Here is a 72089-nt window from a genome sequence, read left to right on the forward strand (position 1 = left end):
GTGAGATACCACCTTACCCCTGGCAGAATAGCCATTAATTAGTAAGTCAAAAACCAATAGGTGTTGGCATGGATGTGGTGAAAAGGAAATGCTTATACACTGTTACTGGGAATGTAATTTAGCACAACTACTGTTAAAAAGTGTATGGAGATTTCTAAAAGAACTAAATCCAGCATTCTTACTACTGGACATCTTCCCAAAGGAAAAGAAGTTACTATATACAAAGACACTTGCATTCATATGTTTGTTGCAGCACAATTCACAATTGCAAAGGTATAGAATCAACTGCCCATCATCTAATAAATGGATAAAAATATATGATACATACACACATACACACACACCAGGGAATACTTAGCCATAAAAAAGAATAATGCATTTTGCAGCAACTTGGATGGAACCGGACATTATCCTAAGCAAAATAACTCAGAAATGTGAAACCAAATATTACATGTTTTCACTTATATATGGGAGCTAATCTATGGGTATGTATGGTCATAGAGAATGATATAATGAACGTTGGAGACTAATAAGGGGGAGCAAGAGGGAGAGAAAAATGTATCTACTTTCTGAAATGTACACTATTTGAGTGATAGGTACACTAAAAGCTCAAATTTCACCACTATACAATTCACCTATGTAAAAAAATAGCATTTATATACCCTAAATCTATTGAAATAATTTTTTTTTTTTTTTTTTGTAGAGACAGAGTCTCATTTTATGGCCCTCGGTAGAGTGCCGTGGCCTCACACAGCTCACAGCAACCTCCAACTCCTGGGCTTAAGTGATTCTCTTGCCTCAGCCTCCCGAGTAGCTGGGACTACAGGCGCCTAAAACTTGTTGAAGCTCATTTTTTAGCCTAATATGTGGTCTACGCTGGATAACATTTCATGTGCCAATAAACATGTGTATCATCCAGCAGTTAAAATAGTCACAAAATGTCTGTTTGTTTCATTTGGTCTAGTGCATTTTCTGTTTTTGTTTGTTTTGTTGTTTTTTTTACAAAAAATTTTGTTTATGAAAGCCATGATTTAGGACATAATGAAAAGTTCTCCTGGGAATATAAATTGGGGAAATGTGGTGGGAGGATAACACTCGACAATCCACAGGCATGTTAAAAGATTTGCCCAAACTCTCTGGGGTTAACTCTGCTTTGACTTCAGGCCAAAGCCATCTGCCTGGCAGCGCCCTGGCAGCTGAGTAGTCGGAGGGGCCTGGCTGGAGAGAATTCATTTGGAACCTTTCTTCTTTTTCACTGGTGTTTTGGCTAGCATAACATCCACTGCTTCTACTGGCCTTTGCAGCTTTTTCTTCTCTCTCCTTTTTTGGGGCTTCAGGATCCAGTCCTGGTCATCGTTTTCCTCTGCAGCCTCAGCAGGCGCATCTGAATTGTCCTCCCAATGGGGCGTCTGGACTGCTGCCCCCGCTACAGCCTTCTTCTTCTTGACCCCACACTCCTGCTCCTGGCTTTCCTCATGCTTTTTATCTCCAGGCTGGGTGTTAACTGTGTGTATTTTCCCTCATGATACCTCTTTTGTTTCTTTCCCTTCCCTTTTTCGGTTCCAGCTAGGTATCTGAAATGTCAGGCCCTAGAGCTGTGACCTGGGGCTTGCTATTCAGCTCTGCCACGCACTTGGAGAAATACTCCCGGATGGTGAAGGCGCTGGTTGTTGTGGTGGAAGTTTCATTCCCATCTGGAGTGGAGGGGCTGGAATCCTCCTCAAGAGTCTTCTTACTCTGTCTTTTCCCCAAAATGCAGTCAAGATCAGTTTTGCTCCATGATATAAGATCCTTTCCTTTTTGTGAATTTCATATAATGAACACAGTTTTTGGAAATTTTGGACTTTTCCTCAAGGCCAAAAGATTTCTTTTCCTTGTTGTCTGGGGTATCTGCTGTTTCTTGCCCATGGCAAGTGTTCAGTTTAGCCAGAAGCTGGTTGAAATCATCTTGATGTGCAATCCCGTTTTCTTCATTATTGACTGTAGCTCCAAGTCCCAGGTGGTTATTTTTAATTTGAACTTTAATGTGATCTGTGGCTCCCCATCTTCTCCAGCATTCTCTGGCCAAACTCGGAATCATCATCACTCCACATAGTATTTCTTGCATCCACAGCCCACTTCTGTTTCCGCCGCCGCTCAGCCAGCATCAACGTGTCACAGAGCCTGTGACACCAGGGCCTCTGGATCCAGCCACCCAGGCTAGTGGACAGCCGGCACAAAAAGAAGCTAAAAGTGCTGGGTTCACTCACCAAAAGGAAAGACTCCTGCATTTTACTTTCCTTAGAATATCCTCTAGCTCAGGCCTGTGTTCTTGGGAGAAAATACGACTTCCATTAAATAATTATGGAGAAGAGGAAGTTTTTCTTATTCTCACAAGGGACCTGTATACTGTAGCTGTTATCCTGAGACCACTTGAGAACAAATATAGACTAGGTCACCAAAAAATCACTTGAACCAGTGGGTATGCATGGAGAAATTTGACATGGTATGATACTTATTTTGAAAGTATCTGTACTTTCTGTATTGTTTTCTGTACAATCTGTATTGTTGACAGGGATTCAGCCACACAGTCTGTTCAGGCAAGATTACCTAGGGAAATTAGCTCAGGCAAAAAAAGTTGGAGGCTCTGCTGTTTTTTAGGAATTAGGTAAGTTCAGCTTTTCCTTTGGTGGCTCGACCTCCCGACAATCACAAGGCTGGGGCCAGTCTTGCTTCTACAGGTGTTCGGACATCTCTGGGTCACAGGGTGAGGAGCTCACTCTATCTGTTCCTTACAACTAAGCCTTAGGGGCTTTATAATTTTCCCCATACAGGTTCAATCCACAAGCTCAGCTGCGGGAGCATCTTGTTTCTCTGCTCCATTAACAGTGAGAGCTCAAGACTAGCTTTGGTAGAAGGAAGATGATGAGATAAGAAAAAATGTTCTCATTAAAGTGGGAGAAGAATTCCTTTCTCAAACTTTCTTGCTCATCACTTGGTAAATCATTTCTAAATATAGTCAATGCATCCAAATTAACATATCAATTCATCAATCTTATGAAGCCATACATTTATAGATTTTAAAAGAACTTTTTTGTTTTGTGATTTTTGAATAAGCCATTGAATTTGACATTTTCAATTTTACTAATTTTTCTAATTAACAAATTAGTCTAATTTTACTAATTATTCTTTGAGACACAAGGAATGTGAAAAAATTCACCAGGGTTTGAGCAGAATTTTTTTTTTAATTTAGAGATGTTTTAGTATATTTATATTTTAAAACTATTTCCAATTGTTAAATATTTTTTAATATTGTATACTAATTACCTTTTGAAGATGACTATAGATATTATTTTATTTTATTCCATTATACTTATTACTAGTACAAAATTTGGTTATTGTTACCAAAGAAATAAAAGCTGTTTGAAATATGTTTTTCTGCCACTACAAATTCTTTGTAGAGTTAATAACTACGTAACAGGAATGGGGACTTCCAATATTCTGCATGATTTCAAATACCTCCCTAAAAATAAATTCTGTTTTATCAGATATTTTTTAGGAAACTAAAAAACTTTGAAATGCCTGTCCATTAGATTGGACAACATTGTTAGTATGAGAGACTAATAATTATCAAAATGAGGACAGTGTTTTGTTATCATAAAAATAAGTTTTCTAAATTTGATTTTGATTTTTTAAATTTCAGATTAATATGAAGATCAAAATGTTTAGATAACATTGCTTTCCTTTTTAAGGTATAGTTGAAATTGTGTTGAGTCCTTAACCCAGGGGCCTGCTGAACACCCTCACATTGTGCACATTAGGTGAGAACCTGTCAATCACCCTCCCACTTCCCTCCTCTCCTCTGCCCAGTTTCCCTTTCACCTTGTGTTTATCTTTGGTATGGCCATGTACTTGTTTAGATATTTGTTTCCTATTGGTATTGAGTACATTGGGTAGTTGTTCTTCCATTCTTATGATACTTTTAAGAAGAATGTGTTTCAACTCCATCCAAGTAGACACAAAAGATGTAAAGTCTCTATTTTTTCTTATGGCTGAATATTACTCCATGGCATACATATTCCACAACTTTTTAATCCATTCATCCATTCATGGGTTGATGAGCACCTGGGTTCCTACCACATCTTGGAAATTGTAAATTGAGCTACAATAAATATTCTAATAAAAAAATAATTTTTTTTCTTTTTATTATATTTCTAGTAGTAGGCTGGCAGGAATAAATGGAAGGTCAACTTTCAGTTCTTTGTGAATTCTCCATACTTCTTTTCTGTAAATGTTGTATTAGTTTGCAATCCCAGCAGCAGTGCAAAAATGTTCCCTTCTTGTCCACACAGGTGTCTATAGTTCCAGATTTTATGATGTGGCTATTCTCACTAGGGTTCAGGGATATGTCAGAGTAGTTTGATAATGTGTTTGCTGACATCTTCAAATTTTATTTCTTTGTTGTTAAAGTACATTCACAAATGTGACAAATATGTTTTAATTTTGTTGAAATTTATAAGTTAATGGTGTCTGAATTTAGTGGGGATAGCGCCACCTGGTGCCCATGTTTCTTGAAATGAAGACAGAATAAAATCAGAATAACCTGAAAACAGAAAGAAAAAAGTGGTGGTGATAATGCACCTCAGGAATATTGGAATATTGGAAGTCCCCATTCCTGTTATGTAGTCATTAACTCTACAAAGAATGGCAGAAAAATATCCTTCAAGAAAATATATTTCAAGAGCTTCAAGAAAATTTAACAGTAGAAAACTGATGTCTCTTTGTTAGAAACAAAATCAGATCATTTAAAATTGCTATCAAAAATTTGAATTCTGGGCGGTGCCTGTGGCTCAAAGGAGTAGGGCACTGGCCCCATATGCCAGAGGTGGTGGGTTCAAACCTAGCCCCAGCCAAAAACTACAAAAAAAAAAATTTTTTTTTAATTCTATACACTTAAGGTTAATAACACCAGAAAGGAACCTTGGCTGATCCTAGTCAGTGTCCCTGGAGAACAGAGGATCTATTTCTCCAAATTCCAATTTACAACTTAGACTTTTTAAACCCAGTTGAGATGACCCAGGGTTTAATATCCATGATCCAAGTGTTCAAATACACAAATAATAAGGATCCTTGAAGGGGAAGAAGATTATCCCAAAGGAATGGACGCCCTATTGGAGAACATCATAAATGTAAACTGCCCACATTTTACTAAAGAGGAAAAAGGAAAGAAAGAAGAAAGAGAGAGAAAAAAAAAAAAAGGAGGGGATATCCTACTTGTACGAACAATTTATGTGGAAAAGATGAGAAAAATAGAGGAGTCTCTATCAAAAGAGAGAATGGAAAGAAGTGAAATAGAGACAGAGAATAAATGAGGCTAAAATACCATAACCAAAAATACAGGAGCCCTTGCTCTTGATGAAAGTAAACATGGAAGTTAAAAATAGAACCAACCAAACAAATTAGCAAAAACAAAGCACAACAAAACCAAAAAAGCTCAAATAGCCAAAAATAGCAGCAAACTCAGCAACAAAGAAAAGAAGAGAAAGAATACCAAAATATAATTATGTACACACACACACACACACACTTATACATACATATACCAGGCATGGTCCTGGTTCTTTAGTTGCCCTGGGTGATAGCCTGATTATTTCCTCAGCATTCAGACCCTGCCAGGTTGGGATCATAAAGCTCTCTAGAATCCTTCAGAGGCAACTCTTACAGTGCCTCCTGATAGCAGTTCCCATGGGGTGCAGGAGCCACTCAGCTTGTACCAAGAGTTTTGATCCCAGCAGGTGGAACAAAGATAGCCATGCTTTAGACCCTTGCTAAGAGACCCACACTCATGACTGTCTCACAACCTTCTGACAATTGTGGCCCCCTGGCAATGGGGACCTTCCCAATATGACTACCCCTCCAGACACCAAACAGATGGCAAATCCACTCCAAATGCTACTCAAACCTGGCTGCTGTATACTGTTTGAGTCTGCCCACTCTTCCAAGCTTCCTACTCAATGTGCAGCTTCCCCTGAAAACTGAAAACTGTAGAAAGGCTTCCTCCCATCCCTAGCCTCCATGGGGAGGCTGGCCATTCCTGCTGGCTCCCAATCACTTGCCCAGTGAGTCATATCTCAACCACTCTGGATCATACACTGTCTCCTGTACACCACCAACTCACTGTGCACCCTGAGCTATGACTCCTGGTAAAGTCCCCATGCCAGGTATGGCTGGGTTCTCTTTTTTTCCTCATTTGTACTAGGAGAGCTCAGCCAAATGATCCATTTTGCTCCACCCTGGTATAAACATTTCTGTTACTGTTGAGTTCAACTTTTATTCCATGATGGTCTGAGAAAATATAAGAAATAATTTCTATTCTTTTGAATTTGTTGAGGTTAGATATGTGTCCTAAGACATTATCAATTTTGGAGGATGATCCATGGGCTGATGAGAAGAAAGTGTAGTTTTGTTAGTATGAAATGTTCTGTGAATGTCTGTTTAAGTTTATTTATTCTAGGGTTGAGTTTAAGTTCATTAGTTCTTTGTTTAGTTTCTGCTTGAAGAATCTGTCCAGTACTATCAAAGGGGTGTTAAAATCTCTAACTTTATTGTGCAGAAAGATATCTGATACTATAGATCAGTTAGAGTTTGTTTTATAAATCAAGGAGCGTTCAGGTAAGGTGCCTAAATGTTAATTATTTAAATCTCCTCATGTTGTGTACTTCCCTTGACAAGTATGTAGCGCCCATCCTTGCCTTTCCTTATTTTTGTTGGTTTAAATCCAATTGTATCTGCAAACATGATTATAACCTCTGCTTTTTTTTCTGATTTCCATTTGCCTGGATTATTGTTTTCCATCCCTGAACCCTGAGTCTTGTTTTATCCTTTGAGGTTAAGTGATATCAGGCCTGAGGTTTTGTATACACTTAGCCAGTCTGTGCTTCCTTATAGGAGAATTCAAGCTATTCACATTTATTGTGAAAATTGATACATATGATGGAGTTTTTGTCATCTAGTTTTTCAGAGCTCAGAGCTTATTTTTTCCCTTGCCCCATTGTGGAAGCTAGGCTTTGTTCTTTAATGTCTGGGTGTGTTTACTTTGGTGATGGACCATTATTAAGAATTTGTCTGAGTACTTCCTGTAGAGGTGATCTAGTTACAGCAAATTTCCTCAACATTTGCATGTAAGTGAAATATTTGGTTTCTCCATCATAAATTGAACTCAGTTTAGCAAAATACAGGATCCTGGGCTAAAAATTTTTTTGTTTAAGAAGGTTAAATACCAAAAAAAAATAAAAAAAAGGTTAAATGCCAAGGACCATCCTCTTCTAGCTTGAAAAGTTTCAGCTGAAAGCTCTGTGGTCATCCTGGTATTTTTCCCTTTGTATATAAGACTTTTCTTATGCCTGGCTGCTTGCAAGATTTTCTGCTTCATTTTGACTCTGGTAAAGTCAATTACAATGTACCTAGGAGACACTTTGTTTGGAATGACTCATTTTGGAGTTCTGAAATTATCTACTATCTGAAATTCTGTGTGTCTTGCAATGTTTGGGAAATTCTCTACCATACTATCTTGGAGTAGAGCATCAGTGCCTTTAGAATCATCCTCTTTTCCTTCAGGAATCCTCATAATTTGGATATTTTATCTTTTGGAAATAGCCCATAATGCTCTCACAGAATATTATGGTTTTGTTCTCCCTTTTTCTACCTCTTTGAATGATTGGGATATTTCAAAAGTCTTGTCTTCAATTTCTGAAATTCTTTCTTTTCCATGTTCTACTCTATTACTGAACATTTCTACTGTGTTTTAAAGTTCTTCAAATGCCTCTTTCAATTCTTTAAGCTCTGCTATATCTTTCTTAATTATGTCTATATTCTTCGTGACTTTGCCTTTGAAGTCATTAATTTCTTGAGATGGCTTTTATACTATTTTTTAAATTTCTATTTCCCTCCTCTTCTCAATTCCAATCTTCTCATTTGCTATCCATATTCTGAATTCTATTTCTGACATTTCAGCAGTTTCTCTATGGATGGTATTTTTCTTCTGTATCCCCCTTATAATCTCTTAGGAGAGTTAATGTGCTATAATTTTTCATGTTGCCAGAATTCTGCTGGCTCCTCCTCATGAGTATTGTCAGCTTTGGGGGGTAATATATTAATTACATGTTTTTAGTTGAAGTGATAGGTTGTCCCTGAATAGCTATTGAGAGAGAATCTAACTCTCTTATAGAAAACAAATATGGGCCTATTTGTCAATTAAAACTGGTGGGGTGAGACTAGTTTGGAAGGGCCCAGAACTGGAGCTAACCACTCCTTCCCAAATGAGCTGGAGCTTGTGCTTGTGGCTTTCCCCTACAGGTTTGCAAAGGTCTCTTTCAGGGCTACAGCAAGAGTCTCTGATGGCTATCTTGGGGAGATAGTGCAACCTGGCTCTGTCCTTGTGGCAGCCTTCCCCACCCTGCTCCCCCTTCACCACCAGACTCTCATAACCCCAGTCTCTGGTAACCCCACCTCCAGTCTCTGTGGCCCAGATCTGTCAAATAAGCAAATGTGGCAGTTTTGCACCTGCCAGAGTCAAAGTAAAGTTAATGCCTCCTCCCCTCAGCTACCATCCTCTGCCACGAGCCAGTAGGGGAAGTGGAAGCCTGCCTGCCTCAGGTACTCAATGGCAACTGGGGAGTGTTCCACCTGAGCTCAATCTAAACCTGAGGATATCCAGACAGTAAATGTATTTCTCCCTCAGCCACTGCACCTTTGCTGCCACTGTTTTGCAGCTCTGGTATCCTTATAGGGTGATGTCTGGTTCCCTCCGGCTGACCACAGAGTTGGGGAGGTGACTCTCTGAAATTAGACCCCAGCAGGATCACTCTATTAATGCTGATGTTGCATGGGAGGTGTCTCCACTTGGGTTCACACACCTCAGCTGTTCCCAAGTCTCTACCCATCTCATGGAGACCCAAGCCTCCATCCACTGCTGAGATATACTTTCTCAGAACCAGGCCAGACACCTTCCCTTCTGTGTCTTTCTGCACTGTTACCAGATTCACAGATACAGCGTAGCTGTGCTGCCACTGTCCTATGCAATGCCCAGTCCTAGCCAAGAAGTGCAGACATTCTGGTCTTTGAAGGGGTTGGACTTCTAGACCACCAGACAAGGGGAGAAGGGTAGACTGGAAGTTCAAGGTGGCAGGGAAAGTATTTGTTCCAACTTCCTGCCAGACAAGGTATTTCCTAGGCTCACAGCAGGGACTCTTTGGAGAAGGAGTCCCAGCTTCCAGCAAGTCACTCCAGTCGGGTGAGAGAAGAGAACCTCAGTTCACCACTCAATGGTAGAGAGCTCACAGCAAACAAGCAACTCTCTTGGGGGAGGGGATGGACACACTTCCTCTTTGGGATGAGTTCTGTACCTGAAATTTGTTTCCTTGGAGTTACAGCTTGCCTCAGCAGAGAATACGTGAAATTATCTATTCTCTCAGCTCAGCTCCCACCCTTCATCATTGTTGGGTTCTTTCTGGCTGTTATCTCTCCCTCTGGACTGGAGCTTCTGTCGAAAGCTGGTTCCAGTCAGCCATCATCCCCCATTCCCGCTTGTTCTTATTGAATGTAAAAATTGGAGTTAGGGAAAATAGCCAACCTGAGGATTTAGCAAAACACAAGACACATTGAAACAAAATGAACAAATAAACAAAAAAGCTACCAGACACACAAGCACACAGATGCACAGGCAATCAGAAACAAATAAACAATCAGACAAAAAATAAAATAAAATAAAAAATAAAGAGAATAAAAATAATAATAATAAATAATAATAATAAAAGAAAATTTAAAAAGAAGAAAGAAAAAATTCTAATAGCCAGATGTAAGCACTGTCAGCAACCATAAGAAGGGAAGAAGAGGAAAAGAGAAAAAAATAGTATTAATAATAATTTTTTAAAAATTAACAATAGCTCCTACAAGCAAGAGAAAAAATGCAAAAGAGCAAAAAGATCAAACAAAGAAAAAAGAAAGGAAAACAGTCACCACAAACAAAAATATCATTCTTATATATATAAACATATGACTATATGTATGCCATATGGATCAACTTTAGTAGGAATATATTTATGTTGCAATATACTTTCTGGACACCAGGTGACACTGTGAGTGATTCCCAGGCTTATACCTGATTCACGGTTTACAGTGTTTTTGGTGGTTGCCTGGCTACCTGCTTGGCTCTTAGACCCCACTGAGTTGTTGATTCCACCAATTACAAAAAAAAATCTTCACAGGCAGGTTTCACAAATTCTCCCTGCAACAGTTCCCCATGAAGTGTAGGGTATCCTGGACCTGCTTTGGGTGCAGGATGGCTGCCTGCAGGTGAGATTCAAATCACCTCACCTGGCCTATGCGAAAAGGTGCCTGTGATAGTCACCATTTCCTAAATTTCAAAATATGTCTGCTTCCTGACCGAGATGCTTCCCACCTGAGTGAGTGTCCAGCCACCTAGCCCTGGCTGTGCTGCTCCAGACAGCACCCCTATCTGACTGCCAAACTCCGCTCAGGAGTCCACGCTTCACCAATTTTTCCACACAATACCTAGTTTCCACAATGAACTGGGAATTGTAATCTTCAGGTGGGGTGGGCTGGTTACTGCTGCCACTGCCTGCTGCTTCAGCAGTGGCACAGAAATTTTTCTGGAAGTCTCCACAGCTCCAGATTACACTTTGAGTCCAGCAATCCGCCACTTCACTGCACACCCCGAACTGCCTGTCTATACTAATATTCCCCACTGGGAATTATCTAGCCCACTCACTCTCCCCTGTTGTTCTGGGAGAGCTGAGCTAAACATCTATCCCATCTGCCATCATGCTCCGCCTCCAGCATTCAGATGCTTAATGTTAAGTGCTGGAATTGATACATGGAGCGTTAATCAATTCATCCAGTTGGGTAGTACCTTATTGCTCTGTTTTGCCTCTTGTGCTATTGCTTTATGAGATTTGTGACTTTGGGGTTTGATTTAAGTAATTGTACACTAGTGAGTATCTGTTGTGTTGTTCTGAGTATTGCCTGCAGGGCAGGCCTGGTCATGGAAAATTCCTTTAGTGTTTGCTTGTCTGGAAAAGATGATTTCTCCAATTGTGAAACTTACTTTTGCAGAATACAAACTTTTAGGCTGCAAATTATTCTATATAAGAAAATTGAACGGATTCTATTCCCTTCTGGCTTGTTAGGTTTCTACTAAAAAGTCTTCAGTTAGCATGATGAGATTTTCTTTTCTTTCTGGATGATCTGTCAATCATGCCTTGCCTGAGTGTAAGATTACTTTTTTGCTCCTTGTAGTTCACCTTATATTCCATTCATTGTAGAGTAGTGGTGTCTCTAACAAACTTGTTTTCTGGTTTTGTATCCTGTGAACATTTTTTCATGCTTTCATTGATTTAATATTTATATAAAATTTAAGTAAATTTGGTTTATTATACTCAAGACTTTAGTATCAATTCAAAAGGTTACTGTTTTATTTTGTTATCAGTGTTATATTGCTTTAGTTTATAACAACTAAACTAACTTTTGTATAAGGAAATTTTTGTATAATGATTTTTTTCTACCAATTCCTTTGTTTTTCCAGGTATATGATCATAGCATCTTCAAATTGGAGTCTTATGTATTTGTTTTTATTTCTTTTGTCACCTTCGATTACTCTGGATAAGGCTTCATGCAAATTTAATAAATGCTAGAGACGATATTGTGATTTTTAGTACTATTTCCCAGAATAGTAGGCAGAAATCTCTCTCAGCGTTTTCTATGAGTATGAAGAAAAACTGCATATAAGAAAACTGGGCATGGTGGCTCACGCCTGAAATCCCAGCACTCTGGGAAGCAAAGGTGGGTGGATTCCTTGAGCTCAGGATTTTGAGACAAGCCTGAGCAGGAGTGAGAGCCCATCTCTAAAAAAATAGTCAGAGATTGTGGGGCACACCTGCAGTCACTGCTACGCAGGAGGGTGAAACAAGAGGATCACTTGAGCCCAGGAGTTTGAGGTTGCTGTATGCTATGACACCATGGCAGTCTACCAAGGGTGACAAAGTAAGGCTCTATCTCAAAAACCCAAAACTGTTCATTATGTTTGAAAAGACCTATCTGTTCCTAATTTTAATACTTTTAAATTAATAGTAATCACATTAAATTCTGCTAAATAGACATTTTTCATAGGTGAACATAGTCATGTCATTGTTCAATTTATGTCTATGAAAATGATGAATCTTATCAGTGGTTTTCTTTATGTGTAATTACTCTACAATTCCAGGCATAAAGTGCATTTTATCATATTATTTTTAACACTGAATTAGTATTTGTTTAATAGTATTTCATCTTACATATTTATCTTTGTAAGCAAAGTTGAGATTTTTTCTATTATTTTGTACAGTGTTCATGAGATTTTGTATCGGTGTCCAATTTTATTTGCATGATTTATTTTGAAATTGCATGTCCAATGTAATAATATTGAATTGAGTTGGAAGAATTGATTTACATGACATTGAAAATGACTACAGAATTTCCCTGTTCAACCATTTGATCCTGGAAATTTATTTGTGAAATCTTCCTGTCACTTACCTGATTCTATTAATATTAGTCTTTTTAGACTTTGAATCTAAACAAGGGTAGGGTCCATATTGGTAAGGAATACTTTCCAAGGAAATTTTTATATCATTTTATTTTCTAAATAAATATACATTGAGTTTTGATGATTTGTAGTATAAATTTATGACACTATGTTCAGTCTTCCTAATCTAACCCATTGATGCAATCTTGTTAGTTTCTTCATGTCACCTCTTTTTCTCCTCATAACTTAAATAAAGGGGCATTTCAGAAACCCAAGACTTAACAAAATGTTAGAATTTGTGGAAAACATCTTCTCAGGGAAGCACACAGTCCTAGTACAATATATGCTTTACTGCTACTCCCTGATATTTCAGACCTGAGCATTCTCTGCTCTCTTCTGTCTCTGAAGACCTTGGAAAAGGAAGAGCATCTCCCAAACACTCCCGTGGTGTCTTAGGGATGCTGATTAGAAATTTGCAATTATTTGGGGAATTTATGACAAAGATAGAGTTTTTCTATATATATACTCTCAACTTGACTAGTGTGCACAATCATTGCTACTCTATGTGAAATTACATTGCAGTTCAGTGGAGAGGTCCGCTCACAGAATTTCAAAAGTTTATCTCAGGATTTTCCTGCTTTACTTCTACACATACACTGACTGACGAAACTATCACACTGAAACCATCAATCTGAAAACAGATGTAGTCAGGTGAGTATTTTAGATTTCAGTCTGAAAGGCAAAATCTGCAAAGGAAGGAGGCTTCTCAGGAGTCTGGCTAATGATCAGGCCTAGAAAAGGGATTCTTCTGGATTTAAATCTAGTCCAGTGCTAAATATTCTCAGGATAGGGAAAAAATTCCTGAGACAAAAGGTGTTCTCTTGACCCTACACTGATTCCTATCATCTCCTACTATAATTTAATGCATATTAATGGAATTTAATGTTTTATTTTAGTAAATGAATTCTGATGCTTAAACTCTCTATGATTGTCATTCTGAAATTTATCTCCTCTATTTCAATCACAAACAGTATTTTCAGGAAAATAAATATATTCATATGAAATCTCCATACATGGGATGATAATTGAGACTATCAACAATAATCATCAGCCATACATAAATCATGTGTGCAAGTGGTGGTTAGAATGTAAGTATATTTTCTCTCATTTGGCATGTATGATGTGCCTAATCACGGCAGTACCTGTTTTGACAAAAAAACTTCTATTGTCCATTGATTATGCTGAGATTATTTTCTACATTACAGAAATGGAAGGCTTATTTTAAGAAAAAGGTTATATCATGATGATGGGTTTCAGATAGCAGAAAAACAATCTCCAGGCCTTCAACAGTTTCTGCTTTAAAGATGTTACAATAGGGCGGTGCCTGTGGCTCAGTAGATAGGGTACCTGCCCCATATACTGAGGGTGGCAGATTCGAACCTGGCCCCGACCAAACTGCAATAAAAAATAGCCAGGAGTTGTGGCAGGCACCTGCAGTCTCAGCTACTCGGGAGGCTGAGGCAAGACAATCGCCTAAGCCCAGGATTTGGAGGTTGCTGTGAGCTGTGATGCCACGGCACTGAGCTGTGATGCCACGGCACTCTACCAAGGGTGAGAAAGTGAGACTATCTCAAAATAAATAAATAAATAAACAAATAAATAAAAATAAAGATGTTACAGTATCATCTCCAGTCTCATTATGAATCACTTTGATAATTATTCAATATAACATTTTCATGCCTTTTGGATGCTCATTTCTTTATTTATCTAATATTGCAGTTTCATTTCATAATGATTATATTATTATTCATGATTATTATTCAATTTATTTACTAAAGAAATCATAACATGATCACAAACAGTAAGTATACTGAAATGTTCTATCTTGTACTTGCTTGGGACACACTGGCAAAACTAAAACAAAGTTCTTATTTAGTCAGGAGAGTTATTGAGAGACTACTGTTTTGTTGTCAAGCACTGAAATTATATAATTCATCAAAGTTCACCCAGATAATTAATCTTCATACTATATTAAGAGAAATGTTTGAACCCAGCTGTTCTTTATTTATTGTTTTCCCAGTAAGCCAGTTTAGCTTTCCCTGTGGTGACTTCTCTTTATACCAATCTCAGTGTCAGGTGTCATCCTGCGTTTATAAATGAGATGACAATTATGGTCCTGCAGGGAGATAAGCTGACAACATCCTTTTCCTGTAACTTCTTGGGGCCTCATCTCACACATGTAAACTCACTCTAAAGACTCAGCAGGTTAGTGTCTATTTGTCAGCTTCATTTACAGGGGGTGCTCATGGGTGAACTGAGACAGAATTTTCTCAGGTAGTTGTTAGAATTGCCTTCTGATAATTTCAGTCTTATGTCTCATGACTGGATGTTTCTAGATAAAATATAAATTGAATTAATCTTAGGAAGTCACAAAGTTATAAATTTGTAGAAGGATATCTGGATTTGGGGAATGTTCTACTTGAATTTGAGTACATCTGACTGTTCTCATTTTATTAACTTTGTTAAATTTTATTAATTTTCTCATTCATTAAATTACTTATTATCTATCACTTCTGACATTTATATAAAATTTTATTAATTTAAACATAGACATCTAACTTCATGAAATAAATTAGTTATATCTCTTGATTCTTTAAAATTTGGAGATTTTTGAACATTTCTGTATTTTATAAGTGTTTACATTTAGAATGTCATGAAACATAAGATGTGTATAAAGTTTTATAATAATATATCTTTAACAAATAGCTAGAAGGACAACTTTGTTTCATATTATAATAGTAATAACTATAGAGAATTTTTTGTTACCTTACAACTGTCTAAAAGATTATGTTCTGGCACTTATTAAATTTCTGCAGAGTTAATTACTACCTTACATAAATGCTAACAGCTGATATTCAGCATGATTTTATATAATTCCTCAAGGTAAACTGTGTTTTAGTATGTTATAATTTCTCAGTAAACTGAAACTTTAAAATGCTCTGCATATTAGTTTGAGTGAGGTTCTTTTGTGATAAATATAATTTATAATATTTAGAGGCATGGAATTTGTTCATTATATATTCTCAATTTAGTATTTATGTTTATCCCTCTGAAGGTCGCAATTTTCTTCAATGAAACATACAGTGCAAAGTGTGGGTCCAGTTTCAGTCTTCTACAGGTCGCCAGCCAGTTCACCCAGCACCATTTGTTAAATAAGGAATCTTTTCCCCATTGAATGTTTTTAATTGGCTTGTCAAAGATCAAATAATGCTAAGCAGCTGGGTTATTTTCTTGGTTCTCTATTCTGTTCCAAAGATTGCATTATTGTACACAGCTATGATTTAATAAAAAAAATCTTGAAAAAAACATATAGTGCAGTGACCAAAAAATGTCAGTTTCCTTATTAAAATCACAAGTAAGCATTGTCTGTGCTGAACAGTTATACTGTACAGAAGTGTCTATGTTTAATTAAAATGGAAGAGAGAGGTGATAGAGTTAGGTTACGTAGAAGACATAAAGGAACAAAAAGGATGCTGGCAGAGAATTGTTACAAGGATATCAAAATGTCAGCTCGATGCCTGTAGCTCAAGTGACTAAGGCGCCAGCCACATACACCAGAGCTGGCAGATTGGAATCCAGCCCAGGCCTGCCAAACAACAATGACAACTACAATCAGAAAATGGAAGGGCGTTGTGGCAGGTGCCTGTAGTCCCAGCTATTCAGGAGGCAGAGGCAGAGAATGGCTTAAGCCCAAGAGTTGGAGGTTGATGTGAGCTGTGACGCCACAGCACTCTATCCATTTCTTGAATTTCTTGAAATTATGATTTTCCTGTCCATAGCCCTGTGCCACCAACTGTAATTACATTAAGTTCAATTGCCAAAACCAGTAGCAGCTCTTCAACAATTTAATGCTATCTAACGCTTATCAGATTTTTTCTTCTACCATTTTTACATGTTATAAAGGTCATTTCATGGAATTGATCTAGGTGGGAAAATATTTTCCTCCTTGCAACCATTAGCTCTGTTACTTAGGTTGCCAATTTTTTTTTTTTTTTTTTTTTTGCAGTTTTTGGCTGGGGCTGGGTTTGAACCCACCACTTCTGGTATATGGGGCTGGCGTCCTACTCCTTTGAGCCATAGGCACCGCCCAGGTTGCCATTTTTTGCCATTGAAATAACAAACTCACTGCAACCTTGTCACCTGAGCACTTGTTCATGACTTTATGCTGTCTGTGATTAGGCATAGATTTTACAATGCTGATAGTAGACTGTAGTGAAATGGGTGAACAAAATTCCATCATTATTTAATAACCATAATAAAGCAAAAACAATATTTAACTTCGGTCATATGTGTGTATAAATATAAATACATATCAGGCAGAGTACAAAGACCTATATTAGGTTTTATATTTACCTTAAATATCTGATCTAAATCCACAGATTTTATAACCAATCTTTTGCTCCTTTGTTATTTTATAGTATAATTTTTCCCACTATTATATGTGGTTATGTTCAGATTTTATGGTATAAAATACTGAGAATTGCCTAGCATAAAGCCAGAATAACAAGGATAAATCTGACCTGCATTATCTAGAGACTGCCAAGATGTATTTTTACATTGAGATTTATACCTTCGAAAGGGATCTGTTCAGGCCAAATTCTCCTTTACACGCTCACCAACCTATATGGCTTTTATATCTATTCTTTTATTTTTGTTTTTATTGTTATTAATCATGTTTTACACATGCCATGAGTCATTCCTGGTGAGGTTTCCACAAACACCAATAAAACTTCAGGATGAAGTTCAGTTCAACATTTGGAAATACAATAATAAATTTTGAATAACGGCAGTATTTGTATATTTGAATGTAATATTTATATACATTTGGGAGATGTATATACTAAAATAGTTCATTTTTAACCTGAACTTCAAACTTAACTGTGTGGTGCTTTATATCTCAACTATAATCCAGAGAACAATGGTATTCTCCTGATCAGTGTCAAAATCAATGCTCTCAGGAGTAAATTTAGAAATCTCCCATTTTTTGACCTACCATATGTACTCTTTTTGAGTATGTGATAATTATTTAAAGATGGGGGCCTGAATTAGTGGTGAGGGGGTGGATATCCTATGGGGTGAAAAATGAAAATATTACAAATCTTATCTATGGGGATATGGCTTATATTACCAGTTAAATAATCTGTATATATAGTTACTAAACAATCATACATATATTAGTGATTCATGTTCAAATCCTTTTTTTCTGCTTCTGGACTATGATATGTAAAATGTAGAGACCATTGTTCTGTTAAAATACTAATCTGTTTCCAAGATGACAGCAGAAGCCAAGTGTGATGAACATAGTAATTCATGTTGGTGGTAACTATGAGTTTTTGGTTTGGGCACTAAAGATAAATGTGTTTCTTCAGTAGATTAAATATTTTTAAAAAGCAATTTGACCTTTTGATCAAACATACAAATTTTTCTTTACATGTTCATATATATTAGGTAGTTTTAGAGCAATGTTCCCATATGACCTTCTGTAACACTCAAATGTTTGCACTGAAAACATAAGTCTAGGTAACGAATTTGAACGAATGTAGTTTGCATGTAAAAAAAAAAGCATAAAAAAATAAAAATTATTATTCAATGAAATTTTATAAATTGCTTTCATGTTGAAAGTATCCTGATTAGACTTGGGAAAAATACCTTTTGTATTGAAGATATAAATATAAAGGCATGCGAAGCTATCATTTTATTCACTGAAATCTCCACAAAAGAGTTATGAATATTTTGTTGCAATCTCACAGATGTTAAAAAGTGAAGAAATGTGGTGATGGTTTTATTAAAAATTGAGAGTTTTCTTCCCGAGATGAAGAGAGTTTAAATGAAAGATCTCTGGGGTTAAAAGTAAGTTGGAAGAGAGCTAGCATCATGTTTACTTTAATAAAATTGGTTAATAGGATTTATGGTAAACAAACTAATGCCCCCTCTAACCACAAGGATGTTCACAGACCCTGGGAATATATTATATTATATTATGCAAATATCAGAATTGAGGTTGCATATAGAATGAAGGTTGATAATCACTTGACTTTAAGGTAAAGATGCTATTGTTGATTACTAGTGGGCCCAATGTAATCACAAAGGTCCTGAAATTGGAAACAGGGATCAAGAAGAGAAAGTATCGTAGGGATGTTGTCTCTTAGTCCATTCGTACAATGGATGGCCAATTCTGGAGATAATTAACTCCAAGATCAAAACACTGGAAGATTAATGCCTGGTGATGGCTTGTTTCCTGACTCATAGAAGGTACCTTCTAATCATGTCTTCATATGGTGGAAAGAGAAAAGCAGACTCCTGGGTCCTCTAAAAAAGGAGCACTGATCTTATTCATAGGGGCTCCTTCTTTATAATTACTTCCCAAAACACTTATCAACTAATAGGAACATATTAGTGATGAGTTTTTTTGTTTTTTGTGCATGTGCTTGTTTTGAAACAGTCTTGCTCTGTCCTCAAGACTTAAGAGTACAGTGGCATAATGTCAGTTCACCACAGCCTCCAACACCCAAGCTCAAATGACTCTCCTCCCTTAGCCTTCTATGTAGGTGGGATTGTCAGCACATCCCACTGTGATTTGCTAATTTTTAAATTTTGTTGTAGAGAAAGAGCCTTCAGATGGTGCCTTGGCTGGTCTTGAATTCTCAGCCTCAAGGAAGCCTCCTGCCTTCCCTCCCCAAATGCTGGGATTATAGACATGAGACCCAGCCATTGATAAGGTTTTAACATAAATTTTGAGGGTTTGGAAACTGTAAGACCACAGAAGATGTAATTGTAGAAAGACTCAATTTGACATTATTTGTTCCCCAGGAGTTTGTTTTGGTGTTTCTTTCACCATTAGCATAAAATTGACTTCACCTCAGCTGTATACTATCAAGTCATTTACAGTCTCATCAGCATTTTGTGTGCTGTGTATTAAAGAGGGTAACACAGAGCAGTAAAGCAGTGCTTTTTAAAGAATAAGGACAATCTAGGAGCATACATAGTGGGTGCATTATAAAGATGCAACAGTGTATATGTTGGTTTTTTATGTAAGTTAGTCTTTACCTATCATTGATAGGTCCTTGGAAACTGCAACTTTAAGCAAAATGACATTCTTTATGCCATAGAAATTTGTCACTTATTTATATCAATTCATCTGTGGTAAAATTGTTTTCCTTTTAAAGTACCACATTTTCTTTAAGTCACAGTTTCTTTGAACCTATCAATGACATTAAATGAGGACTTTCTATATATCTGTATATATTCATATAAGCATTTAATTTATATACAGATACAGTATATTTGTTATTTTGTTAAAATAATGATGATGCAGTGTATATGTACGTGTGTGTGTATATGTAAATACATACACTGAGGCAGCATACAGGGTGTACATAAAGTTTGTGTGCAGTTTGAAATAGACACCTAATTTAAACTGCACATGAACTGTATGGCCACCCTGTATATTGAGGCACTATATCAACAATGTATACAGTATATATACTGAGGCATTATATCAATTAATACCTATATAATACTAGAACTGTGTTTTTTTAATACAAATTGTTATTGAATTTTCATTTAAACAAGTGATATAAACATCTGTAATAATGAAGATTTTAAATTTGAAATTGAAAAATAAAAATTGATACATTGTGTCAATTATATTTGATCACTATTTTTACTTGCAGACAATAATATTAAAATGACATATTTTGTGTGATGATATCATACCAAAGTTTTAATTTCCATTGTAATGTATGGAACAGAATTCAAACTTGAATTCTTTAACTGAAAGCTATATTTTGCTACATATACTTCTATATTTCATAATTGAAAACAGCTGGTTTTAAATTTCATAAGTTCCTAACCCAAAATGATATTGAAAAATAATTTTTCTAATTCATGCAATCACATACTAGATACTCGTAGAAATATGAAATTCTTTTTTTAGATCCAAAAATTCCATTAATTAAATCAAATACATTGTGCAAGTGCATACTACATCCAGCATTTCCTGTGCATCTGTATTTTAAATCATTTGTATAAAATAGGAAGAGTTAATCATTTGAAGGGGGAAAAAAACATATGGTGGTGACAATTTTGACTATGAAAGAACACTGATAATGTCTGTTTATGTTTTCAGATACGTAAGTATCTCCTCTTTACTACTACAATGAACTTATTTTTCATTTATGCTACCATTAAAAACTGCTTATTTTTACAAATTGGTATTGGAATCTCAGCCAACTTCTTTCTCTTCCTCTTCTGCATTTTCATACTTCCTCTGGATCACAGGGTGAAACCCACTGACCTGACCATCTGTCACTTGGCCTTCATTCACATAGTGAAGTTCTTCATCGCAGTATTAATGGGGTCTCCAGAACTCTTTGAGTCATTGAACTTTCAGAATGACCTCAAATGTAAGGCGTTTTTCTACCTGAGCAGAGTGATCAAGGATCTCTCTATCTGCACCACCAGCCTCCTGAGCATGCTCCAGGCCATCACTATCAGCCCCAGCACCTCCTGGTTGGCCAGATTTAAACATAAATCCACAGATTACAATATCCATGTTTTATTCTTTTTGTGGTCCCTCACCTTGTCTTTTAACAGTAGCATGATCTTCTACACTGTAGCTACTTCTAATGTGACCCAGACAAATCTACTGAATATAGATAAATACTGCTCACTTTCTCCCATGAGCTCCATCATCAGGGGTCTTCTTTTTACTTTGTCATTAGCAAGGCATGTCTCCTTTGTAGGAGTCATGCTGCTCTCAAGTGCATACATGGCAATTCTTTTGCTCAGGCATGAGAGACGATCCCAACATCTTCATAGCACCAGGCTTCCCTCTAAAGCCTCCCCAGAAAAGAGGGCCACCAAGACCATCCTGCTGCTAGTGAGTTGCTTTGTGGTCATGTACTGGGTAGATTTTATTATCTCATTCTACTCAATCATGTTATGGGCATATGGCCCAGTCATCCGGAATGTCCAGAGTCTTGTGGTCAATACCTATGCCACAGTCAGTCCTTTGGTGCTACTCAGTTCAGACAAAAGAATAATCAACATTCTTCAAAATATACAGGAGAAGTGGCATAAAATAAAAATAATTCTCTGAAGAACAGGTTCTTCTGCCATCATTTAAACTTTCAAGTATGCCATCATTTAAATTTTCAAGTATAAGATAATTTATTTGATGTAATTAACATGTATAAAATTATACTCTTATTATATATCCATTATTTTGAAACCAAGGCTGTTAAAAACTTGGCAGTTTTTAAAGTCCAGTGTCCACCATGATGGTTGTCCCATATGACTTAGAAGTTTATAATCTTTTATTTTGCTTCCCTGAACTTTATATAAGAAAACTTACCTATCTTAAGAAGCTCCAATTGGTAATAAAACTTATCAATGTTTTACCTTATTCATTTATTTCTTACTTCCAAAAAAACTTTACATTACCCTTATTTCATAAAGATATTTTAGCTAGTATCCATTTATAGCAAGAACGATAATTTCTCTCAGCTCTATTTTTCTATTTTCTGTGTTACACAGGCTCTAGAGATTATCCTCTCACCTTCCTTCATAGTCCACAAGAAATTATAATTTGAAATAATTTGGTTTGCACATTTGAAAAATGTTACATTTGGAATAAGTTCGTTGAGTAATTTTCTTTCCTTAGTTAAAGAGGGCAACTTGAACACTTCCCAAAGCCTTGAGGTCCACATGATAATACAGTATCCGAAGGGAAAACTGGCTTCTTGGTTTGGTTACTCCTGTGAAGTCTTCCTTTAATTTATTTGTGCTCCTGGAAGTGCCCATATTTTCTTATTCAATTTGTTATGTACTTTATAAATAATGGTAACTTTTGAGCATTTGTAGATGTCTTCACTAAATGATATTTATGAATATATTTTTGTTCTAAAACATGAAATATAAAGTGGTAATCTCCCACTTTAGTGAATAATATCTGTTTATGGCTAGACTTAACTGTTTTTCTGTACTATTAATTAGTAGTGATAGAATTAATTATGTAAATAGTACCTGTTTATGGCCAGAATTAACTGTTTTTCTGTACCATTAATTATTACTGACAGAATTAATTATGTAAATGTAGGTTCTTTGGTTCCAGTAAAAATGCTTTCTTCTTATCAATATTTGAACTCTGTTAAAGTAATGATGGTTTAAATTTTCGATTTACTCCAATAATTATTTTAAATTATCTTAAAGGAAATGTGCATATGGTTATTTACATATTACTATTGGTTATACTGTAATTGATGGTTTCTAGTCTCATTTCACAGTACTTAGAAAATCTTTTCTCTAGGGTTTAAAAATTATTTTATCCTCTGCTTAGTACTAAAAATTATGTTTATTTATCTACCTTATTAATAAGTCAAACTTTTTAATTAAATTACTTAACATTTTTTGTGTTCATTTATCTGTTACCAGACAGTTGATTTCTATGGTGCTTTTAAGGTCACCCAATATGATTGTAAATATGTCAACCACTCATTTATATAAAACTTTGAGCTATACACTAAACTTATTTTATATGTATATACACACACACATAAATGGATAGGAATTGTGTCAAAATACAAGTATAATCTAAGTATAAATAAATCTGCTTTGTCAGAGTTTTTTCTATTTATACCATTCTTCATTTCCTGTGTCATTTTCTATTTGTTTTTTCTCAAATTTATATTTGCCTGTCTAAATATTGATGAAAAGATAGGTAAACTCAGTTTTCTATTTTGAATACAATTAGAACGTTCCTAAAATTACTTCTGATTATATGTCCCCCTCAAGTAGTAAGTGTGAATCCTAAATACAGGAGGTAAAGTAATCTTCCCCTTCTGACAATAGGAGACCCTGAGACATTGAGGAAACATTTGTCAAAAGTTTTATTTCTTCATATTATTAGTATTTTTTTTTTTTTGAGACAGTCTCAGTCTGTCACCCTGGGTAAAGTGCTGCGACATCAAAGCTTATAGCAAATTCAAACTATTGGGCTTGAGCAGTCCTCTTGCCTCAGCCTCCTGAGTAGCCGGGACTACAGGCACATACCATGATGCTTGGCTAGTTTTTCTATTTTTAGTAGAGATGGGGTCTTGCTCTTGCTCAGCCTGGTCTTAAACTTCTGAGCTCAAGTGGTCCCCCTGCCTCAGCATTCTAAAGTGTTAGGATTACAGTTGTGAGCTACTGCACTTGGCCTCATACTATTATTATTATTTTTTTTGTGTGTGTGTGGTTTTTGGCCGGGGCTGGGTTTGAACCCGCCACCTCCGGCATATGGGACCAGCGCCCTACTCCTTGAGCCACAGGCGCCACCCTATTATTTTTAAAATTTTTATCTCAATTGCATGAAAATCTAGAAACGTGGAATACTATCAATTAGAAATAAATTCCTAGACAATCTAGACAAATTATTACAATAAACTCAAGAAAAATAGATTGTATGAATGGAAAAATAAAAAATAAATATTGAATTCATTTGAAAAATTTCCATACAGAAGAGCCCACACAGAATTCATACAAATGAATTCGCTGAGTAATTTTATCAAATACTTAGTTAAGAATTAACACCAGTTTTTTGCTTAAAAACTGTTATATTCTATATTTCTTCTCACTTCCAAAAATACAGAAGATTTGGAGAAACTTACAATTTTACTCTATGAGCCAGTATTTCCCAGACAATAAAGCCAGGCAAAATCATTACAAGAAAATAAAACTACAGATCATCATCCATTATGAATATAGACATAGAAATCCTCAAAATTAGTAACAAACTAATTGAAACAACATAAAAAAAAATTATTGAATGTTTAATACAGACAGCAGATAGAACAGCCATTCAAGCTGGTGGAGAAAGTCCTTCAGAACACGTTCCAGTTCGGAAGGAAATACTGCAAGGGCTCAGAAGGCTATTTCCTGAAGCACAGTGACTAGGAAGCACTGTCAGGTTGTTACAGTGGGTGGATGTGGACCCCACATTGCAGCCCAGCCAGCTCTCCATCTTGCACTTTTAGACTCTCTGTGATGAAGACATGAACCTCTCTGCATATAATTTCAGAGAATTCAAGCAAAGGAAGAGTAATACTCAGGAAACAAAGAGGAGAGTCACAGACTCTAACTGCCCCTTTGTGGGGGACAGCAGCCTGCCAGGAGTTGACTTGCACAGTGTGGCACTTTTTATGAGAGTACACTTTCATCTTTACAGAATGACAATAAAAATACCAATAACCAGATGTGACTTATTTTCCTTTTACAGTACAGCTTGGTAAAGAAACTAAATATCATCAATTAAGGTAAGAAAGGGGGGGTATCTTACAAATGCAAATGTAGCTTAGTATCCAAAGACCCAAAGATCAATGTAATAGAGCATAATAATATAATAAAATATAAAAAAATATTATTTTGATAACACAGAACAACGTTCAACAAATCATACTCATACATATAAATCCTGAATAAAGTAGGAACAGAAGGGAAAATCATAGGCCTGCTAAAGGGCATATATGAAAAAACTATACTTGATATCATATGTAATGATGAAAATCACAGTTTAGGAATCTTTCCTTGGAAACAAGGTAAGAACATATGTTTTTACCACTTTATTCAACATTATACTGTACGGGTAAAAAATCAGGGATAGAAACTAGCTTAGGGTAATCCCAAGGGGTCCAGAGATAAAAGACTGGGTTTCTCAGACACCCCCAACCTGTGCTACACACAGCACAGGGTTGTAGAAACCTCAGGATATAAACAGATGTTAAACCACATAGGCTGCCCAGAGCTAACATTTTTAAGCCTGTATGATGACAGCTGAGGCTTTGATAACTCTCCATGCTGCACACAGCATTGGTTAGCACTGCTCTGAGAATTCAAACAGAATGTTTAGCAATTAAAAGATTAAGATCCAACTGGGCATGTCTAAGTATATTGGGATTGATAGGGTAAGTCAGGAAAGTTATAGATTACCTTTAAAACATTGTATTCATTTTTACTTTTGTTTAATGATTTTGGGATTACATGACATTCGTTCCCTTCCACTTTCATCCATTACTTCCTAGCTCTTTATTGTCCAGGTAAAGTGGTTTTTTTCTATAATTAACTTTGCTCAATAAAAGATCAGTGAGGTTTTGCCATTCTTTGTGCATGTAAAATTGCTTGGTTCTCTGGGCTTCATCGGTTATTACATTGGCAATAACTGAGTGTGAGTGCTTTCTTTCCACATCGCTGCCTTGCTGATCCTTCCAATGAAGTGGAACAACAACAAGTGGCACCCTCTGAACAGGGAATTCCTCTGAGGACCCTCAGATCCAAACTGACAAGTGGCAGTGAGGATTCCCTCCCAACGCCCAGGAAAAGGAGGAAAAGGCTGTTCAACCCAAGTAAGGGTCAATGGATGCCACAAAACAAGTTCTGGAAACCCACAGTGAGATTGTAAATTTAGGGAAAGGCTCATTAAATTTGTCCTTCCTGTCCACTTTTGGTTTTGTGATTTAGTTTTGTTTGTCTATATTATCCTGGTTGTCCTGTTCCACTTGGAAGAAGAGTGCTAACTGAGAGCCTGTGGCCAAGATATTTCCTGATGTGTCTCAAAGAGCCACTCTGGAAGGTATGTGGTTAGATTGCCTGGCAAACAGGCTTTTCCTGTTTGTCTTTTTACCAGTGGCAGTAACTCCTGTTGTGGGAGTGGTATAGGATAATATTTAGAAATAAACATACCCTACATCAAGCACACAAAGTGAAGTCAGTATTAGTTAAAAACGGCTTGCTGCTAACACAGAGGCTTAAGAAACCTGCCCCCACCCCCCACCATGTATGCACAGAGCTGGCTTTCTTGGGGTTAAAATCCCACAAGCTAAGTCTCTGAAGTTGTCCTCTGTTAAGCCTGGAGTCAAAGGGCATGCCACAGCATGCCACCCCTCCCCAGAGATACGGCCAGAGGGTTGATGTATGTTAAAGACATATTGTCAAAGGTCTATAGGTGTTCTGCCCTGTGGAGAAATACAGTTGGTTACTTCATGCTGGGTAAACTGAGTGAATGCTTGAAGGCACTTTTCCATTAGCTTTGTTCCCCTATGGCTGCTTTCTTCTTTGTGATCTTTATTTGGATACTAGCTCAAGAGATTTGTTAATGTCTAGAAAAGAATGTTAACTGCAGAGGTGATTGTGTTGTTGTGGCAACATGATATTTTTTTACAAGTTAATTTTAGATAGGTAAAACGAGGTAATGGTGAAATTAGTAGATTATAAATAAAGTGTGTACGTGACTAGAAGTGTATAAAATCAGACCCCCACATAAAGAACTTTGCTACACACCATCTTGGGATGTGTAGTTGCACATTTCTTGCCCCCCTTTTCCTAACATTGCAGGAGCGAGCTTCCCCCTGAGGCTGCAAGGCTGTCTCTCTGCAGCACCAGCACTTACACCAACAGAGTGGTCTGAAGCGAGGGGATTATTCTGGCTTGCCCTCACTTAATGTCCTTTTATTTATGTCTTTTTCTTTGTTTCAGTTTCAAAAATTTTGTCACAGGATTTATAGTGGTACCCTTTTGCTCCATTTCATTGCATTTGGGAACTTTGTCATTTTATATAAGAACTTGATTTATAGGATTCTTTTTAAAACTTTTCCCCAGTTAAAACAGTTTTTATATTTCTTGTTTGTTTTTCATATTTGTCCCTTTTTTACTGTTAAACCACAACAACATAGGGAATACCATTACTAAAGAGCAAAAATCCCATAAGCTCCAATTACAAGGCCTATTCCATGCAGTTAGCTGCAAGGTATCAGATCAACAATTGACAGAATTTTTTATTGTAGTCCAACAGCAGTATCCCTGGTATCCTAAGGAGGGAAGGCTATATTTACAATATTGAGAAAGGATGGGGTGATAACTGCAGCAGCAGTCTCTGGGCCCAGTAACTGTTCAATACCTTACCACATGGAATCAACGATGCCTAGCATTATTCCCCATCCAGGCAGCATAGATTCCATGTGGTATGGTATTGAACAGTTACTGGGTCCAGAGAGAGAAATAATTCCCCATCCAGGGGAATAATCCACCAACTAAAGCTCCCCTTGAGAACTTCCCTCGTGATCCCCCTCAATATTCACCCATTAGTACAATAACAGAAAAACCAATGCCAATGTTAAAATCTCCTTCTACCCCAGAACAAAATATACAGCTTCACCCTAAATTTGAAAGTATTCTGGAAAAAGCAAAGGGAAAGCACTGCTCAGGACAATGAATGTATCCAAGCTTTTTCTGTTCAAGCCACCTGGCATGAAAACCTCTCATTTTCAATTTTTAAAGAATTGTACAGATGTACAAAAATTTAATTTTGTAATATTGTTTTTATTTTTTAAACATTTTTGTTATTAATAAAAAATAAGAGAGGCAAAAATAAATTATCCTAAACATACACAGAGTCAGGATCACCAATACCAATGTCACTGTCTTCATTTCCACATCTTGTTCCACTAAAAGGTCTTCAGGAGCAATAACATGCACAGAGCTATCATCTGCAACAATAATAATAACCTCTTTTACAATGGCTTCTGAATGACCTTCCTAAAGCTGATTTACAGTTAACTTTTTTATAAGTAGGAGTACACCCTAAGATAACAATAAAAAGCATAGTATAATAAATAAATAGACCAGTAATTAGTTGTTTAGTCTCAAGTATTACGTACTGTACGTAAATGTATTGTTTTTTGTTTGTTTGGGGGTTTTTTGCAGTTTTTGGCCGGGGCTGGGTTTGAACCCACCACCTCCAGCAAATGGGGCCAGTGCCCTACTCCTTTGAGCTCCAGGTGCCACCCCATAATTGTATTGCTATACTATGCTTTTATTAAAATACCTTTACAGTAGGTTTGTTTATACCAGCATCACCACTAACATAATATATTGTGATACAATGTTATGACAGCTACAACATCACTATGTGATAAGAATTTTTGACCTTATGGGACCACTCTTGTATTTACAACACAAAACTACAAGTTTACAATGTACATCTTACTTAGAGGAAAAAAGCAATAAAGAAGAAAACTAAATCTAGATTTACCTGAACAAAATGAAAAGAATGAATTTTATAAGTAATCTAAAAGAAATTGAAAGGCAAAATGAAATCATGAAAAAAAAATATTAAAGGGCCAGGTGAGTGGCTCATGCCTGTAGTCCTAGCACTCTGGGAGGCCGAGATAGGTACATTGCTTGAGCTCAGGAATTCAAAACCAGCCAGAGCAAGAGTGAGACACCCTCTCTAAAATACAGCTGGGTGTTGTGGTGGGGCCCATAATCCCAGCTACTTGGGAGGCTGAGGCAAGAGAATTACTTGAGCCCAAGAGTTTGGAGTCGTTATGAACTGTGATGCCACAGCACTCTACCGAGGGCAACAAAGTAAAACTGTCTCAAAATATATATATATATATATATATATATATATATATATATATATATAACAGCCTCTGCCTCTGTTTATTGTAATAAACACTAGTCTAGTAGCTGTCAAAGACTGATCTATGATGATGTTTTCATTCATCTATAGAAAAATGAGAATAGGGTGGTGCCTGTGGCTCAGTGAGCAGGGCGCCAGCCCCATATACCAAGGGTGGTGGGTTCAAACCCAGCCCCGGCCAAACTGCAACAAAATAAAATAAAATAAAAAATAGCCGGGCATTGTGGCGGGCGCCTGTAGTCCCAGCTACTCGGGAGGCTGAGGCAAGAGAATCGCCTAAGCCCAGGAGTTGGAGGTTGCTGTGAGTTGTGTGATGCCATGGCACTCTACGGAGGGCAATAAAGTGAACCTCTGTCTCTACAAAAAAGAAAAGAAAAATGAGAATAAATAATGGGTATGGAGGAGCGCATGGAGGTGGCAATTTCGGAGGTAGACCTGGTTATGGAGGAAGAAGAGGAGGATATGGTGGTGGAGGACCTGGATATGGCAACCAGGGTGGGGGCTACAGAGGTGGCTATGACAACTATGGAGGAGGAAATTATGGTAGTGGAAATTACAATGATTTTGGAAATTATAACCAGCAATCTCTAACTATGGTCCAATGAAAAGTGGAAACTTTGGTGGTAGCAGGAACATGGGTGGACCATATGGTGGAGGAAACTATGGTCCAGGAGGCAGTGGAGGAACTGGGGGTTATGGTGGGAGGAGCCGATATTAAGCTTCTTCCAATTTGCCATGGGCTTCACTGTATAAATAGGAGAGGATGAGAGCCCAGAGGTAACAGAACAGCTCCAGGTTATGGAAATAACAATGTTAAGGAAACTCTTATCTCAGTCATCCATAAATATGCAGTGAAATGGCAGAAGACACCAGAGCAGATGCAGAGAGCCATTTTGTGAATGGCTTGGATTATTTAATAACATTACCTTACTGTGGAGGAAGGATTGTAAAAAAATGCCTTTGAGACAGTTTCTTAGATTTTTAATTGTTGTTTCTTTCTAGTGGTCTTTGTAAGAGTGTAGAAGCATTCCTTCTTTGATAATGTTAAATTTGTAAGTTTCAGGTGACATGTGAAAACTTTTTTAAGATTTTTCTCAAAGTTTTGAAAAGCTATTAGCCAGGATCATGGTGTAACAAGACATAACGTTTTCCTTTAAAGATAATTTAAGTGCATGTGTAGAGTTAAGAAGCTGTTTTACAGAGGTGGAGCAAGATGGCAGCCGAGTAACAGCTTCCTTGCATCTGGGCACCGTGAGTCTGGGGATATAGGACTCCAGGCATCTCTGGCTGGTGGGATCTGCCTATCATCACCCCTGAGAGGATACAGGGAGTCAGCGAGAGACTTCTGGACCCCAAGAGGAGGAGTAAAACAGTGGAAAACCGGCAAGTGGTCGCGTGTGTTCAATCCGTCTAAACCCGCCCGCAACTGTAAGTTCAGTAGCAGCGAGACTGCAAACCAGAAAGGCCTTACCTGTGAACTGTTTTGGTGTCTTTGGACTTGGCACTCAGCTGAACTGCCTTGGGGAGAGCCTGAGCGGGAGTGCGGAGAACTTTGGCCTTTGTCTAGGGCCCCAGTCTGAGCCACTGAGCCAGACGGAGCTAATAGTGTTTGGCTCTGGGTCATAGGCAGACATTGTGAGCCATCTGCCCTGGCAAGCTCCACCCTCAGGGTCGCAGAGCTGGAATTGGGTGGGAGCTGGTAACCCAGCGACCAAGTAGCCTAAGGGCGGGGTCTGAGCCGCCTTGCAGCCCTAACCCTCGGGGGCAGAGGGAGACCAGTTTTGGCACACAAGGTAAGTGGATAGCCACTTCAGCAGTGATTCCAGCGACAAGCACTTCCCTGAGAAAGCTTCTGCTCAGTAAGTGAACAAGTTCAAAGTGCCTTTTAAGTGGGCTGAAGAGAGATTTAGGGTGTCTACCTGCTGGAGTTTGAGAAACTAGCAGCCTCCAGTCGTATCAGAACTGTGATTAACATCTCATACCCCAGAAGACCACGTGTTGCCCAGACAATATTCAATAACATATACATACTGCCTTGTTTTTGGTTGTGTTTTTTTTATTTTTTTTTTTTTGGTTTGGTTGTTTTTTTTGTTTATTTTGATGTTGTGGATTGTTGTTTTGTTTTTTAAGTTCAACCTTTTCCATATAGATCCTTTTTCTTTCTCAATTGTTCTAGTTTAATTATAATTTCCCATTGCTGCCTATTTCAATAATTAGAACTTCATTTTTGTTAGTGTTTCTACTGCTATTATTTGGTTTTTCCAGCCAATTTTATCCCATAAAGTTTTCTGTTTGATTGTTTTGGTTTGATTTATACCATTTTTGTCTTTCCTCTCTACTTGCTGGAGGTGGGGTACTGTGTCTGATCAGGTTAGCAAAGAGCTGCTGACCTCAAGGGAACCACCCAACTGGGCACCCCCAGAAGGTGGGGTTTTTTTTTAAGGTTGTATCAAAGTACCCTACTGTACACCTATATTGCTCTGTCTCCCTCTTTCTGTGCCTCTCTTCTTTTTGTCAATATTCCTTTTACCCACCCCCTCTCCTTTCTCTATTTTTCGTTTCTTTTCCTTATCACTCGGTCCTCCTTTCTTTCATCCCTTTTTTGCTCTTCAACCTTCTCACCCTTCTGGTCCTGTAACCCTTAGTCCACAGGCACGAGAACTTAAAGAGCAAGAGGAAGTGAAAGGAAAATTAGGGCAAGGATAGCCTCTCCTCCTGTCTTCCTGGGCAACCAGATGAGGCAGAGCATCTTCTCAGATGGCAACCACCATGGAACAGACCTGGGAGTGAAACACAGGCCCCGTGAGTAAAGGGTTTTCCTGAGACGGTACTGACCTGGGTGGAACACGGGGACTAGAAAATACACCGGCAGAGCTGGGAAACTCCTAGGGTGGGGCTGATCCAGAGAACTGCTCTGCTGAGCCTAAGACGCACCTGACCCTTAGGGGATCACCAGCCTATAGACAAAGGAGGCCAAGAGGCTACAGCCAACAACTGATCGTGCTGCGAATACAAACCCGCAGGACTAAAGACAGGGCCTGAGACACAGGTTCTGGGAACTCAAATCAGCCTCTCCTCTGCAGAGGAATCTGGCAAGGTCAGAAACAAACTCCCACAGGGTTGTTCCCTTCACCCAGCAACATAAACCAAGGGTGGGGCTGGAACTGAGTGAACACCTCCAGCCTCCATCAAGTGCCCGAGGTTGACAGGCCACACCATTCCCCACTGGATAAAGACAGAGAATAGCGGCCTAGTCGAGCAGACATAGACTACCCTGTGACTTAGGCAGGTGCAAACCCCTGGAGTATCTGCTTACTGCAGACAACTGACTGGGTCACAGCCCTGTGCGGCTAGCAGAGACTGGGTGTGACAGAGCTGCAAGGTGGGGAAGGAGGCATCATTCTTCCCAGAATCATCTATTTACTGGTGGCTCTTCCTGACTCCATGCAGCACTGGAGCAAGCCTTTCAGAGCAGCCACCAGACCCCTGTGACCCAGTTCCCAGGGACCTCTTGAACTCTCCCACCCAAGGCAGCTGCTGACTGAGACAATTGACTTGGACCTTTTGAACTGAGTCACTCACCTGGGGACTATCCAGGTGGTGCCCTGGGTGTGTGGTTGTAGGAAGGTTTGATTTTACTTTTCCATTTGTTGCCTGTGGTGGGTGGCGTGACTTAATTGCTGGTATTTCTCCACAGCTGAGACTTCAACCCAGAGTAACTGTTTCACTAGGGTCACATAGAAACCAGCTGAAAACAAGTCAGAACCACTTAGCCCCTCTACACAGAACAGGGCCCCAGTTTCTCAGGCCACAGCACTGTACGGGTCCTCGACAAAACCCCAGAGGAAAATCAAAGGGAGTAAAACAATCATGGGGTGGAAAGAGCGGAAAAACTCTGGTAACATGAATAACCAGAATAGATCAACCCCCAAGGAAAGATACGGCAGATGTAATTGAAGATCCCATTCACAAACAACTGGCTGAGGTGTCAGAAATCGAATTCAGAATCTGGATGGAAAACAAGATTAACAAAATGGAATTAGGAATTCGTGGAGAAATTCAAAAGCTGTCTCAAGAATTTAACGAATTTAAAGACAAAACCACGAAAGACTTAGACACACTGAAACAAGAATTTGCAGCCCTCAAAGATATGAAAAATACAGTGGAATCCCTTAGTAACAGAATGGACCAAGCAGAAGAAAGGATCTCCGACATCGAAGATAAAGCATTTGAACGCTCCCAAACTCTCAAAGAGGAAGAGAAACGGAGAGCAAAAATGGATTGCTCACTCAGAGAGCTCTGGGATAACTCGAAGAAGGCAAATATCCGTCTCATAGGAATTCCTGAAACAGATGAAGTGGCCTCACTGGGCGCAGAGGCCCTTCTGCATGAAATTATGAAAGAGAATTTTCCAGACATGCCTAGAGAACCTGAAATTCAGATAGCAGATAGCTTCAGAACCCCAGCACAACTCAACCCCAATAAGAAATCCCCCAGGCATATCATAATTAACTTCACTAAAGTTAATATGAAGGAGAAAATTCTCAAAGCTGCCAGGAGAAAGAAATCTATTACCTTCAAAGGGAAGAACATTAGAATGACTGCAGATCTCTCTGCTGAAACTTTTCAAGCCAGAAGAGGGTGGTCATCAACGTTTAATCTCCTCAAGCAAAATAACTTTCAACCCCGGATCTTGTACCCAGCTAAACTGAGTTTCATTTACGACGAAGAAATTAAATACTTTAATGACATACATACGCTAAAGAAATTTGCCATAACTAAACCAGCTCTTCAGGATATTCTCAGACCTATCCTCCATAATAACCAACCCAATCCTCTACTACAAAAGTAAACTCACTCAGAAACTTCTGATCAAACTCTAACTTCCACAATGGCAAAAGGATTAAAAATGCCCACTGGACTTACAAAAAACTCAATACCCCAAATTTCGCCAAACTTATCAATGCTCTCCATTAATGTGAATGGCTTAAACTGCCCTCTAAAGAGACATAGGTTAGCTGACTGGATACAAAAACTCAGGCCAGACATTTGTTGCATACAAGAGTCACATCTTAACTTAAAAGACAAATACAGACTCAGGGTGAAAGGATGGTCATCCATATTTCAGGCAAATGGTATCCAGAAAAAAGCAGGAGTTGCAATTTTATTTGCGGACACAATAGGCTTTAAACCAACAAAAGTAAGGAAGGACAAAAATGGTCACTTCATATTTGTTAAGGGTAAGACTCAATGTGATGAGATTTCAATTATTAATATCTATGCACCCAACCAGAATGCACCTCAATTTATAAGAGAAACTCTAACAGACATGAGCAACTTGATTTCCTCCAACTCTATAATAGTCAGAGATTTTAACACTCCTTTGGCAGTGCTGGATCGATCCTCCAACAAAAAGATGAGTAAAGAAATTCTAGATTTAAATCTAACCATCCAGCATTTAGATTTAGCTGACATCTACAGAACATTTCATCCCAACAAAACTGAATACACATACTTCTCATCAGCCCACGGAACTTACTCCAGAATCGATCACATCTTAGGTCACAAGTCTAACCTCAGCAAATTTAAAGGAATAGAAATTATTCCATGCATCTTCTCTGACCATCATGGAATAAAACTTGAGATGAGTAACAACAGGAATCTGCATACACATACAAAAACATGGAAGTTAAATAACCTTATGCTGAATGATAGCTGGGTCAGAGATGAGATCAAGAAGGAAATTGCCAAATTTCTGGAACAAAACGACAATGAAGACATGAACTATCAGAACCTCTGGGACACACCAAAGGCAGTTCTACAAGGGAAATTTATAGCACTGCAAGCCTTCCTCAGGAGAACAGAAAAAGAGGAAGTAAGCAACTTAATGGGACATCTCAAGAGACTGGAAATGGAAGAACAATCCAACCCCAAATCCAGTAAAAGAAAATAAATAACCAAGATCAGAGCAGAACTAAATGAAATTGAAAACAAAAGAATAATACAACAGATCAATAAATCAAAAAGCTGGTTTTTTGAAAAGGTCAACAAAATAGATAAACCTTTGGCCAACCTAATCAGGAAAAAAAGAGTAAAATCTCTAATCTCATCAATCAGAAATAACAAACATGAAATAACAACAGACTCCTCAGAAATCCAAAAAATCCTTAATGAATATTACAAGAAACTATACTCTCAGAAATACGAAAATCTGAAGGAAATCAACCGTTACTTGGAAACACGTCACCTTCCAAGATTTAATCAAAAACAAGTGGAAATGTTGAACAGGCCCATATCAAGTTCAGAAATATCATCAACCATACAAAATCTCCCCAAAAAGAAAAGCCCGGTACCAGATGGTTTCATGTCAGAATTCTACCAAACCTTTAAAGAGGAACTAGTACCTATACAACTCAACCTGTTCCAAAAGGTAGAAAAAGAAGGAAGACTACCCAACACATTCTATGAAGCAAACATCACCTTGATCCCCAAACCAGGAAAAGACCCAACAAGAAAAGAAAATTATAGACCAATATTACTAATGAATATAGATGCAAAAATATTCAACAAGATTCTAACAAACAGAATCCAGCAACATATCAAACAAATCATACATCATGACCAAGTCGGTTTTATCCCAGGGTCTCAAGGCTGGTTCAATATACGTAAATCTATAAATGTAATCCAGCACATAAACAAATTAAAAAACAAAGACCATATGATTCTCTCAATCGATGCAGAAAAAGCTTTTGATAACATCCAACATCCATTCATGATTAGAATACTTAAGAAAATTGGTATAGAAGGGACATTTTTTAAACTGATAGAGGCCATCTACAGCAAACCCACAGCCAATATCATATTGAATGGAGTTAAATTGGAATCATTTCCACTTAGATCTGGAACCAGACAAGGCTTCCCATTGTCTCCATTCCTCTTTAACATTGTAATGGAAGTTTTAGCCATTGCCATTAGGGAAGAAAAGGCGATCAAGGGTATCCACATAGGGTCAGAAGAGATAAACTTTCACTCTTCACAGATGATATGATTGTATATCTGGAAAATACTAGGGACTCTACTACAAAACTCTTAGAAGTGATTAAGGAATACAGCAGTGTCTCAGGTTACAAAATCAACATTCATAAATCGGTAGCCTTTATATATACCAACAATAGTCAAGTTGAAAAAACAATCAAGGATTCTATCCCATTCACAGTAGTGCCAAAGAAGATGAAATACTTGGGAGTTTATCTAACAAAGGACGTGAAAGATCTATATAAAGAGAACTATGAAACTCTAAGAAAGGAGATAGCTGAGAATGTTAACAAATGGAAAAATATACCATGCTCATGGTTGGGAAGAATCAACATTGTTAAAATGTCCATACTACCCAAAGCAATATATAATTTCAACACAATACCCATTAAAGCTCCACTGTCATACTTTAAAGATCTTGAAAAAATAATTCTTCGTTTTATGTGGAATCAGAAAAAACTTCGAATAGCCAAGACATTACTCAAAAATAAAAACAAAGCAGGAGGAATCACGCTACCAGATCTCAGACTATGGTACAAATCGATAGTGATCAAAACAGTATGGTCGCCTGTGGCTCAGTTGGTGAGGCGCCGGCCCCATATGCCGAGGGTTGCGGGTTCAGGCCCAGCCCCGGCCAAGCTGCAGCAAAAAAATGGCCAGGCATTGTGGCGGGTGCCTGTAGTCCCAGTTGCTCGGGAGGCTGAGGCAAGAGAATTGCGTAAGCCCAGGAGTTGGAGGTTGCTGTGAGCCGTGTGTCGCCACGGCACTGTACCCGAAGGTGGTACAGTGAGACTCTGTCTCTACAAAAAAAAAAAAAAAAACAGTATGGTACTGGCACAAAAACAGAGAAGTAGATGTCTGGAACAGAATAGAGAACCAAGAGATGAATCCAGCTACTTACCGTTATTTAATCTTTGACAAGCCAATTAAAAACACTCAGTGGGGAAAAGATTCGCTATTTAACAAATGGTGCTGGGTGAACTGGCTGGCAACCTGTAGAACACTGAAACTGGACCCACACCTCTCACCGTTAACCAAGATAGACTCTCACTGGATTAAAGATTTAAACTTAAGACATGAAACTATAAAAATACTAGAAGAGAGTGTAGGGAAAACCCTTGAAGAAATTGGGTTGGGCGAGTTTTTTATGAGAAAGACCCCCCAGGCAATTGAAGCTGCTTCAAAAATACACTACTGGGACTTGATCAAACTAAAAAGCTTCTGCACAGCCAAGAACACAGTAAGTAAAGCAAGCAAACAGCCTTCAGAATGGGAGAAGATATTTGCAGGTTATGTCTCCAACAAAGGTTTAATAACCAGAATCCACAGAGAACTCAAACGCATTAGCAAGAATAGAACAAGGGATCCCATTGCAGGCTGGGCAAGGGACTTGAAGAGAAACTTCTCTAAAGAAGACAGGCGCATAGCCTTCAGACATATGAAAAAATGCTCATCATCTTTAATCATCAGAGAAATGCAAATCAAAACTACTTTGAGATGTCATCTGACTCCAGTGAGACTAGCCTATATCACAAAATCCCAAGACCAGAGATGTTGGCGTGGATGTGCAGAAAAGGGAACACTTTTGCACTGCTGGTGGGAATGCAAATTAATACATTCCTTTTGGAAAGAGATATGGAGAACACTTAAAGATCTAAAAATAGATCTGCCATTCAATCCTGTAATCCCCCTACTGGGCATATACCCAGAAGACCAAAAATCACACCATAACAAAGATATCTGTATCAGAATATTTATTGCACCCCTATTCATAATTGCTAAATCATGGAAAAAGCCCAAGTGCCCATCGATCCACGAATGGATCAATAAATTGTGGTATATGTACACCATGGAATATTATGCAGCCTTAAAGAACGATGGAGACTTTACCTCTTTCATATTTACATGGATGGAGCTGGAACATATTCTTCTTAGTAAAGTGTCTCAACAATGGAAGAAAAAGTACCCAATGTACTCACCCTTATTATGAAACTAATGTAGGACCTTCACATGAAAGCTATATCCCAGTTATAACCTAAGAATAGGGAGAAAGGGGAAAGGGAGGGGAGGGAGGGGGGAGGGAGGGGGAAGAAGGGGGATTAATGGGATTACACCTGCGGTGCATTTTACAAGGGTATACGTGAATCCTAGTAAATGTGGAATGTTAAGGTCTTAGCAAAATAACTAAGAAAATGCTACAAAAGCTATGTTAACTAATGTGATGAAAATGTGTCAAACGATATATGAACCAAGTGTATGGTGCCCCATGATCATACTAATGTACACAGCTATGGTTTAATAATAAAATAAAAAAAAAGAAAAAAGAAAATTAGGGCAAGGAAACAGATAAAAGAAACCACCCAGGAGGAAGAATCAGCAGAAAACTCCAGGCAACATGAAGAACCAGTCCAGAACAACCCTGCCAAGGGACCATGAGGTAGCTACTGCAGAGGATTCCACGTATACAGAAATGTTAGGAATGACAGAAAGGGCATTTAGAATACACATGTTGAAAACAATGAAAGAAATGATGAAAACAATGAAGGAAACTGCTAATAAAGTGGAAAATAACCAAAAGGAAATCCAAAAACAGAATCAAATCAGAGATGAACGATATGAAGAAAATAAAAAGGATATAGCAGAGCTGAAGGAAATGAAACAATCAATCGGGGAACTTAAAGATGCAATGGAAAGTATCAGCAACAGGTTAGACCATGCAGAAGAAAGAATTTCAGAGGTAGAAGACAAAGTTTTTGAGATAACTCAGATAGTAAAAGAGGCAGAAAAGAAGAGAGAGAAAGCACAACGTTCACTGTCAGAATTATGGGATTTTATAAAGCGTTCCAACATTCGAGTTATAGGAATTCCAGAAGGAGAAGAAGAATGCCCCAGAGGAATGGAAGCCATACTAGAGAATATTATAAAGGAAAATTTCCCAAATACCACCAAAGATTCTGACACACTGCTTTCAGAGGGCTATCGGACCCCAGGTCACCTCAACTCTAACAGAGCTTCTCCAAGACACATTGTGATGAACCTGTCCAAAGTCAAGACAAAGAAAAGAGTCTGCAAGCTGCCAGGAGTAAGCGCCAGTTGACCTACAGGGGCAAATCCATCAGAGTGACCGCAGCCTTCTCCAATGAAACTTTCCAAGCAAGAAGACAATGGTCATCTCCCTTTAATCTACTTAAACAAAACAATTTCCAGCCCAGAATTCTGTACCCTGTTAAGCTAAGGTTCAAAATTGACAGAGAAATCAAATCATTTACGGATATACGAACACTGAGGAAATTCGCCACAACAAGACCACCTCTACAGGAAATACTTCAACCTGTTCTGCACACTGACCACCACAATGGATCAGCAGCAAAGTAAGAACTCAGAAATTAAAGGACAGAACGTAACCTCCACACTGATGCAAAAGATAAAACTAAGCAATGGACTCTCACCAAATAGGACGAATAGAATACTACCACACTTATCAATTATCTCAATAAATGTTAATGGCTTGAATTCCCCACTGAAGAGACATAGATTGGCTGACTGGATTAAAAAACACAAGCCATCCATTTGCTGTCTACAAGAAACACACCTGGCTTCAAAAGACAAATTGAAGCTCCGAGTCAAGGGTTAGAAGACAATTTTTCAGGCAAATGGAATTCAGAAGAAAAGAGGAGTTGCAATCTTATTTTCAGATACATATGGATTTAAAGCAACTAAAGTCAAAAAAGACAAAGATGGTCGCTTTATATTGGTCAAGGAAAAAATACAACAACAAGACATTTCAATTCTAAATATCTATGCACCCAATTTAAATGCTCCCAGATTCTTGAAACAGACCTTACTCAGTCTGAGCAATATGATATCTGAGAATACCATAATAACAGGGGACCTTAACACTCCTCTTACAGAGCTGGACAGATCCTCTAAACAGAAACTAAACAAGGATATAAGAGACTTAAATGAGACCCTAGAACAACTGTGCTTGATAGACGCATATAGAACACTCCATCCCAAAGATAAAGAATATACATTCTTCTCATCACCCCATGGAACATTCTCCAAAATTGATCATATCCTGGGACACAAAACAAATATCAACAGAATCAAAAGAATTGAAATTTTACCTTGTATCTTCTCAAACCATAAGGCACTAAAGGTGGAACTCAACTCTAACAAAAATGTTCGACCCCACCCAAAGGCATGGAAATTAAACAATCTTCTGTTGAATAACAGATGGGTGAAGGAAGAAATAAAACAGGAAATCATTAACTTCCTTGAGCATAACAACAATGAAGACACAAGCTACCAAAACCTGTGGGATACTGCAAAAGCAGTTTTGAGAGGAAAATTCATCGCTTTAGATGCCTACATTCGAAAAACAGAAAGAGAGCACATCAACAATCTCACAAGAGATCTTATGGAATTGGAAAAAGAAGAACAATCTAAGCCTAAACTCAGTAGAAGAAAAGAAATCTCCAAAATCAAATCAGAGATCAATGAAATTGAAAACAAAAGAATCATTCAGAAAATTAATGAAACAAGGAGTTGGTCTTTTGAAAAAATAAATAAATAAAATAGATAAACCATTGGCCAGACTAACGAGGAATAGAAAAGTAAAATCTCTAGTAACCTCAATCAGAAATGATAAAGGGGAAATAACAACTGATCCCACAGAGATACAAGAGATCATCTCTGAATACTACCAGAAACTCTATGCCCAGAAATTTGACAATGTGAAAGAAATGGATCAATATTTGGAATCACACCCTCTCCCTAGACTCAGCCAGGAAGAAATAGAGCTCCTGAACAGACCAATTTCAAGCACTGAGATCAAAGAAACAATAAAAAATCTTCCAACCAAAAAATGCCCTGGTCCAGATGGCTTCACACCAGAATTCTATCAAACCTTCAAGGGAGAGCTTATTCCTGTACTACAGAAATTATTCCAAAAAATTGAGGAAGAAGGAATCTTCCCCAACACATTCTATGAAGCAAACATCACCCTGATATCAAAACCAGGAAAAGACCCAAACAAAAAGGAGAATTTCAGAACAATCTCACTCATGAACATAGATGCAAAAATTCTCAACAATATCCTAGCCAATAGATTACAGCTTATCATCAAAAAAGTCATTCATCATGATCAAGTAGGCTTCATCCCAGGGATGCAAGGCTGGTTAACATACGCAAGTCTATAAACATTATCCACCATATTAACAGAGGCAAAAATAAAGATCACATGATCCTCTCAATAGATGCAGAAAAAGCATTTGATAAAATCCAGCATCCTTTTCTAATTAGAACACTGAAGAGTATAGGCATAGGTGGCACATTCCTAAAACTGATTGAAGCTATCTATGACAAACCCACAGCCAATATTTTACTGAATGGAGTAAAACTGAAAGCTTTTCCTCTTAGAACTGGAACAGACAAGGTTGTCCTCTGTCACCTTTACTATTCAACGTAGTGCTGGATGTTCTAGCCAATACAATTAGGCAAGACAAGGAAATAAAGGGAATCCAAATGGCAGCAGAGGAGGTCAAACTCTCCCTCTTTGCTGACGACATGATCTTATACTTAGAGAACTCCAAAGACTCAAACACAAGACTCTTAGAAGTCATCAAAAAATACAGTAATGTTTCAGGATATAAAATCAATGTCCACAAGTCAGTAGCCTTTGTGTACACCAATAACAGTCAAGATGAGAAGCTAATTAAGGACACAACTCCCTTCACCATAGTGTCAAAGAAAATGAAATACCTAGGAATATACCTAATAAAGGAGGTGAAGGACCTCTATAAAGAAAACTATGAAATCCTCAGAGAGGAAATAGCAGAGGATATTAACAAATGGAAGAACATACCATGCTCATGGATGGGAAGAATCAACATTCTTAAAATGTCTATACTTCGCAAAGCTATCTACCTATTCAATGCCATTCCTATCAAAATACCAACATCGTACTTTCAAGATTTGGAAAAAATGATTCTGCGTTTTGTATGGAACCAGAAAAAAACCCGTATAGCTAAAGCAGTTCTCTGTAACAAAAATAAAGCTGGGGGCATCAGCATACCAGATTTTAGCCTGTACTACAAAGCCATAGTGCTCAAGACAGCATGGTACTGGCACAAAAACAGAGACATAGACACTTGGAATCAAATTGAAAACCAAGAAATGAAACTAACATTTTACAACCACCTAATCTTTGATAAACCAAATGAGAACATACCTTGGGAGAAAGACTCCCTATTCAATAAATGGTTTTGGGAGAACTGGATGTCTACATGTAAAAGACTGAAACTGGACCCACACCTTTCCCCACTCACAAAAATTGATTCAAGATGGATAAAGGACTTAAACTTAAGGCATGAAACAATAAAAATCCTCCAAGAAAGCATAGGAAAAACACTGGAAGATATTGGCCTGGGGAAAGACTTCATGAAGAAGACTGCCATGGCAATTGCAACAACAACAAAAATAAACAAATGGGACTTCATTCAACTGAAAAGCTTCTGTACAGCTAAGGAGACAATAACCAAAGCAAAGAGACAACCTACACAATGGGAAAGGATATTTGCATATTTTCAATCAGACAAAAGCTTGATAACTAGGGTCTATAGAGAACTCAAATTAATCCACATGAAAAAAGCCAACAATCCCTTATATCAATGGACAAGAGACATGAATAGAACTTTCTCTAAAGACGACAGATGAATGGCTAACAAACACATGAAAAAATGTTCATCATCTCTATATATTAGAGAAATGCAAATCAAAACAACCCTGAGATATCATCTAACCCCAGTGAGAATGGCCCACATCACAAAATCTCAAAACTGCAGATGCTGGCATGGATGTGGAGAGAAGGGAACACTTTTACAGTGCTGGTGGGACTGCAAACTAGTACAGCCTTTCTGGAAGGAAGTATGGAGAAACCTCAAAGCACTCAAGCTAGACCTCCCATTTGATCCTGCAATCCCATTACTGGGCATCTACCCAGAAGGAAAGAAATCCTTTTATCATAAGGACACTTGTACTAGACTGTTTATTGCAGCTCAATTTACAATCGCCAAAATGTGGAAACAGCCTAAATGCCCACCAACCCAGGAATGGATTCACAAGCTGTGGTATATGTATACCATGGAATACTATTCAGCCATTAAAAAAGTGGAGACTTTACATCCTTCGTATTAACCTGGATGGACGTGGAAGACATTATTCTTAGTAAAGCATCACAAGAATGGAGAAGCATGAATCCTATGTACTCAATTTTGATATGAGGACAATTAATGACAGTTATGGTTATGGGGAGGGAAACAGAAAGAGGGAAGGAGAGAGGTGGGTGGGGCCTTAGTGTGTGTCACACTTTATTGGGGCAAGACATGATTGCAAGAGGGACTTTACCTAACAATTGCAATCAGTGTAACCTGGCTTATTGTACCCTCAATGAATCCCCAACAATAAAAAAAAGAAAAAAAAGAAGCTGTTGTACATTTATGATTTAATAAAATAATTCTAAAGGAAAAAAAAGCCTAATACTTCTCCAAATGGAACAAGAAAAAAAAGAAAGAAACTATACCCAAATTTAGTAAAAGAAAAAATTATGAGAGAATAAATAGAGACTAGAAAAATAATATAAAAGATGAACAAAACAAAGAGTTGGCTTCTTGAAAAAAGTAAAAGTGACAAAATTTTAGGTACACTAAGAAGAAAAGAGAGAAAATTGAAGTAAATAAAATAAGAGATAAGTAGGAAACATTACAACTGATTCCACAGAAATACAAAGAATCATAATAGACTATTAAGAACAACTATACAAAAATAATAGGAAACCCTAGAAAAAAGTGAATAAATTCCCAAACACATACAACGTGCCAAAATTGAATCAAAAAGAAATTTTAAAAACCTGAATAGATCAATAACAAACAATGATACTGAATTGGTAATAAAAAGTCTTCTAAGAATGAAAATTCTAAAACTTCATGGCTTCACTGCTAAATTCCACCAAACATTAATGAAGAACAAATACCAATTATTTCCAAACTGTTTCAAAGTATTAAAGAGGAAGGGACTCTTTAAATTTGTATTATAAGGCCCTGATATCAAAACAAGACAAGGATGGATTAAAACAAGAAAAATACAGACCAATATTCCTATTGAACATTGGTGCAAAAATTCTCAAGAAAATACTAGCAAACTAAACTCAACAGCATGTTAAAAGATCATTAACCATGACAAGTGAGATTTATCTCAGGGATGCAAGGATGGTTTAACATGCAAATATCAAAAATCAGGATACATCACATTAACAGAATCAAAAACAAAAAAGCCCACATGATCATTTCAATAGACCAAAAATAAAGCATTTAATAAAATTCAACATTCTTTCATGTAAAAAAAAAAAAAACCCAAAACTTTCAATAATGTAGGTATGAGAGGAATACACCTCAACAAAATGAAGGAAAAATATGACAAACTCAAGCAAATATTCTGGATGAGGAAAAGTTAAAAATTGTTCTCTTAATACCTAGAACAAGGCACAGATTTCTACTTTTAGCACTGTTATTCAACATACTCCTGGAAATAATATACAGAAAAATTAGTCAAGAGACAAAAATAAAGTGCATCCAAATTAGAAAAGAGGGAGTAAAACTGTCCCTGTTTGTAGACTACATGTTTATATGTATTGAAACCCCTAAAGATGCCACAAAAAAAAAATGAATTAATAAATGTATTCAGTAAAGCAGAAGTGTTCCTGGAATTTCTTTCTTCAGTAGGTCCTTGGTCTCAGAGATTCAAAGAATGAACGCATGTACCACAGATCAGTGGTAAGATAGGATTTATTATACAGAGAAGAATACAGAAAAACCACCAGAGCTCCTGGCAGAGGGAAAGACCCAAGTTTGAAAATCTCACCTGGGTCCTTTGTCTAGGTCTAGAAGTACTGGTGTGGGTCCTTTGCAGCTACATTCGGCCAGGGTTTGGTAACAAATGAATCAATACATTCCCTTCCATTGAGGGCAAGGTAAATGAGCCATTCCCTTCATGAAATTGCCTAGGCCTAGGAAACTTACATGATGTTGTCCAGGCCTAGGAAATGTCAGGGGTTCCTATTCAGCCCTGAACTGGGAACCTGTGTAGGTCATTCTCAGTTTCAGAAGTTGTGTGTGCAGGGCGGCACCTGTGGCTCAAGGAGTAGGGCACCGGTCCCATATGCCGGAGGTGGCGGGTTCAAAGCCAGCCCCAGCCAAAAAAACCACAAAAAAAAAAAAAAAAGAAGAAGTTGTGTGTGCATGGGGAGGGCAGCTTCCCACCCGTAGGTACTGTACTTTGAAATAAGGGGAAAGAAGAGTTTGCTCGAGCAGCAGCCCGAACTATGTCATGTCTCCCTCAACTTCCTAGGGATCTGCAGGCTTCAGCACACTGGACCCTCTCCACCACACCAGTTCTCCAACCTTGCCTCTCCAAGTGTCTGGCCACACCAACATCCGGTGGTGGCTCCACAGAAGGCGTGGCAGGTTCTCCCTGGAGCCCTGGGAGGCCCGAGCTGAGAGCCACCCTCCCTGTATCAGCAGGACACAAACTTAACATACAAAGATCAGTGTCATTTCTATATGCCAATAGTGAACTGTCCAAACATGAAACCAAAAAAGCAATTCCATTTACAATAGGTATCCAAAAAACAAAATATCTAGTACAGATAAGAGGTGACAACAGCAAGATGGAGAATAGAAGATTCCCTGCCATCAATTTCTCCACGAAAATACAGCTAGGAAGTATTTAAAGATAATAATATCATCCTGTGTTTACCAGGACTTGAGGGAGAAGCAGAGTGATCAGTAGTGTTAGTGACCACTAACATAAATGGTCATTTCAAGCCACACCCCGCCCCAAGTGCTACTCAGAGAGAATGCTCCCAGACCACTGCTTCCAAGGTGAAAGCAGGGAATTGGAGATTGACAGTTGAACTGCTCACCAGTCTGGGAATTTCTGTAGGAAACCCACTCCAGGTCCTGTCTTCCAGAAGCCTCTGAGAGTGTCAGGAGGCTGAACCACTGGGTGAATTAGAGACGAAGCATAAGGCACTGACCGTAGTGACTGGCGTGTGGCTCTTAGGGGCTGCTCTGCACTAACATCAGCAGGAATGCCCTGCTGAAGGGACAGCTTAGCACTGTCACACACTGAAAGGCCAACTTATGGGTATCCCTGAATTTGGGGGAGAATTTTCTGCAAAGCCCAGGTGCTCCTGAGGAGACTTGCCCTAGCCTGGAAACAGCTAAAAGGCTTAAATCAAGTTTCAATCCCTGCTAAGTTTTCTGCAGATTGAAATAGAGTAGCAGGGCAGCAATATAGTTTAGGGTCAGTGTTTAAGTTCTTGCACTGGTTATAAGTCTTCCACAGACTGAGGATACACGGCCGCTCCAAAACACTGCCTTACTTTGCATACTTACTGCAAGTCCTCTCTGGGATGGAAGAAACAGTAGGCCGGTATTTAAGCTCCAATACTAAGTTTTAAAGGTATAATGCTATCAAAGAACACCTGACAAAACTGAAAGAGGTGGCCGAACCCTCAAATACACAGGCATTAGCTTAACAACACAGGATTGTGAAAATTCAGGGAAATATGAAACCACCAAAAGAAAATAACAAAGCTCCTACAATGGACCCAGAAGAACTGAAGATCTATAAACATCAAATAGATCATTCAGAATAATTCCCTTAGTGAAGTTCAGGGAATCACCAGAAATGTGGAGAGAATTCTAAACAAAATTTGGAAAACAGTCAAAAAAAAAAAAAGAGAGAGAGAAATTTTGCCAAAAAAAACCAAAAACAAACAAGCAAACAAACAAACAAAAAAATATATATATAGAGAGAGAGAGAAATAATTCTTAAAAACAAAATTAAAATCCTAGAAATAAGGAATAAAATAACCAAATTTTAAAAAATTCATTAGAAAGTTTCAAGAGAAGATCACTTAATCTTCTATAAAAGGGAAGGATTAGTGAACATAAAAACAAAACATAAAATTATCCAATCAGAGGAGCAAAAAGAAAAATAAAAAAGAAGAGGCTAACAAGAATTATGGGACAACTCATTAAACAAACTAATTCCTGCAGAATAGTAGCACTATCATCTCACCCCAGTTAGATGATACCACAAAAAGACAAAACAAATGTGAGCAAGGATGTGGAGAAAGGTGAATGCTGATGGGAATCAGCAGACATTATGGAAAACTACATGGAGGTTTCTCAAAAAACTAAAAATAGCTCTTCCACATGATCCAGCAGTCTCCCTTCTGGGGATATATCCAAAAATAAGGAAATCAGTATATTAAAGAAGTATCTGCTCATCCACATTTATTGAAGCACTAGTCACAATAGCCACAATATGGAATCAGCCTATGTGTCCATTAGCAGATGAATGGATTTTAAAAATGTGCTATACCTACCAGTGCATACTATTCAGCCATAAAAATGATGAAATCCTGTCATTTTCAACATATGAATTGAATTAGAGGTCATTAAACCCAGGCATAGAAAGATAAGTGTCATGTGTTCTCATATGTGGTAGCTAAAAAAGTTGATCTTAGAGGGTAGGGGTAGACTTTTGGCTACCAGAGGCTCAGAGGAGTGTGGCAAGTAGGACAAAAAGAGGTTGGTTGCTACTGAACACTAGATCTAATTTCTTTTATCTAACTGTATCTTGGTACCTATTAACCACCTATCCTCTTTTTATTCCCTTCTCCCCCTACCCTTTCCAGCCTCTGCCAATCTCCATGAGTTCTGTTATACCCAACGCGAGTGGAATTATAAAAAAATGCCAGCACACTGAGTCCAAAGTAAGCAGGCATCCTTTATTTGTCCGGCAATCAAGAACAAGTTCTTTTTTTTTTTTTTTTTTTTTGAGATAGAGTCTCACTATGTCACCGTCGGTAGAGTGCAATGACATCACAGCTCACAGCAACCTCAAACTCTTAGGCTTAAGCGATCTCTTGCCTCAGTCTCCCATGGAACAAGTTCTTGCCTCAAAGACTCTCGACCCTCAGAAGCAGAGGTGCAAAGTTTTTATATGGTTCTTTTGGTGGGGGATGGGGAAGCCCTGGCTGAAAGGGATTTTCTAAAGAAGCTGAAGGGTAAAGAGGGGTGGTTACAAGGGGCACTAGAAGCTGTCTCCCCACCAAACACATGCTCATGCTGCAGTTTCCTCTGCTCTGTTTCATCAACCAACTTGCTTCCAGAAACTTTTTCTGTCCCAACATTTTTCAAAATTTGTAATGGATGAATGGCCTCTCCCATTCTAGTATTTTGAATCTTTTCCTTTTATTGTCATTCTAAGGGTGTTTGGGGAATTAAAATGACATGAGAAAATTTATATTTTAATAGAAATCGATAATGAGATTATATACTACGCCATACACCTGCAAGTCTGATTCCTTTAAGGACTAAACCCTATTTAAATAAGGAAAATTTCTGTTCCTTTTCATATCTCCTTGGGGAACAGAGAGATTTCTTCTACTCCCTTTGGGGATGTGACATTGACTAGTGTTTACCTTTTTGATCAGGGAAACCCCAGAACCTTCCAGGGCATTCTCTTTTTTTTTTGAGACAGTCTCACTTTATCGCCCTTGGTAGAGTTCCATGGCGTCACACCTCACAGCAATCTCCAGCTCTTGGGCTTAGGCAATTCTCTTGCCTCAGCCTCCTGAGTAGCTGGGACTACAGGTGCCTGCTACAATGCCCGGCTATTTTTAGTTTTGTTGCAGTTTGCCCGGGACCAGGTTTGAACCCTCCAGCCTTGGTATATGGGGCCGGCGCTATTCACTGAGCCACAGGCACCGCCCAGGGCTTGTTCCTAAGAAAATTTGAGCCTCTATGACTATGGCCTAACTGGAGCCATTTCCCACTTGGTGTAGATGCTCACATGCACACTGTGCTCTGGGAGGAGGGAGGGCAATTGGTGGAATTTCACTGAATGTACACAATGTGAGGATGTCAGCACATCCCCTGGGTGAAGGGCTATTCTACAATTTGAACTTTACCTTGGAAGTGAGAACAATGTAACCTAAAAATTTATACCCTCATATCAATTTGAAATATAAATAAATAAGTAAATAAATTTGCAGTGGGGGCATTGCTCTACAGTGGGCCTCTACCCACATGCACCTTTGCTTTTATTTGCCGTCCCTTTTGTAAAACCCTCCTTAACTGGCTACTAAAATCAATGTCTTCCAGCAGTATTATTTAGAAAACAGATAAAAATTAACCTGGTTTTTTGTATCTTCAATGAGTCCCTAACAGTAAAAAAAAATTACACTGTGGTTAGTTGTGTCCCCCAAAACATGTTTTTTCCTCTATCTAGAATCTACCATGCTTGTGGTCTTGAACAGGTGTCTCCCATCATTTTGGTTTTCACTGGAGCCCAAATGTTCACATCATTCTTTTTTGAGTCCAGGTTTTGTTTCCATTGATCTAAGGACCAATTATTTCCTGGAGATTCCAGAACATTTTCATTTATTTTTATTTTTATTTTTTGAGAGAGTCTCACTTTTTTGCCCTCAGTAGAATGCTGCGGCATCATAACTCACAGTAACATCAAACTCTTGGGCTAAAGAGATCCTATTGCCTCATCTTTCCAAGATTACTTGGAAAGGACTATAGGTGCCCACCACGACACCTGGCTATTTTTAGAGACAGGGTCTCACTCTTGCTCAGGCTGGTTTCAAACTCCAGAGCTCAAGGGATCCACTCACGTCCACCTCCCAGAGTGCCAGGATTACAGGTGTGAGCCACGGCATCTGACCTCAAGAGCATTTTTAAATGTGGGCAGCACACAGAAATTACAACATTGCAGTTTTGACATTGGCACTACACATGCCTAAATCCAAGCTTTTGGGCACTGTCTTAGAAGTTTCCCATCTGCCAGTGATGCAGTTTGGAAATGAAGTGTTGCAGAGACATGTTGCTGCTAGGGCACATTTGATATATGGGTGATAAGACCATTTAATTTCTTATTGGGAGGTATCTCCATTTAATTGGTTTGTACAGTGGTTTTCAGAGAAGACAATTTTGTGATAGAACTTTTGCTCCCTAATTAGGATACTTTGTGTTCTCACTCCATATTTTCCAGTGGCAAGAAAGCTCCTGTTTTCCAGAAATAAGGCACATGGAACAAGCTGAGGTCATTTCCATGGTATCTTTGCACCTTGCCCTTTGCAACTATGGGATGGCCTGTGTGTGTGCATGGTGTGCATGATCTACAGCCAAGCTGCAGCATGGACCTCTCGTCACCAACTGTAGGAAAAGGCTGGGTGCCAACTCATATAGAATGAGGGGCACACTGTTCCATGTCCCACTCTGCAAGCAAACAACTCCAGCTGGCATGAGCAGGAAGAAGCCTCATCCCCAATCCCCACTCTCCAAGTGGTTACCCTCCTCTTGTTGAACTGACACTAATTTTGATCCCTCTTCCTCAGGCTCCCAAGGTTCCCTCTAATCCCCCCCAGTCACCTGTTTTGTCCCCCACCTAGTCACAGCTCTCACAGTGATAAATACTGTGGCCTGCAACCAACCATACAGTGAGTAGTGCCTCTCCTGTCCTTTCCTTTCACAGAGGTCCTTTTCTAAGCAACGGATTATTGTGGTCGACCTACTTTTAGCCCAGTTTTGGAGCATAAGATGTCCCTGGGGAACTGCTTGACTGACATGAGACACCCAGACACATCCAGCTGGGCAGCACCTATTGCTTCAGGTACAGACCATAACATGCAGGGGAGGACCTTAACTCTGCAGTATCTTCCTTTCCCTGAAACTACTAGATATTACATGCCTATCATTTTCAGCCCCAAATTACACATAAAACTGTTTTCATTAACCTCCTAACCTCAATCCTTGAAACATAAACAATCAACTGTCCTGCCTTTACTGATTACTTACATCTACTTTCTGGAACAGGTATGAATTTCCACCTGCCAGAGGCCTGAGACTTGTAAACTAGAATGAAGACTCACAGCAGCACGCGAGTCACCCCACACCACTGCAGTGCCCTTTGAGCCCCAGACTGGTCATGACCATCTCCAGGACTGACCACAGAGTCCCCCAAAACCACAGGCTGCTCTGTTGTGGAGGGTCAGCTGAATTTCAGTGGCCACACCTGCCACAGACTAAGGGGATCTGTACCAATCCTGTCAAATAAAGAACTCTCTCTTCACCTATAGTTATAATCATGATGGGGAATCAATTGTTGTCAAAACTGCCCATCTCCGCCAACTTGCCAAACCCTGAGGGACCTCAGGGGACATTCTTCCTTTCTTTCGGATGCCACCCCATCTCTCTGCTCTCTTCTCTCTCTATACTCTCCTCTCCTACTAAGAATATAAAATAAAGTCTATACTTTATTCTTTTCTCAGCCCACATGAAGCACCTACTGAGATTTTCACCCTAATACTCAGAAGCCTTGTTAACCCTCTGCAAAGAAGGTTTTAAGTTAACAAGTGAAATCTCCCCAGGCTTTGAGAGAACATGAAGTGAGAATAAGATGGAGTCATTAGGCTAAAGCAGGAGTAGTTAAAAGATTGTGTGACTCCCCCCACCACAACTTTGCTTAAGCAATATTCTTTTTCTTTTATTTCATCGACCTCCAGACCCAGGCCATAAAGACGTATATGTTAAGGAACTGAGCAAACAATCCTAGGGAGTAATACCACCAAGAGGAAGAGATAGTATCCTATTGTTAAAGGTTACTTTGAGGTTGCTATAGATTAAGTTCTAAATCAAGTTGTAATTCCCAAGATGCCTTCTTTTTGTAACTTGCTGTAAAAATGGCTGTTTGTAACCAAGGCAGAACAGATTTGAGAGCCCATTCTCACTGTTCTCCAGATTTGCTGGCTTTTCTGTCATCACGGCTTGCTCAGAACCTCCCAGTCTTTCTGTCTGGATGCAGTGACAGGCAAATGAGCCTTTTTCAGTTGGGCAGCAGCTTGAAGCTGTGCACACACTCTCCCACCTCCTCTGTGCAGTCTACGACTTCATCTTTGCTCTGAGACAGTCTTAGTGGGGTGGGGATCTGGGGGTCCTGGAGGGCAGGTGGGCCCACACTGCTTTATGCCAAAGAGAAGAGAGTAAAGAAAACCTCGGTTTATGTTTACAGGGAAAGAGAGGCTGTGCAGAGGTCACAGGGCCTGGAAGCATGGTGCCCCTAACCAGTATGGCCATAGTGCACTTATGATCTCTGTGTCCTTGGATGCACTCTGAGGTGTTCTCCAAAGAAGTACCTTGGAGAACTGTGGAATCTGGAAGAAATTCAAGCAGCTATCAGAAGACAGAGCTAATTAACATCTGGGGGCAGAATTCCCAAAGGGCAAAGGTTGGGGGGGACCCCTACTCTGGGAGTGGTTACACAACAGTAGGCATGGATGTCATCAGGTAGTCTCCCACCTGAGGCACAGTCTTATATTTATTTTTCATTTTCCAGAAAGTCACAGTCCAATTACTGCATAGCATCCCTGGTCAGGCTGTGTTTCCTCTGGGCATATCAAATCAGTCACCTGACTGCATTTCCCACAAGGAATAGGCCTGATTCCCTTAGATGAGTTACATTTTCTGACTTGGCATGAGCAGGATTACAAACTGATTGTTTTACTGGGACTAATATTCTGATCCTGGCCGGCAGTGAAGTGAAACTCACTTCCAGGCCCGTTCTCAGTTTACTGAGAGTTTCATTTCCACGGGCCCTGAAATCTATAATTAGGGAATTCCAGTATCTTCTCTAAGCAAAGACACTGGTACCCAGAGGCAGTGCAGAAATAAAGTGGGGTAGAGACCTCACCAGGAAGAGCTGAGTCTGCCTGGGAGAGGCATTGAGGGCAACAGAGAGAAAAGCCACCAAGTGACATCGTTCCCCACTTGACTCACCTCCCTCCTTTATTATTCCAGATGCTTCATTCCTGATGAGGCTCTCAATCAAGGTAAAGATGGAAGCAGGATTGTGGGAGTGGGTGACCCCAATGTAGTGGGAGCTAGTGGATGATGTGCATGGTGGGGAGAAGTCGGGATGTGCAAAGACAGGAGGGGACAGGATGGTCATACATAGATAAGAGACAACACACAAATTTAGTCAGACCACTGACTTCAAACCAACACTCTGCATTTATTATTCATTTGTTTGTAGGCAGTGAGAGGACTTCTTTGCTGGGGTCCCTTATCTGTAAAATAAATATACTACAGTGTTTGTGAGAGTAACTGGCAAGTAATTAATAAGTACCAAGTACTTAAAACAGTGACCTCCTCTTAGCACAAAAGAAGTAATTATTGCCAGGGCATGGTGGCTCATACCTGTAACTCCAGCGCTCTGAGAGGCCAAGACAGGTGGATTGATTGAGGTCAGGAATTCAAGACCAGCCTAAGCAAGAGCGAGACCCCATCTCTACTAAAAATAGAAAAATTAGCCAGGCATCAAGGCAGGCTTTTGTAGTCCTACTTACTCAGTAGGCTGAAGCAGGAGGATTATCTAGACCAGGAGTTTAGGGTTGCTGTGAGCTTTGACGCCAAGGACACTATAGCCAGACTGTAGCAAGACTCTGTCTCAAAATAAAAAGGAAAAGAAGAAGTAATTATCACTATTTCAACTGTCACTATGTATTGCCTTTCTGTAGGCTAGCATTTGTACCACTCCAGAAATTTATTTGAAATTTCAAAATTATTATTTAATTTATTTTTTCTTCCTTAATAATTTCTATTTAATTGCTTTCAAGTTTGGGTGAAAAACAGTATCATTCTGGCATCACCTGGTTGAAGAAGAGAACCTGGGAGAACGAAACCTACACCATCCAAGTCTAAGTGAAATCAGTCTCTGAGAAGGGTTAGATAACAAACCCTGGTCAAGTGTCACTTCTGGTGCAGGACCTGATCCACCCAAGCTTGAAAACCAACAAGTTGTGACATTCTGAGAAAATCAAGATTATTTTTTCCTATAGATGGCTGTCCACTTCTAACCAGACCCAAGAAGGTAATACCACACTTTTCACTTATGTACATGAGTGATTAAAATATTATCAGTGGAATTTCAAGGCAAGACTGGCCCTAACAAGTTTGTTCTCTTCCTCCTGTCCTCTCTTCTCCTCCTCTCTTTTTTGCTTTTGCAGTATTGAGTAGTCGAATAGTCCTTTTTTGCCAGTCATTTGTCTTAGCACTGAGATAAAAACATGATTAAAACAATCAGGCTCTCCCATGCTAGGGAGGGAGAGCAGGACCCTGGACAGATGACAGTACATGCCCATTATCCAGGGAAGCAAGGTTCCCAGAGGTCCCGATGGAGACTGTGCTGACAGAGAGTGCCAGTACCTCACTCAGTTATTCTGCTGCCCATTCACCAAAAAAAAAAAAAAAGGTCATTCCTACATCAGTCAGTATTTAAGGTCAAAACTAAGTTTTTAATCTTAAGAAATTCTATAAAGAGTGAATTCCAATATAAACTAAGGTCTTTGGGTAATAAAAGCTAGTCAGGTAGGTTCACTTGCAACAAATGTACCCTCTCTGGTGGAGATGCTAGAGAGGAGTTATGCAGGTGTGGGGCAGGGGTATGTGGAAATCTCTGTGTCTTCCTCTTGATTTTTCTGTGAACCTGAAAATGCTTTTACAAAAAATCAACCCGGTCTATTAAAAATAATTCTCTCTAGGAAACTTCTGAAAGCCCTTCCCACATTAGCCTATTGTGTACTTTAACAAATGGATGAAAACTTCAAAAGAATTACCTTACCAGCTTCCTCTCTAGTGGGAAAACTGTCTCATCCAACCCTAAGCCCAGATGAGCAGAGGAGTGAGGCTGTCCTGGGAGAAATCACATGAAAGGGGCAGTGAGATTAGTGGGGTATCCTGTGGGCATCAGAGGGAAGGAACAAAGGACTTAACGAGACCAGCTTCTCTCACATCCTATGTCACTGTTTTGGGTTTGGAAAAGGAGGCCAAAAGTTAAGCATTGCATTTCATCTCACCTTCCAGCTCTGTGATTGCAACCAGTGCCACATCCTGTGCAGGAAAGGTGCCATCAGGGGTCATCATGACCTTTCAAATTTGAATAAAACTGACTCAAATGTATGTCACATGCACAAGAAACCCTAACAACTCTCCAATATTCCTATAGGCTCCCCAGGAATGATAGTTTGGGGAGAAGTTTACTATCTCCAGCTCTGAACCGCAACTTCTGGTGATGATATTCACTGAAGATTCATGTTGCCATTCCCATATGCTGTCCCTTCTGCGCCTCCCAATTAATTCCAGATCCTGCCCCTGCCCTGCTCACTCACTCTACAGGGGCACCCAACAGAAGGCTACAGACTCTCCCCAGCTCAAGGTTAATGAAGGATATTTACATTACACACCAGCAAACACACACATACAATATTAACATGAAAATATGCATTCCTGTTCTTAAAAGACATTTGGCTGTTCTCCTCCTCCTAGAGATTTCTTTTTTTTAATTTATTTTTTTTATTGTTAGATCATAGCTGTGTACATTAGTGCAATCAAGGGGTACAATGTGCTGGTTTCATATACAATCTGAAATATTCTCATCTAACTGTTCAACGTAGCCTTAATGGTATTTTCTTAGTTATTGTACGTAGACATTTGTATTCTGCCTTTAGTAAGTTTCACCTGTACCCATTTTAAGATGCACTATAGGTGTGGCCCCACACATTACCCTTCCTCCACCCTAACCTCCACCCTCCCTTTCCCTTCCTTGGCCCTTTCCTCATAGTCTTGTGCTATAGTTGGGTTATAGTCTTCATGTGAAAGCTATAATTTAGCTTCATAGTAGGGCTGAGTACATTGGATACTTTTTCTTCCATTCCTGAGGTACTTTCCTAAGAAGAATATGTTCCAGCTCCATCCATGTAAACATGAAAGAGGTAAAGTCTCCATCTTTCTTTAAGGCTGCATAATATTCCATGGTATACGTGTACCACAGTTTGCTAGTCCATTTGTGGGTCCATGGGCACTTGGGCTTCTTCGATGACTTAGCAATTATGAATTGGGCTGCAATAAACATTCTGGTACAGATGTCTTTGTTATATTGTGAGTTTTGGTCTTCTGGGTATAAACCTAGTAAAGGAATTATAGGATCGAATAGCAGGTCTATTTTTAGGTCTCTAAGTATTCTTCAAACATCCTTCCAGAATCAACGTATTAGTGTGCATTCCCACCAGCAGTGTAGAAGTGTGCCCTTTTCTCCCACATCCATGCCAACATCTAGAGATTTCTTATCAACCATTTTTTTCCAAAGAATTCAGTCATTGTTTTGACTCCAGTCCTCAGGTCTACTTATGTTTGCACCATTCCCCAAACCATGTTACTGTTGCACACGGGGTGTTTTTTTTTTTTCATTTCTCAGCCTCCAGCCTCAGGACCTCACCTATAATATCCAAAGAATTTTCCCCAAAATAGAAAGATGCTTCTCTAATAAAAATTCCAGTCCCAGCTGTTAAAAAAAAAAAATGGTTTGATCTTTCTTCCTTCTTTCTTTGTACTGATACTGACATTTGAAGAAAGTATTTTTTTTTTTTTTTTGTAGAGACAGAGTCTCACTTTATGGCCCTCGGTAGAGTGCCGTGGCCTCCCACAGCTCACAGCAACCTCCAACTCCTGGGCTTAAGCGATTCTCTTGCCTCAGCCTCCCGAGTAGCTGGGACTACAGGCGCCCGCCACAACACCCGGCTATTTTTTGGTTGCAATTTGGCCGGGGCCGGGTCTGAACCCGCCACCCTCGGTATATGGGGCCGGCGCCTTACCGACTGAGCCACAGGCGCCGCCCTGAAGAAAGTATTTTTGATAAAGTTATAAGAAAAATGAATGCCAGCACAACTCATCAGCATCACACATTTTTAATTGTTTTGTCCACACCCTCTAGTTCAAGTATAAGGGATCAGAACATGGATAGAGGGAATGAGACCTCTGCTGACTTCCTTCTCTTGGGGCTTTTTCCAGAGCTGCCATACATCAGCATCCTCATCACCACCTTCCTTCTGGTCTACATTATTGCCTTTGCTGGGAATGCCACATTGATCCTCTTGATCTGGATGGATGCCCGCCTTCACACCCCCATGTACATACTGCTCAGCCATCTCTCTCTTATTGATTTGGCCTTAATTTCTACCACTGTCCCAAAGATGGCCATCAACTTTTTTTCTGGGAAGAGAGACATCTCAAAAGTTGCCTGTGGAGCTCAGATTTTCTTCTTCTTTGCTCTTGGGGGTGGTGAGTGTCTCCTTCTGACCATGATGTCTTATGACCGTTACGTGGCCATCTGCAACCCCCTGAGGTATTCAGTTATCATGAGTCCCAGAAAATGCCTGCAGATGGCCCTGGTGTCCTGGGGTGGAGGTACCCTAAATTCCCTTATCAATACCATCTACACCATGCATTTCCCCTTCTGCAGCTCCAGGGAAATCCACCACTTCTTCTGTGAGATGCCTGCTGTCCTGAAGCTGTCTTGCAAGGACACCTCCTTATATGAGGCAGTGGTGTCTGTTATCTGCATTGTGTTTGTACTTCTTCCCTTAGGACTGATTGTGTCTTCCTACATGCTCATCTTCCTCACAGTCCTCCGCATGAGTTCACCAGAGGGCAGGAGAAAAGCCTTTGCCACATGTTCCTCTCATCTGGCTGTAGTGAGCCTCTACTATGGACCAGCTATGATCATTTACATGACCCCTCACTCCTTTCATACATCAGAGCAGGATGAAGTACTCTCTATGATTAATACCATCTTCACCCCCATGCTCAACCCTCTCATTTACAGTTTAAGGAACAAGGAGGTGCTGGCAGCTCTGAGAAAATTAATAGGTAGAGGATTCATTCTGAGGTAGAAACACATAGCCTTCCACATCTACAGAAACTCGGGGCCCGCAAGACAGACAATGAGCTACAATTCCACACATAGTATCTAAGAGGTAAACATTTATCCCCTAAGGTATTTTCTTGACTTTAACTTACAACTTAGCAGAACTGATCTGAGAATCTAAATACCCAAAACACTCACTAGCTGTGTGAAAATAAAAAAAAAATATTTGACTTCTTTGTGCCAATAAGGAATTCAACTTGGCCTTGAAAGTCATTTCTCGGTCTAAAATATTTCCTGATTCTGTTCTAACAGTCCACAACACTGCTGGGAGATGTACCAGTTTCAATATCCAGTCCATGTTTTTTAAAGTATGTTTGATCTAACCACGTCAGATTGTATAAAAAAAAATTAGCGCATTGTACCCCACATATACATGAATGTATTTGACTTAATAAAAAAATGAAAATAATAAAAAATTAAGTATGTTCTGAAGTTCATATTTCAAAAATGGTCATAAAAATGAATATGTAGTAGTAAATATTGAGATGTTAGCCATTATTAAGTTGCTCTGGGATTTTGAGGGTTGTGCTGTTATATCTTTAGTAGAAGCGTGATTACCTACAAAACTTTGTACATTCAATTCATTAATAGGAGGATTGTTAAAGGGAAAAGAAAGGACTTGCATATTTTAAACCAACCCGTCCTGAGAACCAGTAACAAGAAGTTTGATAGGTTTAGAAATGTTTCATTGGTGCTGCATGCAGAATAAGAAACAAAAAAAATTCTCCATGCCAAAACCAGGACATAAAAGCCAAATAAAATGTTTATTTTATATTAAAGAGAGAGAAGAGAGTGGAGAAAGAAATGAGAAAGAGAAAGAAGGGAGCAGAGAGCAGGGAGTAAGAGAGCGAGAAGAGGGTGAAGAGACAGAAAAGGAAATAGAGAACAGAGTAGCATCCTAAGAAAAGAAAGTAAGAATGCCAGCCCTGAGGGCCAGTGGGTAGCTGAATTTAAGATGGGGGACTGTACTGAATTCTCAAGATCTTGTGACTGTGAATACTAACAGATATTTTTTCAGGTGCTTTCAATTCTGAGGCCTGATCATATTCCATTGTTCCTCTTGGAATCACTTGAGGATTAAAGGAACAAATTCTAAAAGACAAAGGAGCTAGGGAAGTATAAAGAGAATTTACATTTCCTTTTGGCTTGCTGGGTTCCTCAATAGTTTATGAAAACAGAAATCCATAGGGTTGGGGGGCTGGCAAGAGAAAGAAAGTAGGCAGAGAGATTTTAGTCTTTGTTGAAAAACTGTGAGTTAATAATTTTTGTATTATTTCACTAGAAATTCTACCATCCTTAAAATTTTGTTTTCTTCTCTGGGAAAGCATAGGATCAGACTTTATTTTTTTTGAGATGGTGTCTCACTTTGTCACCTTCAGTAGAGTGCCATGGCATCATAGCCACTTCAAACTCTTGGGCTCAAGTGATACTTTTTCCTCAGCCTCCCAAGTAGCTGGGATTACAGGCACCCAGCACAATACCTGTCTAGTTTTTTGGAGAGTTTTGGTCTTGCTCAGGCTTGTCTTGAACTCTTGGGCTCAAGGGATCCTCCAGCCTAGGCCTCCCAGAATGCTGGGATTAAAGGCATGAGCCACTGTACCCAGCCCAGCCTCTCTTTAGAAAAGAGATAGAGAATTTGTCTCTGCCTGAAGAACGGTGCATATGATAAGTAGTGGGGAACAGAGACACCAGGGTCAGGGGCTGGGCTGCTGCTACACCTCCTGGTCACAGCTGTAGGGTGTTGGCATCTACAATAAGGACGGGCTCCTCCTGAAATGATCATTTCCTGTGGCTTCTGAGTTAGAAACACTCCATGAGTACAACTGGTTAAATCAGTCTGTTCAAATACACTATGAGTAAAAAAATTTGTTGAACCTGTTAATGCATGCACGGGGGTGGTGGTGAGGGGTGAATCATGTTGCTCACCAAACAGAAAGCCGATGACTGAGACAAGGATTGTCATAGAAGGATTTACTGCAAGAGACGCAACTGCCCTGAGGAGGAGGCACAGACTTCCTCAAATCTATCTCCCTGGCCAAGAGTCAGAGGGGCTTTTATGGAGGTGAAAATGAATAATGTATGAGGGTAATGAACATCATTACATGTTTGGCGTGGAGTGCAGGGTGGAAAGCGCAGTGAGGAATCATGCTAATACTCACATCCCATGAACAAAAATGGTGGGTAAGTCCTCCCAGGCCCCAGAAGTCATCTCATATCTCTTATTAACCAGAAATGTGTTAGGCATTGTGTTTTAACTCAGGTGACTGCAACATATATAGAATGTAGAGAAATTAGAATTTATTGTGGCAGGGGTGTAGGTGGCAGATGTGTTCAAGTGCAGTGGAAAATAGACCTACAGAGGCAAGGTTTAAAAAATGTGTGGATGTTCAATGACAGACAAGAATTGGCTTTGTTCCTGCCTCCTAAGCTGATGTGTTCTATTAAGAACCAACCTGTCTGTTCCTCAGTGGTTAAAAGTAAAAAATAAAAAAAGCGAAAAAACTCAACTAGAAGATGTAAAAGTAAATGAAAGCAAGTAAGACTGTGGCCAGACATAAGCTTTTCTTTGTTAACACCCCAATGAGACACTGAATGCACCACAAGACCTCCCCCCACCCCCAACTCTGGTAGCTTAGAGTTTTCATGTGTAGAGAACTGAATCTGTAACATTAGGGAATGCTGTCTTACAATACATACTGAACTAGAATGTCTTACAGTATATCCATGTCTCCTTCATACAAGCCTATCTTTGGAGACACCTAGTAAGTATTGTTGGATGAATAAAGAGAGAAATAATCACATATAAAGAGCAAAGAACCCACAGAGAATCAAGCACAAAACAAATCAAGAAAAAAATCCTTATTTAACAAATGATGCTGGGAGAACTGGTTAGCCACATATAGTAGAGGAAGTAAAAAAAAAAATGTGCCAATGAAAATCATAGCCTTGGCCTTAGATACACAGTATTTTAAGTATAAAGGAAAATTTGAGAATTGTGTTGAAACCATGTATGTTTAAAAGAGAAACTCGTATTATGCCATTTCTCACTCTAAATTCATGTAACATCAGCATGTATGGATGCAACAGTTGTTGATTTTCTTTTTTCTGATGGCACAATGCCACCTGGTCAGTGACTACAGAAGGCAGCCGTGCCAGGTCTGTGCTTGATGGAGAAAGAGAGGTTATTTCTCTCTGGGCTTCAGCTTACAGGACTTGGAACCTTGAGCAGGTGAGGATCTCTGTAAATGAATGTTAAAAGAGAAAAAGATGGCTGTTCCCAGATCTCACAGGATCAAAAGAAGAATATTACACACCATGTTTATGGCTGGGAAAAATCAACATTGTTAAAATGTCCATACTACCCAAATCAATCTATTGATTTAATGCAATCCCCATCAAAGCACCAATGTCATACTTTAAAGACATTGGAAAAATAGTACTTCAATTCACATGGAACCAGAAAAAAAACCAAATACCTAATAGAATTCTTTTATTTTTTTTCCCATTACAGAATTTTTTTCTTTTTCATGATTTTTTTATTAATATTAAATCATAGCTGTGTACACCTGGCCCCAGGCTTTTCTTTTTAGGGAGATTTTGTATGGTTGATGCTATTCCAGAACTTGATATTGGCCTGTTCAACATTTCCCCTTGATTCTGGCTAAGTCTTGGAAGGTGATATGCTTCCAAGTATTGGTCAATTTCCTTCAGACTTTCATATTTCTGAGAATAAAGTTTCTTATAATATTCATTAAGGATTTTTTGAATTTCTGAGGGGTCTGTTGTTATTTCGTCTTTGTCATTTCTGATTGATGAAATTAGAGATTTTACTGTTTTTTTTCATTGTTATGTTAGCCAAAGGTTAATCTATTTTATTGACCTTTTCAAAATACCAACTTTTTGATTTATTGATCTGTTGTATAATTCTTTTGTTTTCAATTTCATTTAATTCTGCTCTCATTTTGGTTATTTCTTTCCTTCTACTGGATTTGGGGTTGGAATGTTCTTCCTTTTACAGTTGCTTGAGATGTCCCATTAAGTTGTTAACTTTCTCTCTTTCCGTTCTCTTGAGGAAGGCTTGCAGTGCTATAAATTTCCCTCTTAGGACTGCCTTTGCGGTATCCGAGAGGTTCTGATAATTCGTGGTTCATTGTCATTTTCTTCCAAAAACTTGGCAATTTCCTTCTTGATCTCATCTCTGAGCCAGCTATCATTCAGCATAAGGTTATTTAATTTCCATGTTTTTGTATGAGTGTGCAGATTCCTATTGTTCCTGAGTTCAACTTTTATTCCATGGTGGTCCAAGAGGATGCAAGGAATGATTTCTATTCCTTTACATTTACTGAGGTTAAACTTGTGACCTAAGATGTGATTGATTTTGGAGTATGTTCTGAGGGCTGATGAGAAATATGTGTATTCAGTTTTTGGGGGATGAAATGTTCTGTAGGTGTCTGCTAAATCCAAATGTTGGATGCTTAGGTTTAAATCTGAAATTTCTTTGCTCAGCCCTGTTCAGACCCCTTGAGAAATCACCCAAGACAGGCATCCAGGCCTCAGAGTGAGAGTGGAGGGGAGTGCTGGGAGCTCAGAATTGTAGGTCAAAACACCAAACTCATTGAGACCAAATGAGCAAATAAACAGATAAAAAGGCTATCAGACACACAAGCCCACAGATGCACAAACAATCAGAAACACATAGACATACAGATAACAACATCAAAAGAAAAACAACTACAATAAAAATAATGATAATCATAAAATAATTGAGAAATAAAGGTAAAAAACATTACAAACAAAACCAACAAACAAAAAACCCTCTAGAAAAGTGATGTTAGTATTTTCAGAAACCATAAGAGGGGAAGAAGAGGAAGAGAGAAGGGAAAATAAAAAGTGGTGTTCATAAAAAAGTTAACAAAGAAGAAAGAAAAAATTAAAAATAGAAAAAATAAAAATAAATATATATATAAATAATATATATAAATAATATAATATATATATAAATAATAAAAATTAACGATAGTTCCTCCAAGCAATTGATGAGGGGGAAAAAAGGGCACCAACCACAAAAATATTATTCTTGTATATATGTAGAAATATACATCTATATGTATGATGTAGGAATCAACTTTCGTAGGAATATATTTATAATGCAATATCCTTTCTGGACACCAGGTGGCGCTGTGAGTGGTTCCCAGGCTTATACCTGATTCACAGTTTATACTGTTACCACGGTAACCACCCTGCCTGCCCATCACCATTTTGGAGTTTCTGTAAAAGTTTTTTTACCTAATTGTTGTGCAACCTCAGCTGCTCTGTTCTAGACAGCACTCCTATCCAACCTCCCAACTCAGTATAGGAGTCCACGCTTCACAAATCTTTCCACTCTGCTCCTGTGTGCTCCTGCAAACTGGCAACTGCAATCAGCTGTGGGGGAGGGTCTGGCTGCCTCCAGGTCTCGCTGGTGCCATGTCTCGCTGCCACCTTCGCTGCGGGGCACAGAAACCTTATACTCAGTTTTTGTGGCTCAGAGTCTCACTTTTGAATCTGGAGTTTTTAGTCCAGCCACCTGCCAGTTCGCAGCACAGCCTGTACTGCCAGCCCACACCAATACTCCCCACCAGAAATGGTCCGGTCTATTTAATCACTCCTGTTGCTCTGGGCGAAGGTGCCCACCATTTCACGCAACTCAAAATGTCTGTTTCCCGGGCGGGATCCCTTCCCTTCAATTTTTCCTTTAATTTTCCATTGGGTCGCTTAGTTCCTTGTGATTCTGAGTGGCTCCACTTTCTGGTGGCAAACTCTGCTCAGGAATAAATTTTTGTCAGTTGGGTTTTGCCAGGAATTGCAACCTGCTGTCCTCCATGAGGGAGGGGCCTGCCAGCCAACACAGCCAAGCAGGAAAAATCTCTACAACAGAGTCCGTGGTTTTAGACTACATCTCATATACAGCAATCCGCCAATTTGCTGCGCATCTCCAGCTGTCTCTCCATAACAATAATCCATGTGGGAAAAAGGTCCAGACCCCCCTTCCTCTCACCTGATGACTTGGGAGAGGTGGGCTACATGTCCTTCCCATCCGCCATCATTCTCCGCTTCCCAGCAAATACAATTCTTAGAAATAAAAACAAATCTGGAGGCAGCATGTTATCAGACCTCAGGTTATACTACAAGTCTATAGTTATCAAAACAGCTTGATACTGGCACAAAAATAGAGATGCAGATCTATGGAATAGAATAGAGAATCTAGAGATGAATCCAGCCACATATCATCATTTGGTCTTTAATAAGCCTAATAAAAGCATGCACTAGGGAAAAGAATCCTTATTTAACAAATGGTGCTGGGAGAACTGGTTAGCCACATGTAGTAGACTAAAACTGGATCCGTACCACTCACCATTGACAAAAATTGATTTTCACTGGATAAAATATTTAAATTTAAGATATGAAACAATTAAAAGTTTAGAAGAGAGTGCAGGGAAAATGCTTGAAGGTATTGGTCTGGGAAAAAACTTTATGAGGAAGACCCACCCTGGCAATTACACCAAAATGTATTACTGGGATCTGATTAAACTAAAAAGCTTCCACACAGCTAAGGGTACCACAAATAAAGCAAGCAGACATCCTTGGGAATGGGAGAGGATTTTTGCATGTTGTGAATCTGACAGAAGCCTGATAACTAGAATATACAGAGAACTCAATTGAACAATAAGAAAAGAGCAAATAATCCCCTCTATAAGTGGGCAAAAGACTTGAACAGAAACTTATCTGAAGATGACAAATGAATGGCCAATAAACACATGAAAAAAATGCCCATCATCTTTAATTATTAGAGAAATGCAAATCAAAACCACTCTGAGGGATCACCCAACTCCAGTAAGATTAGCCCACATCACAAAGTCCCAAAACTGCAGATGCTGGTGCAGATGTGGAGAAAATGGAACACTCCTACACTGCTAGTAGGATTGCAAAGTAATACAATCTTTATGGAAAGAAGAATGGAGAATTCTCAAAGACCTTCCATTTGATCCTGCAATTCCATTACTAGGTATCTACCTAGAAGAAATAAAAATAATTTTACCACAAAGACCAGAATTTGCACCAGAATATTTATTGCAGCTCAATTCATAATTGCCAAGCGATGGAAGCAACCCAAATGCTCATCAACCCATGAATGGATCAAAAAACTGTAGTATATGTAAATCAATACTATCCAGCCCATTAAAAAAGATGGAGAGTTCACATATTTTATGTATACTTAGATACAGTTGGAACACATTCTTCTTAGTAAAGTATCACAAGAATGGAAAAATAAATATCCAATGTACTCAATACTAATATGAAATCAATATATAAACAATTACATGCTCATGTGAACAATAAAACACAAATATAGTCTAGTATTGCCAGACGGAAGAGGGAGGGAGAGGGGGAAGGATGATTGACAGAAGGAGGAAGGGCATTTGGCAAGATGTCACCTAATGGACACAATTCATGAGTGGATACCACACTCCCTGAGTGAAGGCTCTTTTATTTTTTTTTCTGTAAAATTTATTTTTTATTATTTTTTCTTTCTGCTTTTACTTTATTTTTTTTATTTTTTTTATTAAATCATAGCTGTGTACATTGATATGATCATGGGGCATCATTCACTAGCTTTACAGACCATTTACCAAGTTTCACATATACCCTTGTAAGATGCACCCCTGGTGTAATCCCACCAATCCCCTGCCCTCTACCCACTCCCCCTCCCTCACCTCCCTTTCCCCTTCCCCCTATTCTTAGGTTGTAACTGGGTTATAGCTTTCATGTGAAAACCCTAAATTAGTTTCATAGTAGGGTTGAGTACATTGGGTACTTTTTCTTCCATTCTTGAGATACTTTACTAAGAAGAATATGCTCCAGCTCCATCCATGTAAACATGAAAGAGGTAAAGTCTCCATCTCTCTTTAAGGCTGCATAATATTCCATGGTATACATGTACCACAATTTATTAATCCATTCGTGGATCGATGGGCACTTGGGCTTCTTCCATGACTTAGCAATTATGAATTGAGCTGCAATAAACATTCTGGTACAAATATCTTTGTTATGTTGTGTTTTTTGGTCTTCTGGGTGTATGCCCAGTAGAGGGATTACAGGATTGAATGCCAGATCTATTTTTAGATCTCTAAGTGTTCTCCATATCTCTTTCCAAAAGGAATGTATTAATTTGCATTCCAAACAGCAGTGCAAAAGTGTTCCCTTTTCTCCACTTCCGCGCCAACATCCCTGGTCTTGGGATTTTGTGATATAGGCTAGTCTCACTGGAGTTAGATGATATCTCAAAGTAGTTTTGATTTGCATTTCTCTGATGATTAAAGATGATGAGCATTTTTTCATATGTCTGAAGGCCGCGCTCCTGTCTTCTTCAGAGAAGTTTCTCTTCAAATCCCTTGCCCAGCCTGCGATGGGATCCCTTGTTCTATTCTTGCTAATGCGTTTGAGTTCTCTGTGGATTCTGGTTATTAAACCTTTGTCAGAGACATAACCTGCAAATATCTTCTCCCATTCTGAGGGCTGTTTGCTTGCTTTACTTATTGTGTTCTTGGCTTTGCAGAAGCTGTTTAGTTTGATCAAGTCCCAATAGTGTACTTTTGAAGCTGCTTCAATTGCCCGGGGGGTCCTCCTCATAAAATACTCGCCAAGCCCAATTTCTTCAAGGGTTTTCCCTGCACTCTCCTCTAGTATTTTTATAGTTTCATGTCTTAAGTTTAAATCTTTGATCCAGTGAGAGTCTATCTTAGTTAATGGTGAAAGGTGTGGGTCCACTTTCAGTCTTCTACAGGTTGCCACCCAGTTCACCCAGCACCATTTGTTAAATAGGGAATCTTTTCCCCACTGAATGTTTTTAATTGGCTTGTCAAAGGTAAAATAACGGTAAGTAGCTGGATTCATCTCTTGGTTCTCTATTCTATTCCAGACATCTACTTCTCTGTTTTTGTGCCAATACCATGCTGTTTTGGTCACTATCGATTTGTAGTATAATCTGATCTGGTAGCGTAATTCCTCCTGCTTTGTTTTTATTTCTGAGTAATGTCTTGGCTATTCGAGGTTTTTTCTGATTCCATATAAAACGAAGTATTGTTTTTTCAAGATCCTTAAAGTATGACAGTGGAGCTTTAATGGGGATTGCATTGAAATTATATATTGCTTTGGGTAGTATAGACATTTTAACAATATTGATTCTTCCCAGCCATGAGCGTGGTTTGTTTTTCCATTTGTTAATATTTTCAGCTGTTTCTTTTCTTAGAGTTCCATAGTTCTCTTTATAGAGATCTTTCACTTCCTTTGTTAGATAAACTCCCAAATATTTCATCTTCTTTGGCACTACTGTGAATGGGATAGAGTCCTTAACTGTTTTTTCAACTTGACTGTTGTTGGTATACATAAAGGCTACCGATTTATTAATGTTGATGTTGTAACTTGATACGCTGCTGTATTCCTAGATCACTTCTAAAAGTTTTGTAGTAGAGTCCCTAGTGTTTTTCAGATATACTATCATATCATCCGCGAAGAGTGAAAATTTGATCTCTTCTGACCCTATATGGATACCCTTGATCACCTTTTCTTCCCTAATTGCAGTGGCTAAAACTTCCATTACAGTGTTAAAAAGCAATGGAGACAGTTGGCAGCCTTGTCTGGTTCCTGATCTGAGTGGAAATTATTTCAATTTAACTCCATTCAATATGATATTGACTGTGGGTTTGCTGTAGATGGCCTGTATCAGTTTAAGAAATGTCCCTTCTATACCGATTTTCTTAAGTGTTCTGATCATGAAGGGATGCTGGATATTATCAAAAGCTTTTTCTGCATCAATTGAGAGAATCATATGGTCTTTGTTTTTTAATTTGTTTATGTGCTGAATTACATTTATAGATTTACGTATATTGAACCAGCCTTGAGATCCTGGGATAAAACCAAGTTGGTCATGATGTATAATTTGTTTGATGTTTTGCTGGATTCTGTTTGTTAGGATCTTGTTGAATATTTTTGCATCTATATTCATTAGTGATATTGGTCTATAATTTTCTTTTCTTGTTGGGTCTTTTCCTGGTTTGGGGATCAGGGTGATGTTTGCTTCATAGAACGTGTTGGGTAGTCTTCCTTCTTTTTCTACCTTTGGAACAGGTTGAGTAATATAGGTACTAATTCCTCTTTAAAGGTTTGATAGAATTCAGACGTGAAACCATCTGGTCCCGGGCTTTTCTTTTTAGGGAGGTTTTGTATGGTTGATGCTATTTCAGAACTTGATATGGGCCTGTTCAACATTTCCACTTCATTCTGGCTAAGTCTTGGAAGGTGACATGCTTCCAAGTATTGGTCAATTTCCTTCAGATTTTCATATTTCTGAGAATAAAGTTTCTTGTAATATTCATTAAGGATTTTTTTGATTTCTGAGGAGTCTGCTGTTATTTCGTCTTTGTTGTTTCTGATTGATGAGATTAGAGATTTTACTCTTTTTTTCCTGATTAGGTTGGCCAAAGGTTTACCTATTCTATTGAGCTTTTCAAAGAACCAGCTTTTTGATTTATTGATCTGTTGTATAATTCTTTTGTTCTCAATTTCATTTAATTCTGCTCTAATTTTGGTTATTTCTTTTCTTCTACTGGGTTTGGGGTTGGAATGTTCTTCCTTTTACAGTTGCTTGAGATGTCCCATTAAGTTGTTAACTTCCTCTCTTTCCATTCTCTTAAGGAAGGCTTGCAGTGCTATAAATTTCCCTCTTAGAACTGCCTTTGCGGTGTCCCAGAGGTTCTGATAGTTCGTGTCTTCATTGTTGTTTTGTTCCAAATAATTGGCGATTTCTTTCTTAATCTCATCTCTGACCCAGCTATCCTTCAGCATAAGGTTATTTAACTTCCATGTTTTTGTATGAGTATGCAGATTCCTGTTGTTACTCAATTCAAGTTTTGTTCCATGGTGGTCTAAGAAGATGCAAGGAATAATTTTGATTCCTTTAAATTTACTGAGGGTAGACTTGTGACCTAAGATGTGATCGATTTTGGAGTAAGTTCCATGGGCTGATGAGAAGTATGTGTATTCAGTTTTGTTGGGATGAAATGTTCTATAGATGTCTGCTAAATCCAAATGTTGGATGGTTAGGTTTAAATCTAAGATTTCTTGGCTTAGCTTCTTGTTGGAGGATCGATCCAACACTGCCAAAGGAGTGTTGAAATCTCCAATGATTATGGAGCTGGAGGAACTCAAGTTGCTCATGTCTGTCAGAGTTTCTCTTATAAATTGAGGTGCATTCTGGTTGGGTGCATAGATATTAATAATTGAGATCTCATCATATTGAATGTTACCCTTAACAAATATGAAGTGACCATTCTTCTCCTTCCTTACTTTTCTTGGTTTAAAGCCTATTGTATCTGCAAATAAAATTGCAACACCTGCTTTTTTCTGATTACCATTTGCCTGAAATATGGACGACCATCCTTTCACCCTGAGTCTATATTTGTCTTTTAAGTTACGATGTGACTCTTGTATGCAACAAATATCTGGCCTGAGTTTTTGTATCCAATCAGCTAACCTATGCCTCTTTTGAGGACAGTTTAAGTCGTTCACATTAATGGAGAATATTGATAAGTCTGGTGAAGTTTTGGGTATCGAGTTTTTCAAAAGTCCAGTGGGCATTTTTAATTCTTTTTCCAGTGTGGAAATTGGAGTTTGATCCGAAGTTTCTGAGTGAGTTTACTTTTGAGGTATAGGGATGGGTTGGTCATTATGGCGGATAGGTCTGAGAATATCCTGAAGAGCTGGTTTGGTTATGGCAAATTTCTTCAACATATGAATGTCATTAAAGTATTTAATTTCTCCATCATAGAATAGAGGAGACAAGATGGCGGACTGAAGCCAGCTTTCAACAAAGGCTCCCGTCCAGAAGGAGAGTTAAGGGACAGGAATTTAGTAAGTATCCTGGTGGACTTGAGCCTCACCAAGAGAGCAGGCTGAAGAACGCACATCAACACCGCTGAGGCAAGTTGTGATCACAAGGACGCAAACAAAAGGTACAAAATCCACCACCAAGCGGACGGGAGTCCCCCTCCCCCATGAGACCGGCTCCGTAGCCCCACAATTGAACAAGTGGGCAGAAATTAAAGCCCCTCCCACTACACTCCACGGGAGAGACCTTCTAAAAACTGGACCTACCTCCCCTACTGGGGTGCCGTGGCGTTCTCCTGCCGGACATAGGGCTGAATAAAACTTTGGGAATCCTTTGCCGGCAACCCTGAATCCCCGGCGCTCCCCTCCCGCCCACTGAGGTCTGGAGGCCTGTCCCCCAGGACTTCGGATCCTTGGGTGATTTCTCAAGGGGAGTGGACAGTCCCCGAGTTGCGTCTGGTCAGCATTGACTCTGAGGCGCGCCGAGTGAGGAGAGGGCACCGGGCTGAGGGGGAGTCACGCCTCGCGGCACTTCCCTGCGGTGCAGTGCACCAACCCTCCCCGGGCATACGGGGCCCAAGACTGAATCAGACTCTGGCCTCCCCGCTGAGAGCTGAGAACCCCTACTCTCACTCGGGGTCTGAGGGCCTATCCCCCAGGAGTTCAGCTCCTTGGGTGATTTCTCGAGGGGAGTGCACAGTGCCTGAGCTGCGTCAGGTCAGCGCTGACTCTGGGATACGTGAGCGAGGAGAGGGCACTCCGCTGAGGGGAAATCAAGCCTTGGCGGCACTTCCCTGCAGTGCAGTGCAGGAGCCCTCCCCGGGCACAAGACTGAATAAGACTCTGGCCTCCCCGCTGAGAGCTGAGAGCCTCTACTCTCACTCGGGGTCTGAGGGCCTATCCCTCCGGAGTTCGGCTCCTTGGGTGATTTCTCGAGGGGAGTGCACAGTGCCGGAGCTGCGTCAGGTCAGCGCTGACTCTGGGATACGTGAGCGAGGAGAGGGCACTCTGCTGAGGGGAAATCAAGCCTTGGCGGCACTTCCCTGCGGTGCAGTGCAGGAGCCCTCCCCGGACCGTAGTATTGCGTGAAACTGAATGAAACTCTAGCTTCCCCCCGCCCCACTCCCAATCCGGGTCTGGGCGCCCATCCCCCAAGAGTTCTGATTCTTGGGGGATCTCTTAAGGGGTGTGGACCCAGCACAAACTGCGGCCGCTCAGTGCTGACTCTGGGGCGCGGGACAGAGGAGAAAAGGGTCGCCTGAGTGCCCACACCAGAGCAGCAGTTCCCTGGAGGTAGATCAACAGCCGTTTTTTCTTTAACGGCAGAACGCTCACTTCTGGATATTCTGAGGCCACACCCCCTGTCTCCCTGGGCAACCAGAGGAGGCCACCTGTGTCACGACTCACAAACCCAGAAGCCTCCAGGGCGGGGCCGACCCAGAGAGGTGTTCAGACGCAATTCTCCAGCAGCAAAGACGTTTGAACTCAAAACAGCCCGTCTCCTGTAGGCGACGACAGGAACAGAGACAGAACCTCACAAAGTTGTCTGTTCTGTTCTGTTCTGTTAGCAGCATCCATCAGGGACGGGGCTAAGCCTGAGTGAACACCTCCTTCCCATCACCTGCATCAAACACTCAAAGATGTCAGGCCCCATCTCTTCCTGCTAGATAGCGGCAGTCTGCGGGGGCCTGGCAGACTTCCTCGCGATTCAGGCAGGTGCAAACCCCTGGAGTGTCTGTTCACTGCAGGCAACTGGGTTAGCCATCTGCAGAGATACCAGTGACTGGGTCCGACGGAGGGGCAAAGTGGGGAAGGAGACGTCAACCTTCCCAGACTGCTCTGTTTGCGGGGTGGCTCCTCCTGACTCCACGCTGCACTGGAGTGAGCTGTCTCAGAGGAGTCACCAGGCCCCTGTGATCCAGTTCCCAGAGACCTCTTGAACCCTTCCACCTGAGACAAGTGCCGATTGAGACAGTTGATTCGGACCTTTTGAACTGGGCTAATAGACTGAGGACTTTTCAGGTGGTGCCCTGGGTGTGCGATTGTAGGAAGGTTTGATTCTCCTTTTCCAACTGGGGCCAGAGGTGGGCAGGCGGGGTGACTTGATTGCTGATTTTTCCACACAGCTGAGACTTCAAGCCAGAGTAGAAGTTGCAATAG

The 72089-nt window shown here is 39.3% G+C and overlaps 2 protein-coding genes and 1 pseudogene across 3 annotated transcripts; 2 read left to right on the forward strand and 1 right to left on the reverse strand.

Annotated features, from left to right (window-relative positions):
- Positions 1-1582: 1582 nt before the first annotated feature.
- On the reverse strand, positions 1583-2179 carry LOC128572515 (PIN2/TERF1-interacting telomerase inhibitor 1-like; annotated as a pseudogene). Its single transcript, XR_008376214.1, has 2 exons — positions 1800-2179; positions 1583-1721 (listed from the first exon to the last, which is right to left on the reverse strand). The product of XR_008376214.1 is annotated as a PIN2/TERF1-interacting telomerase inhibitor 1-like (transcript).
- Positions 2180-20774: 18595 nt separating this feature from the next.
- Positions 20775-21716, forward strand: LOC128572516 (putative vomeronasal receptor-like protein 4). Its single transcript, XM_053572554.1, has one exon. It carries the CDS (start codon positions 20775-20777, stop codon positions 21714-21716), a length of 942 nt encoding a protein of 313 aa, XP_053428529.1.
- Positions 21717-56949: 35233 nt separating this feature from the next.
- LOC128572517 (olfactory receptor 2M3-like) lies at positions 56950-57969 on the forward strand. Its single transcript, XM_053572555.1, has one exon. The coding sequence runs from the start codon at positions 56950-56952 to the stop codon at positions 57967-57969; it is 1020 nt and encodes a 339-aa protein (XP_053428530.1).
- The last annotated feature ends 14120 nt before the right edge of the window (positions 57970-72089 follow it).

Source organism: Nycticebus coucang, chromosome 20, assembly GCF_027406575.1.
Source record: "Nycticebus coucang isolate mNycCou1 chromosome 20, mNycCou1.pri, whole genome shotgun sequence".
Taxonomy (NCBI): domain Eukaryota; kingdom Metazoa; phylum Chordata; class Mammalia; order Primates; family Lorisidae; genus Nycticebus; species Nycticebus coucang.

Excerpts from the sequence above, each read along its gene's own strand:
- LOC128572516 (XM_053572554.1), top strand. The coding sequence starts at position 20,775 with ATGAACTTATTTTTCATTTATGCTACCATTAAAAACTGCTTATTTTTA.
- LOC128572517 (XM_053572555.1), top strand. The coding sequence starts at position 56,950 with ATGAATGCCAGCACAACTCATCAGCATCACACATTTTTAATTGTTTTG.